Below are 72,089 nucleotides of genomic sequence, written 5' to 3'. Positions count from 1 at the left end.
CATCTCTCTGTGTTATTCACTCGAGCATCAGCAAAAACAATTGATCATGATTCAAACCCTCATCTTCTTTCTCTGATTTCCATCAACACCTTTCTCAGATACCCTAATTGTTTGATAAACTCCCAGCTGCTCTTCACAGTATCAGCAAATTGCATCTGTTTCCTTCACAAGCAGCATCATCTTCTCAATCTCCCTGCATGTCTCGATCTCTCTTCACAATTTCTCATCTCTGAATATTTCTAACCCTCAGACAAAAGCAGCTGCCGAAATGAATGAGAGAAAATTGATTCTCTCTGAAATTTAGGGCTCTGTAGGAAATTAATTGGATATAGCCACCCAACTGACATAGATAAGGGGTGGTGTTACTAGTGTAGGAATTGGAATTGATATTGGCACCCTGCAGGTTAGGATAAGGCCACCCAGTCTTTAATTGGTTCTATGAAACTGTCAGCTCCAGGGAACTGACATCTCATTCTTCATCTCCGTTGATGCATAACTTTGGCTGGCTCCAACTATCACACGCCTGTGAATCCGCCTTTTTGCGCTTTCGCTCCAAATGGACGTTTCCTCCTTCTTTTGCTCCCAAGGACTCCATTGCACCTAATAACTCAAAACTAAACATAAGAGATGCAATTCACAAGGATAATAGCAAAGAAAGCATAAATACTAGATATAAAATTAGGTGTTTTACAACACCTATCAGAAGCCGCCTATTCGGAGAGGAGAGTAACCTAATTAGGCGAAATATCTTACGGCCGCTCAGTTTAAAGTCTTCTTTGGGATTGAGAAGCTCTATTAGCACCGTTGGCGGGAAACTAAACAATTGCGGCTTCTCTTGTGTTTTCGATTGATTTGATTGACTAACGGTGGTTGAACTTTGATTGCACCTAGTTTGTTTATGCTTGAGAATCTTCGGCACCAACATCCCCCATCGATGCAACTCCTATTCAAAGACGGCTATTCTGCTCCAATATCCTGTTGATGAAGATTCAAGGCTTACCAATCTAATTGTAATAGATGAATCTTGGGGTATTTATTACTCTCATGTAATAGTTCCTTAGTAGTTTAATAAATTTCATGCTTCAAAAAAATATCTGGAAGTCAGACATAGATATCAGTGGGTGGTAAAATCTAGTTGTTTGTGTGTTTTTATCATGAATAATTTCTTACATGCAATGAGGTTCACGACGATTCCTTTTTGGATTCATTTATACAACCAAGAAACAGATTTGCTAGTTTTTGTGTCTAGGGGATGCCCAGCACTTTCTAAAATATTTATCCTTGAAGTTCACAACCCTATCTACCTTTCGTTATTTGTTAGGTTCCATGATAATCTCCCTGGCTAAGCCATGTTATTGGGATTTATGTCATTGATGCTAAGCCTAAATACCCAAGTTGGTTGGTTTACTTAAATAATGCCAAGCCTTTAAGTGAAAGCCTTTTTGTCGTCTTTTCCCCTCACCAGAAGTCTTTTTGTAAGGAAATGAGTTGATTGGTAAAATAAAAAAACTGAAATCTTGTAGCATCTTATTTGATAAATTGTATATATGATATTGCATAACGGATTTGTTCACCACAGTATTTGCATCTTGAGAACAAAATTTTCCTTTCTAAATCTACAATCTGCCCACAAACCTAGCAAATGTTTAGTCAAAGCATTTTAGTTTAGAGGAGGATATAGACATAGGTGTTCCTTCACAGTTGTATGTTAACCCGATCTTCTCCAACTTGAGAATCTTAATAATCATTTTACCAAATTTATTCAGTAGTTTATAAGGTAGGCCTAATTTGTCATGTCAAAAGCATTACTTATAACCAACTTAGTTTCCGTTAGACCCCCTCATTTCCTTTATATATTTTTTTCATAGTACAGTATATATAGACTACTTCTTGAGACATAATTGTATCTCCTGTGGCCACCACAGTCGATTGGAAGGGAGAGATGATTCTTGATCATATTTGTCTAAACGTATTAGCTACGACATTAGAAATAATCTTATAAGTAGTGTTACACGAGCTAATAAGGCTGAGGTCTGCATTGGATTATCGATTTTAGGGATGAGGGATACAAAGGTTGTGTTTATTTCTTTGAGGATGTGTTTAGACTAGAGTGTTGAATTATTTGGACTATATCATTTTCCGGAATTGGGCATTGGTCCTTAAAAAAATTAACATCGAACCCATCAAGGCTTGGGTATTGTCTGAAGCCACTAAGTTGACTAATTTAGAGATTTCATAATGAATGGGGGTAACAACAAGTTTTAAAAATTATTCTCAGAATGAGCGAGGACTTAAATTCGTATCTCAACTTTGATCTATTCTTGGAAAGAATAATTTCTCTGCAAGTTAATGAGATAAGAATACCAACTTGTAAGCGTATGAAAAGTTTTCCTTGGAAAACAAAAAGGAAAAGTGCAACAATTTCCCAAAGAAGTTGGGATGTTTTGTACCTTTAGGTTTGATGTGTATCATAAGCGCAACAAACTTCTTTAGATATTTGGCACTAATGCTAACAAGTAATATAGCAGCATTAAGAATCGTTTTCATATAGAATTGTGTAATTGAGATGTAATCCGAATAAGAAAACAAGAATAAAAACAAATAACATAGGGATTAGTTTACTAACTAAAAAGACAACAAAGAAACATTAAGAATAAAAGATGATCAGAAAGTCGTTCGTCGTTACCAAACGTCAACCCAATCGGTATACTTATTTTTTCAGAATAATTTAACACCAATCATAGGATAAGAGCTATGCTTAGATATCTCCGGAACCTCTTGTACCACCGGATAACATGTACTCTTAGATCCAGATTTTATTCGTGCGGACAACCATGAAGTATGCTGGCAAGGTGTAACCCAATCGAATGTTTAAGATTTATCAATTTAAGTTGATCCCAGTATTTAAACTCAGTACACTTGGTTCATTTACTAGGGAATTTTAATAAAATTCCCATGTGGGGCAATTTATAAATTGACCACATTTTTTCCAGCATAATTTAATGCCTATATCGTAAGTAAAATCGCCAGGACCCACCAAATTAGTAAGACCTCGTGGACTAAGTAAATTTCATCAAATAAAATGATATTTTGACGGGAGAAATTTCAAATCTGCCTATAATGAATGAACGACTCAAAATAGGTCTCATGAATATTGGATGGAGTAGTCTTTGTGCGTCCAACACCTTTCTGCCTCTGGCTACAACAACATTTTCTCCACTGATTCAATAGCTTGACTAAATTTGACTAATCGAACAAACACATCGAACAAGCACATAGACCCTAACTTGGAAGCTACAATTTACTCTTGTTCGAGAGCAATAGTTTGTGAGAACCATCCAGCATAAGCACCCATCAAACACAATCAAAATCTCCAATTGATTGTGCCCCAAAACAACATCAGATCGGTTGACATATGGACCACAATTTCATTGCACCAAGAATTTCACCAAGAACCACTTACCCATGTCAACAACTTAAAATCAGATACATATAAACCTAAATTGGATTTTCGGTAATGATTCCCAAACCAAGAGTTTCACAACAGAGGCTCACCACAAACCCAAGCTATCAAATTCTTCAATAAAATATTTTCTTACTCAAGTACAACCCCATTCATATCCAATCTTGGAAATATATAATCCCAAAATTAAACCTAAATTTAGACTACATCTCAATACTATTATGTAACATTGTTTGGGGTAAAAACTGATTCTGCTGTTTTTGGTAAATTTGGGTGTGTTGATGAGAAATGAATTCAAAACCTAAACAAATGCACTGCACGGGAGTGTAGATGGGGAAAAACGATTTGTTGGTTTTTAAGGAATTAAGGAGACGACCGTACGGAGGAGACTCCTCGAACCGAGCGAAATGTTAAACCTCACACAGATGCACTGCTGCAAAGGGGGTGCTTTAGATTCGAGAGATCAATTTGTAGTACTCCATCCTAAATCAAGACAATGACCGTTCCAGAGTAAATTCGGTCACAAGAGAGGATGGGTTGATCTGTAGGAGGGAAGCTGAGAAATGCGTGGAATCAATGGTAATCAATGATTGTGGGTGTGTGAATTCTGAATATGATAAGCTCTGAATGATGTTCTGAGTCAATTGATGACTTCGTGGTTTGATGGGACGATGAGTCCATGTAGTTGCTGAGTTGAACATGATGTTCTGAAACTCATGAGTTGAACATGTCATGAGACAGAAGTATAATTCTTACGATGAAGCGAGCAAGTATTTCTCATTCGACGGATCGTTGAATATTGGTTGTTGAACCAATATTCTTTGGCTTCAGAAAATATTTATCATCTGAGCAAGTGTTGCTCATGTGATGAATTGTTGAATATTTGATCGTCTGAGCATGTGTTGCTCATCTGATGGATTATTGGCAGCGTACCAAAAATATTAATTAGAATATTGGTCGTTGAACCGAGCATAATTAATAAAATTAATGACCATCAGGTCGTCGTAAAATTATTAAGGTTGGAATCTGGAATGATGATCCTTGGATTCAGAAACCCTAATTTGATCAATTCATGATCAATTCATGGTTCGTCAGAAGTTTAACCATAGGACGAAGGAGGGAGAGACTATATGGGACCGTGGATCAACCATGTAGTGTCTATATGATCACGTGAGCAAATACGAAGAACTCCTGAAGAGTTGACGATTTGTTGGTGGGAGAATGATTAAATGCTGGCTTAATCATTTATTCAAAAATGCTCGTCTGAGCCTTAGGTGAGAAAACCTAATTAATTATGAAGAGGCGAGGGACCGACCATGGAGTCATGAAACCGGCCCTTGGTTGTCACGTGACCGCCTGACAATCACTTCATGAAAATCCAAAGTGTTTGGAAGAGTTTTGGACCTAATACGAGCAATTGTGCAAATTAGGTCAAAACTGTGAAAATTGATGGGACCGGCTTACGTGAGCCAAAGATCCAATCTTGGTCGCTCAAGATAGTGTGCTCGTGTCCCCAAGGCGTCCGCGTCTCAGTCCTGAGAATTTTGATATTTTCTGGCGTGCAATTGAGCATCCATTCGAGAAAATATGCCAAAATTAGGGTTTCGACGAAACTGAGGAAAAAACCATGAGATGATGAAAAATAATTATAAAATAAGGAATGAGGAGGCGTGGGACCGCCATGGTCAAGGCATGGTCGGCCGGTCGTGACCACGGTCCTGTGGTGCCTTTTCCTTAATTTTATAATATTTTGATGATTTTATGAAAAATTCATGAACTTTGAGAAATTTGATGAATTTAGGGAGTTTCCATGAATTGAAGGAGTTTTCATGAGTTCATGGAAGCAAAATATTAAAATAATAAAAACACGGGCGTGTGGGACCATGGAGGCATGGCCGGCCGGCTATGGACCGGTCCCACGAGTTTTTCATAATTTTTTAATATTTTTTAGGTATTTTTGATGATTTGAGGGAATTTTTCCTAATTTGATAGAAATACCATAAAATCAAGGAATTTGATGAATTCAAGGAAAAATAGGATAAATAATAATAAAATAATAAAACAAAGGGCGTGTGGGACCGGCTAGGGCATGGCCGGCCGGCTAGTGGCCCGGTCCCACAAGTTTTCATAATTTTATTTTATTATTATACGATGATTTGTGCAAAAAATACCATGAAATCAAGGAGTTTTTTCATGAAATTAGAGAAATAATAATAATAAAATAATAAGGAACCGTGGGGTGTGGGGCCGGCTGGGACCAAGGCATGGCCGGTTGGCCAATGGTCACGCCCCACACTCCTTTCCTTAATTTTATATTATTTGTTATGGATTTATGGAAGTACCATGAAACCGAGGAACTTCCTCGAGACGAAGGAGATTTGATCAGATGAGAGAATTTTCATCAAATCATGGAAAATAATAAAAATGTATTAAAAATATAAAACTGACGTGGAACTGACCAAGGCACGGTCGGTAGGTCGTGTGTCCGTGTTCCCAGCACCTTGGTCAATATTTTTAATTATTTATTATTTTCTTCCCTATTTTGCATAGGTTCATCGTTTCGTTGTATTTTGAAATACTCGTTCGTGCGGTGACTGTTAGTGTATCGTTGTTGAAGACACTTTCACCATTTGAATCGGGGCTTACTTAGAGGTAGCTCAGACGCCCGGTTGTTGATTATTTATTACTAATTGTGGAATCCAGTGGAGAATAATTCACAAAACTGAGTAATAAGATGTTTATTATTAATTCATAGGATCAGCTGAGGATTAGACTACGAATTCAGAATAATAAAGTGAGCATTACCATTCCATGGGATCGTAGATTCGACCATGGAATCGGAGTAATTAAGATTTATCTATTACCATTTATGAGACCAATTGTGGATTCGATCATGAAATCGGAGTAATGAGATAATATAGTTATTGCTATTCTATGAGATCAAACCGTGGATTCGATCATAAAATCAGAACAATTGTTTATTTCCATTCCGTGGGACCAGTCGCAGATTCGACCATGGAATAGGAGCAATTGTTATTGACATTCCATGGGACCAGTCGTGGATTCGACCATGGAATAGGAGCAATTGTAATTAGGAATAATTAACTTTGTGGCTCTATACTAGCAGAGCAAGTTGTCTAGGAGCATTGATTATCCCGATATGAGCTTGTCGGTAAGTCATATCCTTTATATAGTCAGGGTAAACTCGTTGTTTGTTCCTGAAGACGTTATCGCTCTATACTAGCAGAGCAAGCTGTCTAGGAGCCGTCCATCTCGTGATACTATATAGAATTAATCACTGAAAGTATTCAGTATTCATGAGATATGACGTTGTCCAGTCGTGAGACTACATATCTACATGTACTCTGAGAGAAAGTACTCTCCGTTGAGAATTCGATGAGAGACCTGTGTCTCGATACTCATGTCTGATTGCTGGATCAGAGCTTCGTATAATTATGAGTTTACGATTTTAGACCTTGTCGAAAATCCACCATCTACATTAAGTCCCCTGCTTACTGAGGAAAGTTGTGTTCCTCAGTCAGCATTAAATGGTGATTTTCCGGCCATAAATAATAATACCAGTATTTGAACTTAGTCGTAAGTTGAGACATTACCGGATTTAGAGAGCATTAGAAAACCACGACTTGATGAAGGCTTCAATGTCATGATTGGAGCATCGTTTGATGAGCATAAATTGGTGTTGATTCGCTGGTTTTGACGACGAGTCCATGGTCGGTTAGGATTCGCGGGTCGGGCCCAATAAGGAAATCCTTAGAAAATTAGGTTTTGGCAATAAAAAACTGTATAAAATGAATTAATCCCCCCTTTTTTTTATTTCACGCCCAGAGCTCCATCACGCCTTCATCTTCATCACGTTCGAGCATCAGGAGTTTTTTGCCGGAGTTCCGATCGCCGTCGACCGTCGCCGCCACCGTCCGGCCGGTGCCGACCAGGTGAGCGATTTTTTTTTTTTTTTGATGTTTGCTGTTTTTTGCATGAAGTGATCATGTTGAAATCATATACATGTGTATACAATTGGTGCGAGTTTTATGAAAAACCCTCGTTTTTTGAAAACGTCCATTTGTTCGATCGTTAGTTTTGAAAACTAACTATAATCCCTGATTTTTGAGAGAGATTTTTTTTTTAAATATGAACCTAGGTCCAGTGATAAAACTTAGTGTATGAGCTTTCATGTATACCAAGGTTTCATCATAAAAGAAGTGAATTTTCATGAAATCGGAATAATCCTTCGTTTTAAAGACAAATAACGACGACACGAAGGAAAATATGTATGATGAACTTGTGTCCAGTGATAAAATTTTGCTTATGAGATTTCATACAAAACTTTATCATATGTATGAGATGTGAACTTTCACAATATTTCGAAATAAACCTTCGTTTTAAAGACAAATAACGACGATACGAAGGAAAAATAGTTTTTTTTTATATATATATATATATGCAGGCGTGACATATATTGTGCAAAATATGATGATATATTTTATTTTCATGAGTTTGTTTTCATTAGATAAAAATCCTTGAGAATTTATGTATGCAAGTTTCATTAATTGTTGTTTTGAAAAAATCAAAATGTGTGTTTTGAGGAACCTTCGAAGATAGACAATATATTTATGATGAAATATTTTATTGTTATAAACTTTATAGGTCAGTTTTGTGAATGTTCACATTATGAAAATTGTGTTCGCGATTTCATGAAAATCAGTTGCGGAAATTAAATAAAGTTTCGTTCGTTTTTGCAGTTTTCGAAGAGACGAACGATTTTGAAGTGTTAACTATTACGGCATAACTACTACCATTAGTAGAATTGTGAAGAGGTAAGAGTTCAGAGTTACCTTTTTTTCTGATGTTGTTTTGTTTACATAGTAGTAATCTTTGATCTTTCGGTTCCAGAAAATGTCGACTAACAACAACAGCAATTACGATTAATGGTATTCCTCTTCTTCCTATAGCTCTTCTGATGAGGATTCCGATGCTCCTGTAGCGAAATCAGAGGCTAGGGTTCCCCATGAAGGGGCGAAGCCTAATGTTCCCTTGGGTGAGCGAAGAGTCTCTTTTGCTGAACTCAAGAAAAGAGGAGCTGAAGACAAAAAGGAGGTTGCTCGTCAACGTGAGAAAATCGCACCCGGCGTAAGAGACAGAGGGTTGAGGAGAAGCGTCGATTCTTGGATGGAGTGCCTTCTGATTCTGATGCTGATGCTTCTGAAGAAGAGATCACATGGGAACCATCCGAGCGTTACATTAAGCCTGATCGATATGAAAGAGAGCATCAGAGGATGATGAAGAAAATTGAAGCTGAAGCTGCAGCAGAAGATGACTTGGATTCAGATGATGATGATATTATCTTCCGTCCACCGGACTCCACCAATGGTTCTGACAGTGACTCTTAAGAAGATGATTCCGAGAAGGATAGTGACGATGAATCTGACAATTCGGATGAGTCCGACGAGTAGTTTTACTTCCATCTTCTTTAAATGTTAGAACATTCCCTTTTAGTCTTCATAGTGGATATCTTTCTTTTGATTGTTTAAATGACTTTACTTCAATTAGACTTTTCTTCTGAATGATGATGAACATTTTGTTAACGTCGATTTCTTCTAATCCATGACATGGACCAATGTCCATACATCCAAATCCATCATGACTTGTCGATTTTCATGAGAAGTTACATAACACACGACTGAGAATGCATGACGTGTACAAGGCCGCGTGGCCTATCCTTTGACCCGTGATGTTCAGTCCCCAGTGCGTTATTTTCCTCCGCGTCTTTAGTATCGATCTTTGAATCCTAGGGTTTTAGTGAAACTCGTAACTGAGTTGACTATCCGCGAGTGATGATTATCGCCTGATATATATATATCTTCAAGACTCCAAATCTATGATCCACACAAATATTTCTTCCATTCCTGAGTTAGTTTCATCGTGCAGAGAAGTTTTGATCTTACCTCCTTGTCTTCATGTCGAGCAATAGCATTTTTTCTCAAGATGATCTTCATTCGAAGCGTGAAATAACAACGTCTATCTCGGTAAGTTGTACACTTCTTCTTCTGCTCCTTTCTTGTCTCTGTTCGGTCGAGATTGTTGATCACAAGAGAATGATTTGTCGTAGGACTGTAAGAAGAATGGTACTCCTCATAATGCAAGGCCTAAGCGGACTGTTAAAGCTCCTACCCGGTATGGATCGGCTCGTGCTGAAGCTGGATCGTCTGTAAGTAAACCTATGACTCTTGAGATTGTACTGAGTCCCGGGATTAACACTCCTTCGTTTCATCGTAGGCGGATGTCCGTGTCGTCGTCGATGCTAGACGAAGAAAGAATGGAAAGCCCGTGACCGTGGTTGAGGTTGAGGAAAGCAGCAACCAGGCACGTGAAGATTCTGCAGGATCCGTGGAGACTGGAGACAGTGTCCATGTTCGTGAATACCCAACCGTTGGACTCTTATTCGAAGCTCCATTGATTAATACCTTCCCAGACAATGAAGTGGTCGGTGGATTTGTGATTCCCAAATGTCATGTGCCTCTGTACACCAATATTTGGAAAAGGTATGGTCACAATGCTACCACAGAAGTGTGGAAAGGTTTTCTTCCAACTCTTTTAACCACGGTAGCGGGGCTATTGCCGATCATCGAGGAAATGAACCAGATTCATTTGCGAGACGTCAAAAACCATGAAATGCACAAATGGGATGAAATGATCTCGAATTGTGAAATATTGCGATTCAATGTAAGCTGGCTCCGTCTTCGTCTTGAGATAATCAAGGTTCATAAGGCGGCAGAGGCTGCCGATGCAATTTCCATGAATGTCGTTTTACTGGATGAGGAGAGGATACTGGCTCTAGAGTCAGCAAGGGTTGAGAAAGCGGTCGAAGACTTGAAGGAAAAGACCAAGATTTTTCATAAGAAGCTTGACGAGGCTTCTTACAGGGACTATCCGTTGCTGGATGGTTTGCTCTGAGTGAGCATTTGTGGTTGTTGTTTTTGAATAAATCTGAATTTCTAGTTAGGTGAAAAAATTGATCATGGTGTGAACGAATGTTGCTCATTTATGAAATGTTTAATGAACAAAGGAGCATTCGCATGCTCTATGGATGAATGAAATTACATTTTAAAAATGCTTGAAATGACGAAGACGTAGTGTGTTTTGTGGATCAGGCATAATAAGCTTTGAGCCATTTGCCATTGATGATGTTTCCTTCCTTTCCTCCATTGCTTGCTAAAATTTTGTAGTATCCGCTAGACACTTCTTTGATAATAACATATGTCCCTTCCCATTTATGAGAGAACTTAGGAGCAGACATGTCTTGTTGAATGTGCTTTATCGTCTTTAATACCAAATCTCCTACTTGAAATGTTCGAGGTCTTACCATTTTGTTGTAGGCTCTGGAGATACTCTGTTTGTAAGATTCCGCATATTTTTCCACCTTGGATCTCCTTGATTCAAGCATATCCAATTCAACGATTCTTGATCTGGAGATTTCAGCCTCATCCCATTGTACGCCACTGGATGCTGCAATCCTGGCTGAGGGAATTTTGATTTCTGCTGGAAGTATGGCGTCAGCTCCATAGACGAGGGAATATGGTGAAGTAACGATCGAGCTCCTTGGTGCAGTTCTGTAAGCCCACAGAGCCATGGGTAATTGCTCATGCCACGATCGAGGATGGTCATGAATTGTCCGACTGATAATCCTGATCAAAGTCTTGTTGGTACTTTCTGTTTGACCATTTCCTTGTGGATAGTAAGGCGTGGAGAAGATTTGTTTTGATCCCATATTTATTGAGCATCTTCTCAACATCTTGATTGGCAAAAGGAGTTCCGTTATCTGTGATGATGTGCTTAGGAACTCCGAATCTGCATATTATGTGCTCTTTGATGAAGGAAGAAATCGTAACTCCAGTGGTGCTTCGAAGACGGATAGCTTCGACCCACTTGGTGAAGTACTCTGTTGCAGTGATGATATATCCATGTTGTTTTGAAGATGCTGGATTGATCTTCCCAATGATATCTAGTCCCCAGCTGTAGAAAGGCCACGGACTATTCACTGAATTCAACGGGATACAAAGAGTGTGGATGAGATTACCATGGGTTTGGCATTGGTGACACCTCTGAACGTGTGCGGCTGCATCATCTTCCATGGTCGACCAATAATACTTCTCATGAATTTGAAGAAATAGTTTCCTCTTTCCTTGATGTTCTCCATCATGTACTTCCTTCAGGATTGTAGGGATTTCATGTTCGGCTAAGCACCTCAGTAAATTTCCACCAAAGCTTTTGTGATATAGGATCCCATCGAGATAGAAGAATCTCTTAGCTTTCTGAATGAGTTTGACTGCTTGCTTCTTTTCCAGTGGTAGTTCATTGTCTCGGAGGTATTTGATGTAAGGCTCCCTCCAGTCCCCAGTGTGGTGGACCGTCAAAACCTCCAAGTGATGAGGACGTGTTTGGAAATCAGGACAAGATCCTTGTAAATCTCTTGACTGAGTCTCCATGGATGTCCAGTAGTACCCCATTCTTTGAATCTTTCTGTAAAGTGTTACCACAAACGTTTGCCCGCAGACTTGTTCATGTATGCGCTTGAGCTGTTCTTCCGCTTCGTCGCTCCCAAGACATCGTGATAGAGATCCATTAGGGTTTCGATAGTATAGCCGTCCATGAAGCAAGAAGTAGTTCTTCAATTCCTTGAGGCTGACTTGGCCTTCTGAAATAGAGTTGCTCAATCCATGAATGATGGGTGCTCGCCAATCGTTCGCTGGAATGTCTTCGATCTGAGTAAGCCAAGTTGAAGATACCGTACGCCTCTGTACAGTGATCGTTTTCTGTGCTCCTTCGAATTGCAGCTTGGAGACGAGAGTTGCTAAGCAATCAACATGCCTATTCCCGTTCGCATACTGTCGGACACAGTCTAAGTACGACTACTTACGTATGCGTACCTGTTTGCATACTTGAGTGGGTTAAGTTATAAAATCGGTTTTTTCATGAACTAATATATTTATATAATAAGGAATTTAATCTTTTGCAAATCGTGGCTATAATGTTCATGACTTGATTCGAGTGAACCAAAATCGATTTTGCTTCAATTGTGTCATGTATAGTTTTATGAAAATATAAACAATTGAACAACTCAATAACTAGTTTCATTTGAGTCATTTGAACTAGTATTGGTTAAGATGAACAAGGTTGATATGAAAGTGTTCATATGGCTAACTTCGGTTAACTATTGTTGAGCCAACAAAGTGCACATGTTTAGGTACGGTTACTCATATCTAAATGAAGTCACTTTTCATTTGTGTGTAACAAGCTAAGTTTGATATAACGATTGAAAGATATTAGCTTGAGTCTAATCAGGTTTTCATATAATGGTGAATATTGAATGTTTTGTTACCAAGGTAGCATTGATTGCAAACCCTGATTTTGAAGACTATATAAAGGAGAACTCTAGCAACTAGGAAACCTAATCCCCACACCTCATGTGTGATACTAGTTGCGACTAAAGTCGATTCTCCTTTAACCTTAGGTTTTTCACGAAACCCTGTAGGTTAACAACTTAAAGACTTCATTGGGATTGTGAAGCCAGACCCAACTATTTTCACTGTAGTTGTGTGTTCTGATCTTGCCATGTTCTATCGTATTGAGTACTATCTTCTCTAAGATTTGCTCGAGATTGATTCTCCGATAGGAAAGATAAAAAGTAGTCACAAACATCTCCGTCTCATCGTTTGTGATTCCACAATATCTTTTTTTTCTACCATACGATTAAGATTATTGCGAGGTGATTGATATTTCTAGGTTGTTCTTTGGAATATAAGTCTGGTATATCAATTGGTTCCTGTTCACCTTGATTTATCAAAAGACGGAACAAAACTCATAGGTTTATTAGTGGGAGACCGATTTATCTATTCCATAGAATTTTATGTGTAAGACAGATTGGTTTATCGAGTCTTCGACTTTGGGTCGTAGCAACTCTTAGTTGTGGGTGAGATCAGCTAAGGGAATCAAGTGCGCAGAATCCGGCGTGGTTCTAGAGGAATAAGGAACGCGACTGTACCTTGATCAATGTGAAATTGATTAGGCCTCAACTACATTCCAGTACAAAGTTAACTTGAAGTAGGATAGTGTCTGTAGTGGCTTAATACAGTGTGGTGTTAAAATATGGACTAGGTCCCGGGTTTTTTTTGCATTTGCGGTTTCCTCGTTAACAAAACTTCTGGTGTCTGTGTTATTTATTTTCCGCATTATATTTTGTTATATAATAGAAATATCACAGGTTGTGCGTTAAGTTCAATCAATTCTTGAATCCGACCTTTGGGTTGTTGATTGAATTGATTGACACTTGGATATTGGTTTGTGATACCGTCCAAGTTATTTCTCTTATTCAATCGGGCTCGCATATTCCTATTTGTTTGATTGCGGATTGAATTGAGAAATCGAGATACAAACTCTTGGATATATTTCCATTGATTGAGTCTGACTGTCTAGTTGATTCTCTTGGAATTATATTGGAGTTGTCCATATAGATTGCTAAGTGAAATATTGGGTGTGGTTGTTAGACACCCGTTTTCTCACTCAAGACTATTTCTCAGCCTGTCAAACACACTCACGGCTAATAAATTGATCCTGAACTATGCATGTCTATCCAAAAACGTGGATAAGCTCTCTTCAGTTCTGCATGCTCAACAAAGGGACCCAAAATCAATTATACGGTCTCTACATGACATATGTGAACGGCCGTGGAGAGAGGGAGTTCAACCTCAGCTCCTCTTACACTCTGCACATGATTCTTAAGGCATTTCATGCCTTTTCACGTGACTCATCCTTGTCATTCTCACAAATGAGATAATATCTCTCTATCTTGGCCAACTCGGCTAAAGAGAATATTTCTCTCTCTCAAAACATCATCACAAAGGCTGACTCAGCTTCACACAAATGTTGGGATAACAATTAGGGTTTTGGTCTGGCGATCTACGGCACATGTGAGAAATACCCGGCTTATTTGTCACCGCAGAAGATAGTAAAGGCGGTGGACTAATGAGATAAAATCAACCTAGTTTATCTCTATCTATTCCTGAAGAGACGTGAGAATTGCTCTGCATGGTATAGAAAGCATTCCTTATCTTCACCGACCTGAGATTATATAATCCATCTATAAATAGGTCCTCTATTTCTATAAGCCATCACGATCTTTCTGATAACCTCTCAGAGCAATAATTCTTCAAACCCTAGAATTCTCTGATCTCTTTCACGTCTGCTTCCCTCCCTAAGACCATCCCTAAACCTCTCATGTGACTGAACAGCCTTTGAACGAACATTGTGCATGGTTTAGGCGAAGACTGTTCGTGCTCAACCTCCTGTAACTCACTTTCAGAAATCCTAGAATCCCACTTTAGCCTCTCACCAATTTTAGGTAACTACACCAGCATAGATTGTTGTATTTATTCTTTAGATATTCCATAACTTTTTTAGCATCGCTGTAGAGAATTATGGAGGTAATTCCTTTGCTACGAGCCCAAGTGATGGCTTCCAGTACAGCTAGACACTCCGCCTCTTCAGGATTCCTTGTTATGCATTTGACAGATTTGCATCCCTTGAAGTTGCTTGCACTTGTAGTCATGTATATACCAATACCCGATATATTAGTATCTTTATCATATGATGCATCACAAAAAATCGAAATACAATCATCTGTCATATTATCCAACATGATTGGATTAGTAGCACTAGAGGTCTGATTATTAATGGCACCATGATTTTGATTAGAAGATTGACCAGAGACAGAGGTCATATAAACAATAGTGTCATTAGATAATCTTAAAGCCACTCTGACAGTAGTAGTATGTTGAATTATTTTCTATTGAAACACTCTAAAGCATCTATCTCTCCATATGCTCTAGGCTGTAGTAAGAATTTCAATCTGTGTGTGAACATCATGGTTATTCAATAGTGTCATCGTGGCCATTTCCTTATCCAGTCTTTGATTGTAGGATTGTTAGCCGTATCCGGCAAAATAAAATACCCTCTTGGGGTTGCAGACCAAACAAACTTACATAAGAGATAGAGTAGATTGGGTTCGCCGGTTTGCGAACGGGTACGCATACCTTCCAAACTCAGTTGAATTTCTGGAATTTGAAACTCACGCCAGTACGCATACCGGTATGCATACTAAGTTCCCGGACTTTCATTAACCAGCCAGTACGCATACGGGTATGCATACTATGGTTCCCGGACTTGGAATAACTTGCGACAGTTAGCATACAAGTATGCATACTGTGTTATATCCAATCATGTTTAATTGTTTTAAACTCCCATTTCAATCATTGAAACATTCGTGGAAGACGACAATAACTGTCTCACATAAACTATTAGCTTCAAAGCAATTTTCAAGCGATCGATACAAAACATTTCGAGTCTACATCAAATGACTGTCTCACATTAATCATGTAAGATGTTACAAGGCAATTTTCACATGATCATTTTTTGACTTTCGTCAAGAATATAAGATGAATTTGGTTAAAGCGAAAGCTTACCAACACATATTTCGAGAAATATGTAAGCGAGTTAAACTCAGCTCGAAATATCAAATGTGTATAATCGAAGTCTATATAGTTATACGACTTTTGTCTCAAATAGGAGATAGAGTAGATTGACTTTTGAGTGATAGATGAGTTCAAGTCTCCATGTACCTTTTGTTGATGAAGTTCCACAAGCCCCCCTTAGTAGTTTTTCGTCTTCAATCGATGAACGATGTGAAGTCTAATGTTCAACTACACTTTCTATCCTAATCCGAGACTTAGCTATAAGTAGACTAGAAATCAAGACTTATAGTTTTGGCAACTAAACTTGACAAATAAGCTTGAGATAGAAACGCTTGTGAGTTCGACCGAGCAGTGCTCTAACAATATCCCCCTTTGTCAATTTTAGTGACAAAACTATCAATACATATGGATTACAAAATAAATAAACTTTGTAGCTTCTCATCCAAATGCTTGATTTCCTTGGTTCTTCAACATTACTCGAAATCTTTGTACTTTCCAAGTACTCTAGTGATTATGAATGTGTTCAACTCAGCATCATAGTTGTTGAAGATCCGTAACTATAACAATATATAAAAACTAGATGTTTTCGTATTGTTATACAGAGTCATAGTATTATCACACAACATCAAAGTCCAATTGTATCACAACTTTGACAACAATACTATGGTGATATGTATCGCTCCCGCTTAGTCAATACTTCATCTCACATGAAAACCACTCCCCCTTACATAATGATCCATAAACCATATGTATGTGTAGTGTGAACTACACATTAATTCTCCCCCTTTTTGTCAATATAAATTGGCAAAGGTATGAAAACTAGTGGGATCATAATGAAATTCTCATAGAGATACTTCATGACTAAAAGATAACATATCAACTTTGTTTAGATGCAATCATATAGTCGAAACTAAATGCATTCATCAAGGAGTTAATAAATATACGAGAAAACTCCTACAATATTCCACAGCCACACTCCCCACAAAGATTTGGCAATTAAGCAGAAGTTCAATTAAGAACACTCCCCCATAAAATGTCATTCCTGAAAGAAAAACAAGAGCGACCTTAGTTTTACAAGAAAAGAAGGATTTCTTTGGACAATAACAAATTACATGAAACATGAATTTGTATCCAGAAATCTCAATTAAATTAACCACAAGAGAACCCATGATTAATTTAATCGTAAATGCTCAATATAAGTGAACTTACGGAGCCACACAGTACTTTCACATAGAAGTGGATCAGGGAAAGACCAATACTGCGGAATACACAAAGATTAATTCTATTATTTATCAATATTTGCATAAAGACATACAATAGACTTAATCTTTGCGATCAAAAGTTCATCCTATCTTCCATCAATATTTGCATAATGACATGATAGGCTTAACTTTTGACATATATGGGACAATCATAGTTCACGGACACAAACACACATATCCCATAATAATTTTTTCAATATATGAAACCAATAAAGATTAATAATGCAAAATCATCTTCAAAGTAAACTTTAGAATTTAAATAAATAAATATAAAAACATTGCAAGATGAAAAACGTTAGCAATAGCTATGTGTACTCACAATAATTGTTATTCCAAACCCTAGTTATTCTTCTTAAAACACAAGAATAAATTCTCATAAGAAGTTTCCTAGACAAAAAGAAAAAATGACTCCTAGGGAGAACGCAAACGAACGTCATCAGACATGGCCAGCAACCAGAGATCGAACACAAACAAGTTCATCAGTTGCTTTCTTCAGTTCGTTTTTCAGAAAATCAAGATTCTTTGTTGCATCCAAGTTGTTCACGTATGACTTCAAAATCTAGAAGCAGATTCCTACTAATTGAGAATGTTAGAGCACTGATCGGTCGAACTTGCAAGCGTTGCTATCTCAAGCTTGTTTGTCAAGTTTTGTTGCCAAAACTACAAGTCTTGATTTCTAGTCTACTTATAGCTAAGTCTCAGACTATGATAGTAAGTGTAGTTGAGCTCTAGACTCCACGACGTTCATCATGCAAAGACGGAGAACTACTCAGGGAACTGGTGGATCTTCATCGACAAAAAGGTATGTGGAGACTTGAACTTATCTATCACTCAAAAGTCTATCTACTCTATCTCCTATCTTGAGACAAAAGTCATATTACTATATAGACTTCGATTATACACATTTGTTATTTCGAGCAGAGTTTATCTCGCTTATCTATTTCTCGAAATATGTGTTGGTAAGCTTTCACTTTGGCCAAGTTCATCTTTACTCGTGACGAAAGTCATGATGTTTATTTCAATCTCTTGAAATTCGCTTTGATGAAAAATAGTGTGTGAATAACCACTATATAACATCCTCTAAGAATGTTTTAATGGCTGAAATGAGAGTTTAGAATATATAACCATGTTTGGATATAAAAATTGTATGTGTATTCATACTTGTGTAAGTCCAAAATCCTTGAACCAAAATATGCGTACTTTGCTTGTTCAGGATGACCGGAGAAAAGTCCGCGTACCCGTACGCGTACTGTCGGAAGTTCACATCCCGTGAATTTCTGCTGGAGTTTGTGAACTGAAAACAATCTCAGTCCGGGTACTTAAGTATGCGTACCGGTATGCGTACTTAAGTATTTCTAAAAACAGTTTAATTCGTGAACTAACATTTATAAATTAAGGAATGCAATCTTTGAAAACCGTGGCTATAATGTTCACGAATCGATTCGTGAATCAAAATTATTTTTGCTTCGATTATGTCTTGTATACTTCTATGAGATATAAGCAATTGAACAACTCTATAACTAGTTCTTTTGAGTCATTTGAACTAGTTACGGTGAAGATGAATAAGGTTGATATGAAAGTGCTCATATGGCTAACCATTGTTTAACTACTGTTGAACCAATGACTTATACACGTTTAAGTACGGTTACTCAAACCTAAATGAAGTTACATTTTATGTGTAACAAGCTAAGTTTGATCTAACGGTTGAAAGATATTAGATTGAATCTAATCAGGTTTTCATCTAACGGTGAATATTGAATGCTTTGCTACCAAGGTAGCATTGATTTGGAGACTATATAAAGGAGAACTTTAGCAACTGGGAAAACTAATCCCCATACCTCCTGTGTGATACTAGTTGTGTAAGCTAGAGCCGATTCTCCTTTAACCTCAGGTTTTTATCGAGACCCTGTAGGTTAACGACTTGAAGACTTCATTGGGATTATGAAGCCAGACCCAACTATTTTCTTTGTAGTTGCGTGATCTGATTTTGCTGTTTCTATCGTATTGAGTACAATTGTAAAATTGGCTCGAGATTAATTTCTCCAATAGGCAAGATAGAAAAGTAGTCACAAACATCTTCGTCTCATCGTTTGTGATTCCACAATATCTTGTTTCGCTAGTCGATTAAGATTATTGTGAGATGATTGATATTTCTGGGCTGTTCTTCGGGAATATAAGCATGGTATATCAATTGGATCTTGTTCACCTTGATTTATCAAAAGACGGAACAAAACTCGTCGGTATTTCTGTGGGAGACAGATTTATCTATTCCTGTAGACTTTTCTGTGTGATACAGATTTATTTATTAAAGTCTTCGACTTCGGGTTGTAGCAACTCTTAGTTGTGGGTGAAATCAGCTAAGGGAATCAAGTGCGTAGTATCCTGTTGGGATCAGAGACGTAAGGAGCGCAACTGTACCTTGGATCAGTGTGAGACTGATTGAGTTTCAACTACAGTCCAGGTCGAAGTGAGTTTGTAGTAGGCTAGTGTATGTAACGGCTTAATACAATGTGTGTTCAATCTGGACTAGGTCCCGGGGTTTTTCTGCATTTGCGGTTTCCTCGTTAACAAAACTTCTGGTGTCTGTGTTATTTCTTTTCCGCATTAAATTTTGTTATATAATTGAAAAATCACAGGTTGTGCATTGTATCGATCAATTGGTAAATCCAACCTTTGGTTGTTGATTGAAATTGATTGATCCTTGAACATTGGTCTTTGGTACCGTTCAAGTTATTTCTCTTGTATTCAATCAGACTCACAAATTTCTATTTGCTTGAGTTGGGATTTAATCGAGAAATCGAGATATAAGTCTTTGATGTATTTTTCGCAAGATTGAATTTGACTGTTTAGTTGATTCTCTTGATAGTATATTGGAGTTACTCCATACAGATTGCTAAGAGATGACATCTGAACTGGAAGTTTGTTTTCATGATCAACAGCATGATAGAAAGTTATGAAAACAAGGTTCTCGTGAAATTCAATAACCTTGCCCTTTTCAACTTCGTATTCCTTTTTGCATCCACCCATTGTGCATGTCATAAAGCTTCAAGAGAGCTTTTGACGTTAAGGAACATGTATGTATCAGGAGAAGATGAAAGCCATGATACATATATATGAGTGCCTCATAGAGAAACCCTAGGATTACTCGTTTACGTTCGGTAAGGGTCGGGTGCACAGACGTCCGTGGTTATGAGCCAGGCTCAAACCAAGAACCCAAAGGAGTCTATTTGACAATATTTTTTGAAGGAAACATATTCTAATGACTGAACAACTTGGGTCAGAAGTGAGCATAAAGTAGTTGTTGAAATCAACAGATTAACTGTCATTTTAGAAGACAAAACAAGAGTTTTTCATGGTAAGCAACAAAGTGAATATTCTCAAGATCTATTGATCAAATATATTACAACATATAATAATAAACCGGAGCAGGGCTCAACAGTAAGATGATCATTTTATTAAAAATAATACAACAAAGACCACTTTCTCAAGACAAAAGAACTTCTTGAGAATTATGAGCATCCTCACACTGTTTCAAAGAGGATGCTCACTTGAGCAGTCAAGTTGTAACTTGATGAGCATATTGCTCATTAAGGGTATTGACATTTTCCCTTTTACTTTCATGAAGATCTTCAGGAAAAGTCAATAGGATTAGTGCAAAGGCGAGGGTACCCAAATATACCTCAAGCTAAAACTTTTCCTACCTATAAGTCCTTTCTCCAAAAGTGATTGTCTATGGACTGAGTCGAGACAATGCAACTAATCGATTCACACTTCGTATGATCGTCTATGGATACAAGATCAAGACAATACAACAAAGAAGTATGTTTACTTGATAAAAAGGTTCGGACTTAACCAAACACAATAGGATTGCTTATCAAGTAAATATGAATTAACGTTTGTGTAATTTACTTTCATTATAAGAAAACAATTATAATGCGGAAATATAAAGTAAATGACACATCAAGATTTTATTAACGAGGAAACCGCAAATGCAGAAAACCCCGGGACCTTGTCCAGAATTGAATACTCTCAGGATTAAGCCGCTACACAAAATTAAACCTAACTTCGTATAACTGAGACCAAGTAACTAAACCTATAGTTCACCTAGTTCCGTCTGTATTCCCACGCCTCCAACTTATGAATAAGTCACGTAGTTGGAAAAATTCCTTTGGTTCGTATTCCAAACAGTAAAGGAACAACAAATTTGTTTTGTATCAACCCTATTCAACCAAGTGATGTGATTCAGACAAAGGCTCTTCTGTTTATCTTAACATAAACTCCTTCGTTAGGTTCTTGGATCTATCTTATGTTCAATCACCAAAGGTAATTGTTAATATTTTTCAATCAATACTTTTAATCAGAAAGAATTGTATTGATGCCGATCTACACCACTAACCAATCCAATCTACCACAAGGATCAACCGATTATAGTTGAATCCTCTTATACCGAAACAAGTGATGTGCACACCAAATATTATGAACCCCAAAGCAGAAATCTTCAGTATCTTTTTTGTCTTCAAATCTTCTTAGATCTTCAATAAACACCCGCACACAACAACTTGAATCTCTTGTGACCAATCACGCATAGAACGAAGTCTGTTAACAATGGATTAGGTTTTCCAGTTGCTAGAGTTTTCCCTTATATAGTCTTCAAATCAGGGTTTGCAATCAATGCTACCTTGGTAACAGAGCATTCAATACTCACCGTTAGATGAAAACCTGATTAGACTCAAGCTAATATCTTTCAACTGTTAGATCGAACTTAGCTTGTTACACACAAATGAAAAGTGACTTCATTTAGATATGAGTATCCATACCTAAACGTGTACACCTTGTTGGATCAACAATAGTTAACCAAAGTTATCCATATGAACACATTCATATCAACAATATTCGTCTTAACCATAACTATTTCAAATGACTCAAATGAAAGTAGTTCTAGAGTTGTTCAATTGTTTATATTCTCATAGAAGTATACAAGATGCAACTGAAGCAAAATCGATCTTGAATCAATTCATGAACATTATAGCCACGGTTTGCAAAAGATTGCATTCCTTATTATATAAATATATTAGTTCATGAACAAACCGATTTTAGAACATAACCTACTCAAGTATGCAAATGGGTACGCATACCTAAGTGGTCGGACTAAGTTTGGGTTCGCCAGCATGCGAACGAGTACGCATACCTTCCAAACTCAGTTGAATTTCCGGAACTTGAAACTCATGTCAGTACGCATACCGGTATGCATACTAAGTTCCCGGACTTTTATTAACCAACCAGTGTGCATATGGGTATGCATACTATGGTTCCCAGAGTTGGAATAACTTGCGACAGTATACAAATACTCATATCCAATCATGGTTAATTGTTCTAAACTCCCATATCAATCATTGAAACATTCTTGGAAGACTACAATAGCTGTCTCACACAAACTATTAGCTTCAAAGCAATTTTCAAGTGACCGAATGATCGATATGAAACATTCCGAGTCTACATCAAATGGTTGTCTCACACAAATCATGTAAGATGTTACAAGGAAATTTTCACATGATCATCTTTTGAATTTCGTCAAGAATATAAGATGAACTTGGTTAAAGCGAAAGCTTACCAACATATATTTTGAGAAATATATAAGGGAGTTAAATTCAGCTCGAAATATCAAATGTGTATAATCGAAGTCTATATAGCTATACGACTTTTGTCTCAAATATGAGATAGAGTAGATAGACTTTTGAGTGATAGATGAGTTCAAGTCTCCAAATACCTTCTGTTTATGAAGTTCCACAACCTCCCCTTAGTAGTTCTTCGTCTTCAATCGATGAACGACGTAGTGTCTAATGCTCAATTACACTTTCTATCCTAATCCGAGACTTAGCTATAAGTAGACTAGAAATCAAGACTTATAGTTTTGGTAACTAAACTTGACAAACAAGCTTGAGATAGGAACGCTTGAGAGTTCGACCAAGCAGTGTGAAAAGACGAGGGTACCCAAATATACCTCAATCTAAAACTTTTCCACCTATAATTTCTTTCTCTGAAAGTGATTGTCTATGGACTGAGTCGAGACAATACAACAAATTGGTTCACACTTCGTGTGATCGTCTATGGATACGAGATCGAGAAAATACGACAACAAGATAACTTGTGTGATTGACTATGGATACAAGATCGAGACAATACAACAACGAAGTATGATTACTTGATAATAGGTTCGGACTTAACCAAACACTATAGGATTGCTATCAAGTAATTAGGAATTAACGTTTGTGTATTTTACTTCTAATTATAATAAATCAATTATAATTGCGGAAATAGAAAAGTAAAAGACACAGCAAGATTTTGTTAACGAGGAAACCGCAAATGCAGAAAAACCCCGGGACCTTGTCCAAAATTGAATACTCTCAGGATTAAGCCGCTATACAAAATCTAAACCAACTTCGTATAGTTGAGACCAAGCAACTAAACCTATAGTTCACCTAGTTCCCTTAGTATCCCTGCGCCTCCAACTTGCAATAAGTCACGCACTTGGAACAATTCCATTGGTTCATATGCTAAACCGTAAAGGAACAACAAATCTGTTCGGTAACAACTCTTTTCAAACAACGTGATATGAGTTTGACAAAAGTCTCTTCCGTTTAACCAATAAACTCCTTTGTCGGTTTCTCAGATCAATATATTTATCAACTACCAAAATAATTGTTTAGACTATGCAATCAATACTACGAATCACAAAGAAATATATTGATGCCGATCTACGCAACTAATCAATCCAATCTATCAAAAGATAAACTGATTATAGTTGGATCCCCAGCCGAACAAGTTTTGTGCACACCAAAGATTATGAACTCAAATAATAAATCTTCTTTGTCTTCAAATCTTCTTAGATCTTCAATAAACACCTGCACACAAACAACTTGAATCTCTTGTAATCAATCACACACATAACGGAGTCTGTTAACGATGGATTATCACAAGGCGTCTTTAGATCTACAAACAGTCTAAAGATCCCCGTCGATACTTTGATCTAGTTTGAGTGAATCTTATATCAGAAGAGAAGATTCTCAAGCATAAACAAAGTAGGTGCAATCAAAGTCCAACAACCGTTAATCAATGAAATCAATCGAAAACTAATAATAAACTGCAATTATCTAGTTTCCCACCAACGGTACTCGTAGATCTTCTCAATCCCAACGAAGTCTTTAAAACGAGCGGTCGTAAGAGATTTTGCCTAATTATGGTACTTTTCTATCCGAATAGACGGCTCCACCAGTAACAACACAACTAGATAGTTTTGCTGGCTCTGAGGATTAGTTTGCTCAAAATGCAAACTTCAATATTTATAGACCAAGGAAGTTTGGACACCAAGGAATTTCCAAAACCGAATATTCTCAAAGATATGCAATAAAGCCAAAAACGATTTTCATAGTTCCTGAAAATGCTCTCTGTCCAAATATTGACCGGAATCTCAGTAGAAAATCTCCAATTAGTAAATGCACATTACCAATTTTTATTTTCTAAAGATATGAATTTATTTGCTGGAAATTAAAAACATATAAAATTAAAAACCTTAATTAAAAGATTCTCAATTTATTTCGATCCGGGATTCTCCTTTAGTTATTAAGGAATATCTTTGAACAATAATAGATAAGAATTACTGCACATGTTCAAAGTATGTCGACATCTTTAGTTTTTAAATACTTTTTCATATTTACAATCTTGGAACCGATTTGCCACACTTACAAACAAGTTTAGAATTGGTTCATCTGATTTTCAAGAACTATGTGATTGATCAAAAACATTCAATCACCATTCATGGGTTTAACGGTTCTACCAAACAACGTTCGGTTCTACCTCCAAGTGGCTACTAGGATCCGTTACATTAGTTTTTATAAAATGGTTAACTAAGTACCAGGATCGGTTACCAGTATCTTATGGTATTACTTGTGATCGGTTGCACAAGTTATAAGATCGGTTAAACAGATTACTAAAACTTGTTAACCTACTACAAGGATCGATTACACATCTTGTGATTAGTCCCACTAACTTCTAGGATCGGTTACCCAATGACTAGGAATGGTCACACCAATTACAAATATGGATCATACCATCTCAGGCGATTACTTAAGATTGGTTTCACTAATAAAACTCATACCGATAAATAAGTCAGGCATTGTGAATAGTTTTACCAAGATACATAAACAAGTTATGAGCGGTTATACTAAACACACATATTGGTAATCCAAAGATTTGCAATGAATAACAATACCAATAAGCCTAGCGATTTCCCTTTCGATTCACAAAACAAGTTTATGAATTGTACTTCCTTTAAACGAATGTAAAACATTGTTTACTAGGACGAAATATTCACCCATACCCATACATAATCACAATAGCATTCATACGATTATGTTGATGTCTTATATACGAAGTTCAAAAGATAGGCGTTATATTTCGTATTATAATTCCTTAATACTACGTCTAACTAGAGTATAACCATTCACAGCTTCGCAGTTATGTTTCCAATATAGCACGACTTGAAAGATACATTAGGAATGAAACAGTTCAAGTCAAGATATTACTAACTGAAAAAGTGGGGGTACAACAACCACACCCAATATTTCGCTTATCAATCTGTATGGACAAACTCCAATATACTTTCTAGAGAATCAACTAGACAGTCAGACTCAATCTAGATAAAAAAGTATATCAAAGAGTTTATATCTCAATCTCTCGATTTGATATATACTCAAGCAAATAGAAATATGCGAGTCTTTATCAAATACTAGAGAGATAACTTGGATGGTACCAAAGACCAATATCCAAGTGTCAATCAATTTAAATAAACAACCAAAAGATCGGATATTCTAATTGATTGAACAACGCACAACCTATGATATTTCAATTATATAACAAAATATAATGCGAAAAAGAAATAACACAGACACCAGAATTTTGTTAACGAGGAAACCGCAAATGCAGAAAAAACCCGGGACCTAGTCCAGATTGAACACACACTGTATTAAGCCGCTACAGACACTAGCTTACTCCAAATTAACTTTGGTCTGGAATGTAGTTGAACCCCAATCAATCTCACACTGATCCAAGGTACAGTTATGATCCTACGTCTTTGATCCTAGCAGGATGCTACGTACTTGATTCCCTTAGCTGATCTCACCCACAACTAAGAGTTGCTACGACCCAAATCTGTATCACACAGAAAAGTCTACGGTAATAGATAAATCCGTCTCCCACGAATATACCTACGAGTTTTGTTCCGTCTTTTGATAAATCTAGGTGAACAGGAACCAATTGATAAACCGAAATTATATTCCCGAAGAACAGCCTAGTATTATCAATCACCTCACAATAATCTTAATCGACGCAGCGAAAAAATATATTGCGGAATCACAAACGATGAGACGAAGTGTTTGTGATTTCTTTTATATCTTGCCTTTCGGAGATATCAATCTCAAGCCAATTATTACAATTGTACTCGTACGATAGAAACAACAAGATCAGATCACACAACTACAAGAAAGTAGTATCGGTCTGGCTTCACAATCCCAATGAAGTCTTTAAGTCGTTAACCTGGTTTGGAAGAAGAAACCAAAGGTTAAAGGAAAATCGACTCTAGCTTAGCACAACTAGTATCACACAGAAGGTGTGGGGATTAGGTTTCCCAGTTGCTAGAGTTCTCCCTTATATAGTCTTTGAGATCAGGGTTTGCAATCAATGTTAGCTTGGTAATAAAGCATTCAATATTCACCGTTAGATGAAAACCTGATTAGATTCAAGCTAATATCTTTCAACCGTTAGATCGAAAACTAGCTTGTTACACACAAATGAAATGCACGTTTCTAGGCTTGTGTAACCGTACCCAAACTTGTACATTTGTTGGTTCAACAATAATCAACCAAATGGTTAGCCATATGATCACTTTCATATCAACCATATTCTTCTTCACCATAACTAGTTCAAGTGACTCAAATGAACTAGTTAGAGAGTTCTTCAATTGCAAGGAAATCTTATGTAACTACACAAGACACAATTGAAGCAAAAACGATTTGATTCACTCGAAACGGTTCATGAACTATATAGCCACGGTTTGCAATTTGCATTCCTTAGTTTATATAAGAATAAGTTCACAAACATCGTTTTTAGATATAACCTACTCAAGTTCGCGGACTGGGTTCGCGGACTTAAGTTCACGGACGGAGTTCACAAACTCCAGAAGAATTTCTCGGGACGAGAACTTCCGCCAGTTCGCGGACTGAGTTTGCGGACTTGGCTCACGCCACCATTTCGGTTCTCTTGATCAACAAAGTTCGCAAACTTCGGTTCAAGGAATAAGGACTTATACATATATGTTTTTCCACAACAATGCTTATATCCTCCAATGGTTATATAATCTAAACTCTCATTTCAATCATCCAAACATTCTTAGAGGACGTTGATATTCTATAGTTGTTATTCACAGACTATTTTTCGTCAAAGTAAGAAATTTTCAATGTGATTGAAATTTGTCATGACTTTCGTCACTAGGTAAAGATGAACTTGGCTAAAGCGAAATCTTACCAACACATATTTCGAGAAATAGATAGGCGAGATAAACTCGGCTCGAAATAGCAAATGTGTATAATCTAAGTCTATATAGCAAAACGACTTTTGTCTCAAGATATGAGATAAATAGACTTTTGAGTTATAGATAAGTTCAAGTCTCCACATACCTTTTAGTCGATGAAGATCCACCGGTTCCTTGAGTAGTCCTTCGTCTTGTATGATGATTGCCATGGAGTTCTTGAGTTCAATTACACTTTCTATCCTAGTCTGAGACCTTAGCTATAGTAGACTAGAAATCAATACTTATAGTTCACTAACATTGACAAACATGCTTGAGATAGCAACGCATGCGAGTTCGACCGAGCAATGCTCTAACACTAACCTCAAGAGGAAGGATGATGTCGTCGATGTAGCTCTTTACTTCTTCACATTCTTCAAGTCTTCGAGGAATACTTGTAAGTCTCATATCCTAATTAATAACTTTCTAGCTAACCTATACGAAGTTGACTCAAGTAAATAATCAAGCGACTCTTTAACTGAGTTTTGGTTCACTAAAATATGACAACCAAACTTGACATACCAACGCTTGGTGGATTCAACCGAGCAATGCTCTAACAGTTATGCATGGAGATATACAATTAAGGAATTCTCTATTCTGAAGAGGATTAGTAGTGGCTCCAATGATGCTAAAGTGATTGACCAATAGATCCTCTAGTTGTTGTCTGTCATTAGACCATTGGCCATTACTCAATTGTAAGGATTCCATGTGGTAACTCATTTAAGTATGATAAAAACTAGTATGTTTATCAAAACTTTTAATGTACTCAGTTCTAGACTTATGCGCGTAGAATCCTCTTGCACCTTATGCCAATGCTCAAGATCAAGTTCAACTTGTTTGATTGCATCCATGTTCTGAATAAGTTGGGGTTGATTATTCTGAATATGAAGTTGTTCATTTAGAGGTCGAACTTTGTGATCTATATTACCAAAATGTGAAATATTCGACAATTTCAATTCATATTTCACATTGCGAAGCCTATTGGTCATTTGGTAGGCATTAAAACCTCTAGCATCAGTTTTATAAGCATTCCTAATTAGATCTTTACAAGGTAGGTCACTACTCCAACATTTAAAGCATCTGTAGGGTTTGAAGCTATTTTGAGACTGTGGGGTTGTCACCAAAATAATTGGTATATGGTCAGAGCCAATAGAATCAATATGGAATACTTTAGCATTACAATAATGGATGAACCATAAACCATTACCCATAATTCTATCAAGTCTAGCTCTAATAATGTTACCATCAGATTGTTTGTTAGACCATGTATACGGTGTACCAGAAAAACCCAAATCATTTAAGTCAGAGCTAGATATAAAATCTTGAATAAAAGGAAACTCTAGGGTACTAGGCCTAGTATTTGCAGATCTTTCATTGGTGTGCAATGTGATATTCAAGTCACCCATGAGAATCCAAAGTTGATTAATCATATTATCAATTTGTTTAATGTAATTCCATTGGTCTTTCCTCTCAGTATAATAAGTTGAACCGTAAAGGAAGGTGACCAAGAATTCAGGCCTACTAGCATCATAGGAAATTAAAACATTTATTATTTTGCTATTTTTCTGTACCAAATCACATTGGAAAACACTCTTCCACAGAAGTGTTATACCTCCAGAAAGACCATCGGAAGAATGACACCAGACATTTGGATAATTGAAATGCCTAAGATACTGATACATTTTAGACTCAATGTTTCTGGTCTCACACAGGAAAACAACATTTGGATTTTGAGCTCTAATTAAATTCCATAATGTATTCCTGGTATTAGGGTTGTCGAATCCCTAACAATTCTACGACAGAATTCTCATGTTATGAATGAGAGAATAAGTTAAGTAGAGCTTAGGGTTTTTACCAGGAATAAAATTGTAGAATTTTGTAAATCAAATTATAATATGGAGAAACTTCAACAGAACAAGCACCAGAATAATCAAAAATTGAGTAGGGGCAAATACATGATTAATCAAATGGGTATCACCAAAGATGCAAAATTACGTGGATGCATTTGTTTCAGTCGTAAATCATACATTGATTGCTTTAGATTTCAGTGGTGTGTTTTATCATTAATTTTTTTTGATGAGCTGAGTGTGGTTGTGGTCGTGTCGGTTTTACTGTATTTTGTTTGTTATTTATGTAAAAGTTAGTCGTGGTGTGTATTTCTGTCAGTTTTGGTGTATTTTAAATCAAAACCTAAGCTCCATTGGTAAATTAAAATCAAAACCTAAAGTCTAATCTTAACAAAACACTTAGGGGATACTCAAAGGTAATTTAACCATTATCAAAATTCTTTGGATCGAAAGGATTTTACAAATTACTTTAAAATGTTTTTTCTTCTTTTAGTATCCCCAATTTGTGAGAGTATCCCTAAATGTGGGTTCTATACAAAGGTTGCGAAAACGTCACGGGTTTGTTGAAGTTGATCATGCTCCATTTTAAACACAAAATTAACTGACAGAAAAAGAAAAATAACTTGATTTATTAAACGATTTAAAATTGTCAAATTTAGCATTAAAAGAATTGTCGCTATTATAATAAAAATTGATTATTATTCTTCTTTTACGAAGAAATGGCATATTATGTTAAACAAAGAAGAGATCACAATGGAGAGACGACTTACAAAGAGAAAAAAAAAAAGATTTGAGTAATTAGAAATTGCGAATCACAGCATCCGAGTTACAAATTAACGTATTCAAAAAAGTAGCCATCAACAATCTTATCATGCAGTGCCTAATAAAAAAGAGTGTAGTTTACAGAGATTATGAGTTGATTAACATTTCTTTTTCTATTCTTAACAACCTTGCATTTCTTTTTCTTCAGATGGTCCACCAAATGGCAAAAGGAATAAGACCCCATAGCTTTTTCTTCGATACCATACTCTTCTTGTTAGGCCATTCGCAAACAATAGATTTAACACTGTCTGCAAAAAAGATCGATTTTTCATTTGAGATCTTCTCGATGCCAAGAGAATTGACGTTTAAAAACTTATGGATTTCGAGTTACCTTCCGCAAAACCTTGGAAGATAGCGTGGAAAAAGCTTTGGAACTCAACTTAAAAATACTCGACTTATGTTCTTACTTTTCGCATAGCTTGAATTTTACCCTGAGACATCTCTTATGAAAGGGTATCTCGTTCAGATCAGTACAAAGTTGTAGCCTAGCAAAGTCGCTAACCGAGAGTCTTACGAGTCCGTTTGAGTTCAAAGATACATACCATATTGACAACGATGTATATCTTATCGACAATAATATCTGGAGTTATGGTCAGGAATTAGGGCTACACAAGACCCGCCCACGATACCCAAACCCATCCTTACCCGCTAAACTCGTGGGTTTTTAGTCCATACCCGCCCGCTGTGGGTGCGGGGTTGGTTATGGAAAAAAAAAACCGCTTTCTGTGGGTGCGAGGTTGGTTTAAGCTAATACCCGCCCAAAAACCCGCAGATTATATACCATTAGATAAAACTAATCCTACCCGTCCATTATGAAACCCTAATATTAGTAGATAGGATAACTGATAACCCTCATTCACTTCCTACACTCTTCTCTCTGTTCGGCCTCTCCTCTTCTTCCTCCTCAGTTCTTCTTCTTCACCTACGAACGACAATTACCAGAAATCGACAACAACAACTTTGAATCTTCACCAGAAATCGACAACAATCGAAAAATCAACAGATATAACACTTAATCTTCATTTGTGAACTTCCTAGGTATGAAGATTTTGGGGGTTTTGGTTTTTTTTCTCACTTAATCAAGGAGAATAGAAGTTACTCTAAATACTTGAATATAAAGCGGGTTTAAACCCGTTTAAACCCATACCCGCCCACCCGTAGCGGGCGGGTAACAAAACCCGCCCGCTGTTTGTGGGTGAAGGGTTGGTTATGAAAAAAAAATCCGCAGTCTATGGATGCGAGGTTGGTTTTAGCTTATACCCGCCCATACCCGCCTATGTGCAGCCCTGTCTGGAACCCGAGATACACGTTTGTTTGGAAAGGATGGAATTGGAAACTTTTTACATGAGTGACCAAGATAAATATTGTCGTACTCAAAAAGCTCAGATTATCTCATAAAATTCGAGGTGGAATCCCATAAATATAGAGAGTTTGGTATGTTACTGTGGGTCTTGTGTCTTCGGTCTTCCTATGTCCCCCGATGTATAAATGTCAAGGATTGTCGTCTTCAGTCAACGGAAAGTGCCAAATGAAAAGTTGAGATTCTTTTTGTCAATTTGCTTTTCAAATGGATCCTAAAAGAATATTTCTGAACGACGACTTCGCCGAATAACTTCATAGACTTGAATGCGTGGTTTTGATTTGGGAATCATTGTACAGAATTTGGCCTACATCAATTGTACAAAAGAGTGGAACTTGGACCTGGATTGGATCAGGCGTAGACTACTTGACTTCAGTTTTGCTACGACATACATCAATTATATGGGTGCCCGCTTTATTTTCAGGATGGATGAATTATGGGGACTAATTTTTCTAGAACTCAGATTGGTCATCTACAGAGTACAGATACCTAAAGCCAAATGTGGATGTTAACAGTGAATGGAGTTGCCTCATAAAGAGAGCAAAAATATTGGATATAGCCTATAGTAACCAATCCAAATACACCATTCGGCAACATTCTGAAGAAACAACCAAAGTTCGATGTGAATATTTGGTGGTGAATAACCTAACCAATCCGACCATTATTTCCCAAAAACTGCTCATCAGCATTTATTTAGTAAAAAAATTGTGGCTCATTTATTTATGAATATTACTTTGAAATGATATAGCTTCCGAAAGGCTGAAGCATTGCTGCTGGGTCATCTAATTCATAGGAAAAGGACCAATCATGATACAATTTCACTAGATGACCATTGTAAGGATGTAAACTACAATATTCAGAAAAGCTAATTAGTACCTGTTTTCACTTTTTAGGTAATTGTCTCTTCAGGGCTTCATTCTCCTTCCTTAGTTTCATTATCTTCTGCTTAAGTGTTTCAACATGACGATTTGATGTTGAATCTCTTTGCTGTTCCTCCAACTTCTTTCTGCTAACCAGCACTGCATGAAACCAGTAAAGAGAGTAAACATACTGATTTTGTCGCCCAAGATAGAAGCCATCAAAGTTCAAACTGATTTTGTGGAGCAAAGAGGATATGTTGGTCCAAATTCTTCTAACTGTTGAATTTGACAAAAAAAAAATCTGACCAATCTGAAGCTGAACCAAGATAACTTTAAGTTAACAGTCCCAATACCAGTATACCACATGAAGGCCTTATAAATCTGCAAGGCGACAGTTGGTTTACAAAATGCAACAGAGTCTCGACACTAAGACAACCTAACAAAACTGACTTTTTGCATTCTCAGTAATTTTCAGCACCCCCAGACGCGTTTGACACGAGATCTGAATGTTGCATTTAAGTTAAGTGCCACAACAGAACAGATACACCACCAAACAGTTAAACCCAAAAATTTCAGTCCCGGATTTTAGGTTGATCATCCAAAGGATCTTAGGGGAAGAACTAAATGCCGTGATATTTCAGACTATGGCTCACATTAGTTCACAAACTAAACACAATTAATTTGTTCCATAAAATTGCCGAACCAAGATATGAAAAAGAACGGCGAGTAGTAGACTTGAGATTTTTATCCACCTTAACTTAACTAACTCATTTTTCTAATTTCAGGGAACAAAATGGAAAACAGAAACTCACTGAGTTGAGAAGCATATCATGGTAAAAATAAAGAATCTGCTAATAGGATAGTTAAAACTCACATTCCTTCTCTGCAATTTGCAGCTTATTATTCAGAGCCTTCTTTTCTTCCTCTTCGAGTAGAAGCCAGTCTTTCAAATCCCGAATTTCTTGATGATCTGACACAAGTTAATCAACAAGCTAACACAAGTTACAAACTTAGTTTATAGAATCTGACAAGCAAAGTAAACATTCTGTTTGAAGTCCACTGGAACCTCACGTTCTGATTCCATATCTGAATGAACCCAATCTATCCTCTTTGTGAGGGCTTGAATCTGATTCTTATGTGCAACCAATTCACGTTTTTGTTGATCAATTGTTGCTTCATTTGCTGCTTGTTGAAGAAGATAGCTCCTGCAATGAAAACAAACGAAAAACCCTTCGATTGTAAACAAAATATTGATATATCAACCTCTGATTTATCGAAAACCACAGACATACACACACAAATACACACACACACACACACACACAAAACTAAAGATATATCAAACAATCCAGCCAAATAAAAACTCACCTAATTTGTGTATCCCAATCTTCAATCTTTTTTGTGTATACTTGCTTCAGCAACTCCACTTCTTTCCTATGCTCCTGCTTGGATTTCCATCTTCTTCAATAGTTAGGATACTTATAACAATGTAGACAATTTTACTGGATATCTCACAAAGTACTTCCACATTCCATCTGTCACAGTAATCTAATGGGAACAGAATCACATTAAACAAGTCTGGAAATCCAAAACCCCGCCAACAAAATATATGAGGTCTGCTTATGACTTTACCTACAAATTTTGTGATTCTTGTCAATGTAATTGCAAAAATTAGGTTCGGCAGTTACAATTTCTTAACCTAGAAAAATTTTAGGTAAGACTTACATCTTCTTTAACGAGACGTTCGTCATTCAGCTTCTTCAATTCTTCAACCAAACTTTGACATTTTGATCGATTCTCAATCTGTTTAGCATCTCGATTTCACAAAACTGATTAATAAAAGAAGAAAGCCGAACCGAATTTGGACGGATTTTGAAGTGACAGATAAAAATAACAGTACCTGATAAACCAATTTGTTTAACGACTCAGTGTACATCTTTGTAAGTCTTTCATTTTCTGCACTCACAAGGAAAACTAGGGTTACAATAAGTAAAGATAAGGATTAAACTAAACTCAGATTTCGTAGATCTGCTTACCTGATTGAAGATTTGAACAAGTGAATTCGAGAGATTCACGATGTTTGAGTTCAGAATTATAATTTGATTTCAGTAACTGAATCTCTGTTATACCTTCTTTAAAGTCCTGTTTAAAACATTCGATTAGAATAAATATAAAACGAAAATCAGAAAATCTGAAATGAAATTAAGGTTTTGTTGCGGTGAAACCTCATAGATTTGGTCGAAATTGAAAACTAGGGTTTCCATTTCCTCGTTGCTAGTTGCTCCCATTTTTCTTATGAGACCAAAGTTTACTCAACATTTCAGTTTGCCGCCACTTTTGTGTTATGTAGTGGCAATGTGGCATCGCCTTTGCTGATTCTTCCTAGTTGGGCCGTCCGCAGCTCTTGGGGGCTTGTTAGGGTGAGCAATTGAGCATTTGGGATTGAATATGCGGATTCGAATCGGCACTAGTGGATTGAATGTGGGTGCGGAGTTAGAAACTGGTTGGTCATCCCCGTCCACCAGGCTCAGTTATTCTTTTGGGAGATTTACTGGTTGGTCTATTATTCACCCCAGTTATTAACTGGAGATCCAGTGGAAGAAAAGGTTTAATCGTTGGTCCAAAAAACTGTTAAAAATAGTAATTACCTACCCAGCGAAACCAAACGTGTAAAATCAAAAGCAACCTAAACAAAAATTTAGGGCGTTACTGAAATTAAAATCTAGGCATTAAAACCACACCGAAGATTCAATATCATTCTTTTGAAATCAAAATCCAGAGATTCAGAAATTGAAAATCAAAACAGAGGATTCAAACAAATCATCAACAAATTCGTGTCAAAACTTGATTCTTATGAAATGTGAAGAAATCATCGACAAAAATGGTTATTGTTGAAAGGTGAATTCAATTTTAGGTTTTACCCGTCCTAGCCACACCAGATGACCTCACTATACTAAGAATAGCATGAGAGAGAGAGTTGCCTTTCCATTATACCTTTTCCTTCCTTATATAGACTTTTTCAAAAGTCCCTCCTTTTATGACATCATGACACACGTCATAAACCTCCTTAATTACTTCTAATATCATTCCTTAATATAACCTTCTTCTTCTTTATTAATCCTTTCTTTGTCCTTCCTTCCTCATGGGTATTTTCTATTTGGGCTTGGGTTTAGTCCCCAAGTCCCAATACCTTATGCCAAACTCATTCCTATTCTTAGGGGTATCCCAAACCTGTTAAGGGGTATTTTTTCAGGTATCAACATTAGTCCCCTGACTATTGGGTCAATTATCAGATGATCCAATAGTCAAAAATTCTTTTTCGAGCGCCTCCCTTCATGGTCCGTTAACGTGGTGGTTCTCTTCCTTTTGTTGGGTCTATGATTGTGGGCGATATTTGACTTCCCATCGTGCAAACTTTCCTTTTTCTTTTCGGTTTCTGACAGTTACTATCCCCTGTGCATAACTGCCACGTTCAATCCCTAGAGTTCTCTATATATATAGTTGTCAATTTGTTTCCCCCTTTATCTTTCTCCTTCTCCCTTTCTTTCAAACGTACCCATACGTTCGCCATGTCTAGCAGTTCAGCCAGTAGTTCTTCGTCTGAAGGGTCTAGCGAATCCGAAGAGTCCATGAACGAGGGTTCCAAAGAGACCGAGTATTCCGAGCAGGATGAAATTATCTTACCCGCGCCAGCGGACGGTAGATCATATACAATCAGGAAATTTACAAGTGGGCCTGCTTTGAAGCGCGCACTGAGATTAAGGGAGCTCCGTGGAGGTAAGCGTGTTTTCCCTCTTGAGGATATCCTAGTTTCCCTCCTTCTAAATCCTCCCGTGCTGCCTTATCCTTCCGCTCCTGGATGGCTCATACGAACCGAGTCGGAGACCATAGACGCTTTTGCGTTCAAAACAGTACCTCGGATTGGCATACATCGTGGCGACTACAATCTTCCTTCTATCGATATTCGGTCCAAATCAAAGACTCATCCGGTGTGGCCACATTGGGGGTCTCACATACGCTCCAACCCTAACCACGTTGCTGCCCTTCGGAAGGCGGGTATTGACGAAGCTATAAACTCGTCCCTTAAGCGGGAAGTGAATAGGTGCATTCCTGATATAACGCGGCTTTTCCGTCGTTGGGCTCCTCCCGTTCATATCCTTTTTACAGCGTGGGGAGAAGCAACCGTCGTCTTAGAAGATGTAGTCTCCCTTACAACGCTACCGATTCACTACAGTCATTCATATGATGAGGCGGTCGTCTACGGGGCGCTGGATGATGAGGATAAAGAGTTGTGTACTTATTTGTTGAAGAGTAAAGATGATTTCCGTCGTGAACTAGTACGGAAGAACCTGGTGCCATCGAAGCGAAACTAATGCAAGGGGGATGCTAATTTGGGTAAAAAGGGGGCATATACATCCGCTGGGAAGGGGAAAACCAAGTGGGTGGAAGACAAGAAAGTTCCTCCTGCGCGCTCAACGGACGATCGATTACTAGCTAGCTCCATATGTGCTTATGAAGCGATTCTTGGCTCGTCAGCTCCAACAGAGGCCGATTCTGAATGGGTTGTTAAAATAAATCGCCGTGATTCTTTTCCCCTCTTGCTAAAATATTGGGCTCCTCAGATAGTTGATGGGAAAGTGCTCCCCCCTAAGCGTAAAGAGAAGAACCCGCGCGCGGAGTTAGCTGCCTTTATCTTGTTTTGGCTTTGTCACGATGTATTCGAATACAGTCCTCATGATACCATTAAGGGTGAGATCGTGCCGATGGAGGTGTTGTTGTCTCGCGGTGTCTCTTTCCCGCTTGCGCCGGTGTTCTTAGGCGGCTTGTACCGTCATCTTGATCTATTCTGTTGGGATCTTCAGACAGTATGTTCATCTCACAAAATCGAGACATATATCCCGGCTTCTTTCATGAAGACGTGGTATTGGTAACATGTTCCCCCATGCGCGCATGGACCTAATGAACTTGCAATTCATTGCGAGGAGGACGTTAAGCAGGACGATGGCTCGGTTAAAAGACTTCCTGTTGTTTATGGTTACCCGCGGATGGCTCTTTGGAACTTGAAGGGGAAAATACCCAAGGGCAATCTTAGTAAGCACTTGGACGTGGCTAAGGATTTTGAACCATTTCTCTATCAAGACGGTCGATCGGGTCCAACGCATTATGATTTTGTTGCACCTTTTGATGCGGAAATGGATTCAACAAAGCTCTTGTCAGAGGCGGATTTTGATTCGGCGATGGCTGCATTGCCCGGTTATCTTCCTGGGTTCTATGCTGGTAAATTCATCGCCATGTCTTACAATCCTGATCGTGCAGCTCGGCAAGTTGGATTCGACCAAGGGGTCCCTCATAGGTTTCCCCCTCCAGAAAACTCCAACATTGAGGACGTCGTTTCCAACTTTGATCGTTTTTAAGGGGGTGACTCTCTTTTCCGACCGAGGAATTAATTTTTCGTCTAAGCATCCCATCTCCATTCGGCCCTTAGCGGTTACTGAAAGGGCCCGCGATTACCATGATTTCTTACGGCGTCGCGCTTTGAATTTTCTTTGGCACGAGTCGTCTCCTCCTCGTGACTTGACCGTTCAAGATCTTCGAGAACTTAATGCGTCTGGCCGGATCAAACTTGATGATCCTGTAGCCGCCGAGCCCCGCCTCGTTCCGGATAATAAAGATCGTTCGGTACCCGTGGTGACTTCTTGGGATCCTCCCGGGGGTCATGAGCCTGCAAAGCCGAAGAAAGGAGCATTTTCTGATCGTAAGCCTCCGCGAATAGATGTGAGATCGTCTGTTAGTCCTTTATTATCACAAGTACTTGTTGTCTTCTTTTTCTCTTTTTTTCTTGCGTTTCTGTTATCTATTATTACGTCTCTCCCTTTATTTTGACAAAATGGTTGGCGGGGATCACTTTCTCAGGAGGCTCCTCCTTCCAGTCGCCTAGGGTGGAAGCCCCCTTCTTATGTGATAAAAGAGTACTTGAACATGCCCGAGTGTGATTGGACTGAGAGGAGTCTAAAGAAGAAGGCCAGGCGAGAGGCGAATCAATCATCTGCTCCGCGTCCTTGTTCTTCCGCTAATATCTCATCTTTGCAGCCCCAACCGAGCCATCGGAGGAGCGCGTCACAGCCTCATGGAGGTGCAGGTAGCAGCCCAACTGCTTCATTTGTGGATCAGTTGAGGGATCTAAGGGTTAGCCTCCCCACGGGGGCTGGTTGGGTATCACCGCGCCTTCGTATATCGTCAGTTCACCCTCTTAGGTCTGAAACCGTTCGTGGCAGGGGCGAACTTCCGGTGTCTCCCAGTGTCGTTCTGCAATCAATGAGCCATATTGGGTCTAGACGGTCAGTTTTTGGTGGGTCCTCATCCCACGTGGCATTAACCGTTAATAATCCTGCAGGTAAATCCCTATTTAATACGTGTCTTTGTTCTTGTTATTCCTCTCTCTTTGCCTTTCTCCCCTCCCCTTTTTTTTATAAATCTAAGTTGTTTTTACAATGGTGCTCATTTCTCATTTGTCAGGCTCCACTAGTGACTCTGAGTCCTCTTCTAGTTCCTCTGCATCTCGCCCTAAAGTCACTGATACTCCGCTAGGCTCGTCGATTCCTGAGGTTAGTCCCTTTTATTTTCTTTTTGCTTGTGCCAATATGTTATCCCTTCCTTCTGTTGACATATCATTGTTGGCGCCAGGATATGGGTAAGAAGCGTAAGGAAACCGCGAAGCCCGACATAGACGGCACAACGCGCGTGGTCCCTAGTGGCGACGGTTCCTCTAAGCGCGTCCGGATGGATGGAAGCGGATCGTCTGTTCCTTTAGAGAAACATACGGATATTCCTACTTCTGATATACCAACCAACCATGTTGTAACAGGAGACTCTGAAGACGCGCGTTTTCGTTTCCCTCTTGTGGTGAGCGTCGTCGAGGATGGAGTGGACCCTATTACCCACACCCTCGTTCATGGATTTTGGGTTCCAACTGTCTTTGCTTCCGCTTATAGGGATATCGTCGAGCACGGCGGTGGTCACATGGCGAAAGAGGGCCTTTTGGTCGTTCCTATTTTGTGCTATATGACTAAAAATCTTTTGGAGATCGCGGACCGACTTACGCACTTAGGGGATGATCATGTTGACGCGGAGACGTTGCGTGGTTGGGAGGCTGCTGTCCAATATGCACTCAATGTTAATTACCCGATAGTGTGGCTGAAGGAGTTGTTGGCGAAGGTGAAGTACCGTAATGATCCTCGTAGCCGTCTTACGGGCCAAATCTCTCAGTTGGAGGAGGAGCTGAAGAAGCGTTCGGAGACAACTTCTAGCAAGAAGGTGGTGCTGAATCTACTACTAGCTGATATCGGATTAGCTAATGACTAGGTGTTACGTGCTGAGGTCGCCGAAGCGACAGTTCGAGCTGATCTTGAGAAGAAACATCAGGAGCCAGATAGGCTCTAATTTGCTTGAGGCGGTTTGTCCTCTTGTTTGCTTTTCTTTCATTTTCTTTCGTTGAACTTGCATTTCAGGTGTTGTGTTTGTTTTTTTTTTTTTGTTTTTTGGATTGTTGGGTGCTTCGTGGTGTTCGATTAACTCTTTCTGTTACTGGTATTTTCATTATTCTTAACTTCTTTGGTTATGCATAGTTCTCTTGTTATTGGGAGGTGCGTGGATCCGAGAAAATGCTCTCATCCTTATTTTTTTTCTTTCTCTTTATTATTACCATTATTGTATGTTTATTATTATTGTTGTTGTTTTTACCTTTTTTTTAATAATATTAATTTTATAAAAAAACAAAGGAATCAATACACGTCGGTAGAAGGTATCCGAGCGACAAGCTGGGTACTCACACCTTTTTGAATAGTAATGCATATTCTATGAAACAAAGAGCAACCAACTTTATAGTTAGCATCGTGATGAATAAAGCAATTTCTCAATCTTTTCATGAATATGATAGCATCTTCTCCAAGCTCACCAAATGTAGTAAAAGCCAAAACATTGAACCCGTAGCCATGTGACAAACACTTGTCTAAATATTTGTTACACTTACGAGAAACTGCGGAAGAGATAGCATAGCCCGGTGTGTAGTTGCGAGTTCTGGCACTCGTAAAAGGACATACAACCGTGATATCAAAACAAACGTCCTTCCCATCTTCCCAGTTGTATACAAGAACATCAGCAGGCTTCGCTTCCTTACCATTAATATTATTTGATAAGAAACCTAAAGATACTTATTTTCTTGCAACAACACCCCCCTTGTAACAAATATCTGCGACAACATCTCTGAGCATATCATGACGAAACTTGGGACTGAGATCACTAGCACAATGCAATGCATGGTCACCAAATATGTCCATAGACTTGCCACAGCATGAACACTTGTTGCCTTCAACAAACAAGGGTACTCCGAAGCGATACTGCATGACTGAACTGAATTGCCTACGCCCAACTGCCTGATTTAAACCATTTATGGGGATAGCTTTTAAAAAATCCATTGCATGCTCAGTCATATTACACTGCCATAGGTGAGACTCACGATCTGTAAGAGAAAAGTTGGTTGGGATAGCTTCCTTAACAGCACCAAAGTATAGAACTGCCAGATTTTTTATATAAAGGGGGGAAGCATCTATGATGTTGAAGGAGGACGCTGAGACACCACAAGCCTGTGTGAAAATCTGCAAAGCTTGCTCATATCTAGGACTTGGTTCGGATACAGATGGAAGGTTCAAAATCTTATTTTGCAAGTATTGAGTCTGAGCACAAGAGGCAAGAAAGCAATACTTACCTGTATCAGCCATAGTATACACACCTAAACCACCATCTTTCATATGTAGCGTATCCAGGCGCTGTTGAACTAAACCAAAACCTGCACCATCTCCAACCATTATCTGACGTAAAAATTGCATTAAGTTGTCATCAAACTGGGCTATAAAAAACTGTATAGCAGTAGGACTTGTTGTGCGAAGAGTAAAGTAAAGTTTTGAAACTCCAGAACAATTACGTAATAACAATAATTCACACTGTGGGTCTTGTAGTTGCCGCACTTTGTTCATGAGAAGTATAGTTTTGTCAACTCTACCTGAAACCATGTCACTTCAATATTGGTTGTCCATGCTGACCGACCCTCCAAGCAATTTGACACCCACATGTTGCTTATCAATGTCAAGAGGAAATACACCTGGAATATCTCTTATAGGGTCGAAAGATGGCCAAAAGAGCTTTGTTTTTACTATTATTATTTTTTCTCAAGTATGTTGTTTGCTGGGCGGCTACTCCCTCCCCCACCCTTTTTATAGAAGCGGTGGGAGGAAGGAATCGCTAGTAAAACGCGCTCGTTCCTCCCATTTCTTTCTCTTTTTCTTATTTTTTTGGAAGGGGGTGGGAGGAAGGAATCGTTAGTAAAACGCTCTCATTCCCCCTCTTTCTTTCTCTTTTTTTTTTCGAAGGGGGTGGTGGGAGGAGCAGGAGTTAGTAAACTCGCCTACTGCCCCCCCCCCCCCCCCCCCCTCCCCCCTTTTTCTTTTTCGGAGTGGTGCTGGTTGGTGGACGCGAGCCCGCTTCGTCGTGTAAGTGCCTTCGGCTTTGTAAGTTTGTTTGTTCAGCAGGTGCCTCCAGCATTCCTGGGATCTTTTGCATGTTGGTCAACCAAGCGCCCTTGGCATTCCTGAGACTTTTCTTGAATGTCAGTTGATTGGGCTCCCTTGGCATACTTGGGACCTTTTGTAAATTTATTAGTCGATTGGGCGCCTTCGGCATACCTGAGACTTTTTGTGAATTTGTCAGTCAATCAGGTGTCTTTGGCGTATCCGAGACCTTTTGTAAATTTGTCAGTCAATCGGCCGCCTTTGGCATACCCGAGACCTTTTGTGAATTTTGTCCGTCGATTGGGCTCCTTTGGCGTACCCAAGACCTTTTGTAAACTTGTCAGTCAATCGGGCGCCTTTGGCGTATCCGAGACCTTCTGTAAATTTGTCAGTCAATCGGGCGCCTTTGGCATACCCGAGACCTTTTGTGAATTTGTCAGTCGATTGGGGGCCTTTGGCGTACCCAAGACCTTTTGTAGATTTGTCAGTTAACCGGGCTCCTTTGGCGCATCCGAGACCTTTTGTAAATTTGTCAGTCAATCGGGCGCCTTTAGCATACCTGAGTCCTTTTGTGAATTTGTCAGTCGATTGGGCGTCTTTGACGTACCCAAGACCTTTTGTAAATTTGTCAGTCAATCGGGCGACTTTGGCGCATCCGAGACCTTTTGTAAATTTGTCAGTCAATCGGGCGTCTTTGGCATACCCGAGACCTTTTGTGAATTTATCAGTCGATTGGGCGCCTTTGGCGTACCCAAGACCTTTTGTAAATTCAGTCAATCGGGCGCCTTTGGCGTATCCGAGACCTTTTGTAAATTTGTCAGTCAATCGAGCGTCTTTGGCATTCCCGAGACCTTTTGTAAATTTGCCAGTCAATCGGGCGCCTTTGGCGTATCCGAGACCTTTTGTAAATTTGTCAGTCAATCGAGCGCCTTTGGCATACCCGAGACCTTTTGTGAATTTGTCAGTCGATTGGGCGCCTTTGGCGTACCCGAGACCTTTTTGGATGCCTGCCCGCAAATTTCGAAAAGGAGAATTTCTTACCATGTAAAAGAAAAGATTCGTCCACAACTTGACATCTTATTATCCGCCTTCTCCATTCTCCCTCTTTTCTCGAATCAATGACGAGGAAAAGGGTCATGCTCGATTATTTGTTTTGTTGCCTTGAGTTCCCTATATGCACGTTTACGTTCGAATATGCTCTGGATGACAAAGCATTTTTCTGTTGGGTGTGTCCCATTCTTTGGTGATAGTGACAGTATTTAAAAAAATCATAAACTAATTGATTGAATCTAAAGATCTTAGAAAACCCAACCTTAAAAATGAGCAAATCCAACAAAAAATTTAGGACTAAACACAAATTTCAACTCAAAGTTACTACTATAAATCCCAATTTTACATGAATATTCTTATTAGAACCCTTAAAAAATCATAAACTAATTGATTGAACCTAAAGATCTTGGAAAACCCAACCTTAAAAATGAGCAAATCCAACAAAAATTTAGGACTAAACAAATCCTTAAGTTTTACAAAACAATAGATTCATGAACTAAGACTGTTAACAGGAATCTAGTTGAATATAGAAGAACATATTAAATCCATCCTTAAAAACAAGTAAAAATAAAAAAAAAATCTCATCTTCTTTAATGAAGAGGCTCTACCAAAAATGGTGAGGGTGGGTCTGGATTAGTGGTGGTGGGATGATTTTGTGGAAGAAAATGAAATGAGAAGTTTAGATATAAAAGAAGATTAACATGATGGTGGGGTGGGGTGGATCGGTGGAAAATGAAATGAGAAGCGAATGTAAAAGAATATAACCGAATGTCCGAGTACGGAAAAGAAATGAAACTTTAGTGGAAATAGTAATTTTGGAAGTTTACCCTATCATAAAGAAAGCACCTCTTTTATATACAAAAATTAGAAATGAAAGTGGCCCTTTTCCAAAAACTAAAGAAATATATTTTAAATATTAATCAGAAGAAAAATCCATTGGAACATTCGCATTCAAACAACCAAATATTAGATCAGATGCAAAAAGTCTACACTCACGGCGGGTCAGGAACCTGCGGTGTGTTCGGCAAGAAACAACTGGGTGGGCCCGCCACAATACGGTGGTTTAGCAGGGGTGGATTAAAAGTGGGGATGGGTTTTTACTAGCAGCTGACTAGCAACTACCATGGCACTAAATTTCGTAATAATTGAAGGCGACAGTGAAATAGCAGTCAATTGTTTAAATGGGAAGACAAGAAACCCGCCATGGAAGATCCGGAAACTTAGAGATGATATAAAGAGACGCTCGTAATCTGGCTGGTTATGCTCTCTCTCAAAGTTAGTTTTTTCTATGATCGGATGTGGATGAGACAAAAACCGGACCATATTCGGACCATACTCACCCAAGACAAGCCGCAAGGGCGGAACTACATGATGACTAGGGCTAGCTTAAGCCAGCCCCAGCAAACCAAAAAACCATTTATTTTACAGCCTAATTTGAGTTGGATCATATTATGTGTGTTAATTTTACACTTAAGCCAGCCCAAAATGGATCAAGCCATCCCCATACCCAATGTCCAGTTCGGCCGCCAAGCCGCACTAGCTCAAGATAAATGTCACGAGCAAATGGGATAATAACCAAACAAACGAACCCGTAGTAATTTCATTTTAGGATTCTTGGTTCTTATTTTCTAGGGTTTCTCTTCCTCCAAAACACATCTCTCTGTCTCTCGCCCGAAATTTCTATCCTCTCCCCAACAACGATGGCATCTCAAAGCAGGAAAGCAGCTATAACAAGCGGCAACGACGAAGGAATCTTAGCTAGGGTATCTCAATCAACAGTAGTTTACCATGGGAAAAAAGCCGCATCCAATACAGCTTATGTTACTAAAAGAATCGCTAAGAGTACTGGTAAAGCAGCTTGGATTCTCGGAACGACTTTCTTGATTCTCGCTGTTCCTTTTTTCATAGCATATGATCGTGATCAACAGATCACTGAACTTGAGTTGCAGAATGCTAGTTTGCTTGGAACTCCAGCTCCTGCCGGCAAGTGAATTGGATGATTCGATTTCAATCAGGTCTGAAAGATTATTTTTTTTTAGGGTTTTTTTTTTAGTTTTTTTTTTTTTTTTTTTTGTTAATCTGAGATTTTAGGGCTTTTTATGATTCTGAGATCTTTCAATTTTTCGCAGTGTAATAACAGAATTTACTTTGGCGGAATTCATACAATATAGAGTCTCTGTTTTTTTTTCAATGAAATTCTCAGCTTAATGAATACATTTTGATTTTATTATAATGGTGTAATCTTTTTTCAATTTATAAGAGAATGTTTATGTGAGCTATTTGTAGGTTTACTTGTTTTTTAGGTATCTTTCTTTTGCTGCTTGATGTTGCATCTTGAGATTCCGAATACAACTCAGTTTGACTTGTTACAGATGGCTCATGTAGTTTCCAATGCTTGAACATGGTTGCTTTTTTTTAGTTGTTCATAAATTCGATAATTTTCACAGAACCACTCAGGATATCTTCTGCCGATATTTATAGATTCGGCTGAAATGTTGCTCCCTCTATACATCTGCAAAAAACAACTTTGTTATTGTTAGCTGTAAACATTACACCATGACATAAATCATAATCTGAACAATTTGAGAAAATATTGCTCCAGAGTTTAGAGAGGATAACCCACTAGTGAGCCAGAACAATCTAGGTAGGTAATTTTTTCTTGGTGGTTGAGTTTGAGTCTCGCGATCATTTTCTCCTTCACCTAGACATTTTTCTGTTATCTGACTCAGTGGTCTTCATTGTGGTGACATGGTTACTTATTATGAATTTGATAGTTCTGCATAGTATCATTTAGGATTTAACCTTTCACGACCCTTGACTCGCTTTTGTTTGGCCTCTTCGGAAAACCAAAGGTCTAGTGCTTATGCTTCAAGTGACATGTTGTATGTATGTCTTCTAGATCAAGTTGGTTACCCCAAATGTAAACGAGTCTTTATTACTTATATAGTTACACATCACTCTTACTTGAATGCTGTTATGCTGTGATGAGGCTTCTCGTGTGGTATCCTGGCATCGCTGGTGCAAGATTTGTTTAGTACATTCTATTCTCCGGGACTGGGGATACATGAAATTATGTTGCTGAGACTGGCTGTGTTAAATGCACTGGCATGGGCTTGCTCAAGAGGCTATCAGTCCCATAAAATCCTCTGTGCTTTGTAGAGCTTCTGTAAAAATGATGTCTTGTGGGTGGTGGCTGCCAGATGTCAGCATTTTGAAAATCCTGTCACATATACAGTTTGGGCACGTTTACAGGGAAATTGATTTCTCAGCTTACAGGATGGCAAATGGAGAGTTGCTTGTTTGGGTTGTGGTGCAGTTGAAGATTATAATAGCAAGCCAGGACTCTTCGGAATAAATGAGCATCCAATACTTGTTCTTGTGGTTTTAGATAGCTCCTCCTGTTTTGGTCAGTTTCGGTAGCTGCTACGCTGAGATTGCATTACACACATGGTTTTTTCTTGTTAGAATTAGATAAATGAAATTCAGACGAGTTTAGTTGGAACTCATTACAGCCTCTTCAAGCAGCGTTTGTAGTCCAACGGTTAGGATAATTGCCTTCCAAGCAATAGACCCGGGTTCGACTCCCGGCAGACGCATTTTTTTTTCCTTTTTCTTTGGCCCTTCCTAAAGGAGCTAAAATGCTCTCCTGTGTTTTAAAGACTGCGCCTTGGTGTTTTGAAGGAGTAGTTGCAAACCCCACATATGTTATAGGTTTTAGCAACTCAGCTGAATAGTTTTAAACCATGGCAGCGTGCATCTGAGCAATTCCAAACTCCCTATGAGTTTCAAGGCTGCAATTTGGCACCCCCTATTAGCCGAGTTTAAACGTCTTGGTCCAACAAGAAAAACTTAGACCGGAAATGAATGGTTTGTATATTCTGAGAAGGGTAATTACGTCATTTAGAGTAATCAGTCCAGTTTTTTTTCCAGTCTGATATCAGCGGAAAGGAATAAAAGGATCTCTCGATCTGCGAAAGAAAGAAACCTGAAGGAATTTGAGAAAAATGGTGAAGGAAGTAGCAGAGAGTTGTGTCGAGAGCGTAATGATGGAGATGGTATCTGCTTACTGCAATCGTTTCTATGCTAATAAACCTGAACTCGCTGCTCGTAGAATCGAAGCTATTGGTTACCAAGTTGGTCACCAGCTCTCTGAAAGGTTCTTCTTCTTTCTCTCTTCATTTCCGTATAGATCTCTATTTCCTTTTGCGCAATCGAAATTGGTTTGACATTTTGATTAATTCTGGATTTGTCTGATCACTTGATTAAGTTCCAAAACTATGAATTAGATAGTTTCTTATGAATTGTGTTGACTTGGTTGTAGCCAGGTATACCATGGAAAGACCTAGATTCACTGATCATTTAGATGCAATCAAGTTTATATGTAAGGATTTCTGGTCTGAGCTTTTCAAGAAACAGATCGACAACTTGAAGACCAATCATAGAGTATGTGTGTAAAACTACTTCTACTAGTAGTAGTACAATGTTAGGGTTTTTGGATGGATGGTTTGTTTTATGTCTGGGATTGTTTTTGTCTGCTGCAGGGTACTTTTGTGTTGCAAGATAATAGGTTTAGGTGGCTCACGCGCATGTCGATTGATCCTGTGCCCGTAATCGTTACGGATTCTTCTCAAGATCCTTCTTCCGTGGGCACAACTGAGAGTAAGGCAGAACAAGCTACGAGTATGCATCTCTACTTTCCATGTGGGTTGATAAGGGGAGCGCTTTCGAATTTGGGAATTCCTTGTGCAGTTTCTGCAGACATGTCTAATCTTCCTGCATGTGAGTTAATGGTTTCCTGGTCTCGTTATTCTTTTGTAAATTATATTTGTTTCAGATTATGGGGGCATCAGGTTAGTAGGAGCTTTTATAATCTTATTATGTGCGAACATAGTAATGTAGTCCGTCTAGGAGAATACATCTAGGAAGTAAGAGCACCAACTATCCCCATGCTTCTCACGATGTAAGATCCTGCCAGTACTGGTCACTCGTTAGATGTGTAGTTTATATGACTTGCATTGGAGCTACACGTTTAGTTCTTTCTTACACCTAGCTAGAGGATTTGATGAATTATCCAAGCTAATTTTAGGTTAGAAGCATAGAACTCGGAATGATTTTTTCAATTTTTTAATTGATCAACACTGCAGGACAATGATACGTATCTCATGTTCCCTCTATTGGGTATCCAAGCAGTAGTTGTTTATTAGGCTCATCTACACCTTATTAGTTGATAACATAGAGACTCAACCAGTTACATTCACCTGCACCTGCACCTGCACCTTATCAGTATTCATAATTTATATATGTTTCAGACTGATGGGGCATCAGGGTGGGACTTTTTGAATCTTAAAATGTGCAAACATACCAATGACTGAAGTGGTTAGGTTAGGAGGATACACCCAAGGTATTATAGGGCCAACAATTCCATCCCTTCTGTAGGATCCTGCAGGTACTGTTCACCAGTTAAATATGTCTATTATTTGGGCATTTGATGCATATCCCATTTCCCTGTTTAGAATGTCCATTTATGTCAAAGTGTGGCTAACATGCTACAATATGTTTTCCTTTTAGTTCTTAATTTTTTTATTTATTTTTGCAGGTTCATTTGTCATCCGTATAAAGGTGTAGCGAGTGCTCCTTTAAAAGTAGAAAATATTATAAAATGTGAGTCTATGTTGTTTGCTACTTGTGGTTTGAAGGGGCATTTGATGCTTAAAAACGTTTTTGTACCTATTTCAGTGACCCAGTGTCAAAATTATTGTTTGGTTCTTGCTGTTCCAGAGCAAGATCTGTCTACAATGCATATTCTTTATTGCGCTATTTTTGCTTCCTCAGTTCATCTTTTATTGCCTTGTCTGTTAAATTTGTAGCAAAAACAACCAAATATTTGGACTGGCAGAACAAGTAAATGAACCAAATTACAGCATATGCAACTGTTACTGTTTTGCTATGGTATGCCAAGTGCTTGTTAACATTCTCATTCACCTTCCTAATCCTCACTATCTTGCCTTGCCTGACCTTAGCATTTGACCTTCTTAAGTCATTGGGGTCTTCTACAAGGACAGCGAAGCCGTTTATTTTAACAGAACAAATGTGTTCCATTAGATGGGAAGATCAAGGAATTGGCATGTGAGAATACAAGAGTGGAGGATAAGAATGAAGTTTCAAAGACCATGTCCGTGGAATGGAGAAACAGTTAGCAGGGATTGACAAATTTTGGGTTACAGTAGTCACCAGATAGAGTTTGGTCACGATAACGATTTAGGATTACGAAACATAGTTAGATCAGGATTACCAGTTTTGGGTCATGACAGGTGAAAACTTCATATGTAATGACAAATGAGATTTTCATGAGTAAATTTGATGCTACAGGGTGAATTTTGGGTCGTCAGGCGGATTTTGGGTTGTTTCTTTACAGGCCAAACAATAGACTGAAGAGGATGAACATAACATAATGAAATTTGAACCAACAAGCTAATAGAATTGCCCACCTCCAAGTATTTCATATAGCGTGTACATTAAATTGTTGTGAGCCTATGGAGACAGTTTTACATTACGAAATCAACCCTGACTATAGTATAGTTGGTATTAGGAGAACTTTCTTGAGAGATTCTTCAAACCACAACCCACGCACTTTAGTATGACAGTTTCTGTTGATGGATCAGGCGTAATAACAAATTTGACACCGAGGAAATCTCTGATATGTCATAAGGTGAGAGCTTTCCTACACGAACCTTTGAAACATCTTGCGGGCATAAAGCGCAAAGAAGGAATAACAAACCCTGTGATTTAACATAATCAGTAGTTAATTCTATGCAGACAGTTGGAGAAGATATCATTAACTAAAAAAAAGAGTAGTATATTGGCAGATGTATAAAGTTCATAACAATTATCGCATACCCCATATAGCACATACGTTTTGCAATAATTCTCACCAATCATACCCCATATAGCACATACATAGGCTTTCAGTATGTGATTTAAGACCTACTTAAAATCAAACCCACATAAATAAAATGACAATCATGGACTGATCGGAATAGAAAACAAAAAATGATGCGTTACAAAAAAGAAAGAGAATTCCTCAACAGTTAACCTAATTACCGCTTTTCACGATATCTAGCCAATCCATACAGCAAAATATGCATCGCACCAACATATATACAACAACTATATTTTGTCATTGAAATGACGTAATCCAACTTAGGTGCTCAGATGTTCAATTTTCCACAATTCAGGTGACAAACAACATCATAGTACTGGCCTTCCTAATCAAGCTCGGTATCATCATATTTATAAAAGAAATAGGAATTCTGCAGAAAATGAGTCATTGCAGACGCATGGGACTGTTTAGGATTTTATGTAGGTTATAATTAGGTCATCTTATCAAAAAGTTAATGTGTTGATAAGGTTACGAAATCATAATATCAAACACTGTAATGGAAAAGATACAGCTCTGATCACAAACCTGATGTGTTGAGTCCACCACTCCTCCTTGTTTAATCTCTCCTAGAAGCATAGAAGCAGCTTGCTCACCAATCTCTTCAGGTGGCATTAGCTCCTTCGTCTCATCATCCTCATCGCCCTCCCCTCTTGCATAGCTAACTGCAGTATCAGTAGAGATGAAGCACCCTGATGTGGTCTCAGCGACCAATGAAATACCAAAGCCAGGAGATCTGCAACAGAACCAATGAAACATGTGACACTTAATTTCAATTTCTTGAACAAAGATATCAGCTAGTTTCTAGTAAAATATAAAAACATATTTCTGCACGGAAACACTCGTGTAAAAAAGTACGTAGTTTCCAGCTTTATCTCCAGCTTTATGATCTGTAAATATATGAACATCAGGATGTAGGCGATTGAAGATTCCACGAGCAGCATGAATCATAGTGTTTTCAAACTGAGAAGACACTCTGGTGGAGAAAGTTGTTCCACTGATTCTTTTAACCATTCCTTCATCTATCCAGATATCCTATAGTTATAGTCGATTAATACATGATCTGCACAAGGGGCAGTTACTTCTTAATCGTAAAATACTTGCACAAATAGCTATATCAAATAGGAATTGTCTTTACATGATTTCCAACGAGATCATTAAATAAGGGGAAGTAACTGCCTACATAAAAGAACATCTCTACCAAGTCAATCATAAGCAGCATGATAACGTACGAAAAGCTCCCTGTTATTCTATTCATAATAACACAAGATACTTACTGATAAGCTACTTTCAACCATCGGAACCTTCAAAATTACTTCACCACCACCCAATGGCGGAGCTCCACGGTTGACTATTTTCAGATCCACTCCTTCTGAATCAATCCCAAAGCGTTTCAGAATATTCAATGTAGTCGACCGGAAAGTATCAACAGTTGGATCCTTCGAATCATTAGTGATTCCTGATGAAAACATCTTCTACACATCAGGACAACACTAACAAATGAAATGCATTCTTACAGTCTAACATTAATATACTGGACTTGAAAGCGCTTAACCTTTACTGTATCTCAACACCTCTAGTCATGCCTCTCGGATTATCACAACACCTACTTGAATGGCAGGTATGAACGACGAGTACAACTATGAAATTGTATAACACGGAGGAGAGGTATATCATTATTATTAGTTAGATGACACCAACATTATCATACACAAAATCATTTAGAGTGTAATTAGATGACATTATTAACAATATCATAAACCAAATCCCTTAGAGTGTAACTATATGACATAAAATGTTTCTTAAATTGATGTTTATGAACCCAAAAAATATAAGAATGAAACAGAAATGGTAAAGAGAAGACAAATAAACCCTACTAGTTAGCTGGAAACAGTTAGCTATAAATGTGCTATGACTGTCCCCAATGCAGGTGTTGGTACTCTCAATTGGGCTCCTGACAGAAATGGCAAGTGCTCTGTCAAGAGTGCTTACAACACTCTTAGTAACTTCAGACCTGCTAACAGCAATGGCAATAATTTTGTTCCTGAAGAAACTTGGGAGCATCTGTGAAATCTAGATTATAAGTCCCTCATAGAGGGTAAGCTCTTTGGTAGGTATGAACAAATGATATTGAGACACACTGCAGTCTATATAATATCAAAGATGAAAGTACGGATCATTTATTTCTGAGCTACTTGGCTAGGAGTTAATGTTAACACTGTTCAAATATTGGGTGATAATATCAGTTCCAAGATGTGGGTCATTAGTTGGTTTAACTCTTTTATGTTTCGGAATCTGCCATATATAGATTCACGATCACAATTTGGTTCTTGTGGAAAGACAAGTGCAGTAAGATTTTTCAAAGCTAAAGTCCTGATAGACCGAATGTTTTTGAGTAAAATCTGTCAACTTAGTAACTTCCTGCTCAATGCTTAGATATTGGAGATACTACAGGAAGTGGAACTACTGATATCTCCTTTATGCAGGATCAAGATTGGATTAATCAAGAGTAAAGAGAGAACACTAACCTTTAAGCTTAATCTCAAGCGACTTCTTTCCAAATAATCCAAGAACAACCAGTGGCTCAAGGAAATACCCAATTGATCTACTAAGACCACAATCGAACCCATCATCATAACGCTTTCCACATATTATTACTCCTGGCGTATACTTTAGTTTAGTTCCTGCAGACCAAAAAATTCAGAAACCCTCATTTAATCCAAGACCAAAAATCGGAATCCAAATAAAAAAAAGTTGGAGATAAATTTTAGTTACCAGTTTCATTGATTACAACAGCCCCGCCATCAGATATCAACTCTATTAATCGAAGTAATTTGATTTCATGAGAACGTAGACCTGGCCATGTTTCATCAGCTCTGATTTCATCAATTGAGATCGGAGTTCCTGAAAGAGTTGATAACACTAGCCTTTGTCTGAAATGTCTACTTCCCTTCAATTTCATATACTTCACCATTTTCTCCTACTCCAAGGTTTAGTTAGGATTTTTAGTTGCGTCCAGAAATTTTAGGTTGAACCGTGTAATTAAAATCACCAAGTAAAAATATATGGGTTTACGATATGGATATGGGTCTGGATTGTGGAGCAGAATTTAATTTGGGTTATGACTTAACCAGTACTTCGCATAACCCAACATAAATTACAACTTCGGACTTTGCAAAACAAATTTCGGATATATCTGTTTTGCTCGTGTTTCTTGCGAATTTATGTTGTGGGAGGGAGGCTCGGTTTGGGAAAATCCAGTTTGAGAATTGGATTACACCGACAAATTGGCTCACTGCTTGAGAATTTTTTCAAGTAAACAATCCCATTTGGCTTCAGATACAAACACAAGTGATGCACCAGTAAAAGTATACACTAAATGTTCAGAAGAAACCGCTGGAAACATAGAGAATATACAAGTGAATACTTCGAAAGACATTTAGGTGGTGAAGATATCAAACTAAAACTCTATAAAAAGGTTCATTCTCTTCTTGTATCAAGTGTAAATACGAGTGGCACTGCCATAGTCAAGGGTGCAGAAGAAATAGAAATATAAAATTCTTTTTTCTGGGATCTGAAATGTCACGTTAGAATACATGTACGAGAGAAACCCCCTAAGAACTCATCATCATCATCTAAGAAGGGGCTGCTGACATGAGATATCCCCTGTCATCCGATTCATATACATAAAACTCGCAAGAGAACTTGGTAGCAAGATTGCGGTCACGAGGATTCACTACCACTTGCTTCTGGTGTTTCAAGAACCTCTGCAGCTTTGTTCTGCAAGAAAAAAGAACATATAAAGAAAAGGATGAGGAAATTTTGGGGAAATTATCGTTAACATCAGTATCTACACAAGGACCAGTAAAGGGGCTGCTATTTGTAAGAACGATCTTAACCAAAGTTCAACCTCATGATTTCTAAAAATACGTCGGATGATACTAAAACTCAAGTTATGAATCAGACTTGATATTAAGAATCACCAAACTATCTCAAGTTTAAATGTTTAGAATATCTTTCTTCATGCCTAATTCTGTATGGTAGAAGCAACTAGTTGTGCACTTCGTGGAGATCTAGAAAATATCATCAACATACAGCAAACTACAGAAACTTATGTTCACATGTATTATCAACTACAGAACTACAGTACTGACCTCCTCAGTTGAATTTAAGGGAGGAGTATTCTGCACTGGCAAACCCGTCCCCGCCTTTGTGAGGTCCCTCAATGTTCCCTGCAGGTAAAAATGGAGTCAGGTGAAATATAGTCAAACTGTGTTGCACCTCTACAAATTAACTACTGCATTTTTTTCTTACAAGGATGATAAACATGTGCAAAGGTAATATCATCAACTCCAGGATATTGGATATCAGAATTGGGTCATGTGCATGTTGACTGCAAAGAGAGTAACAAATCATCTATTGTTCTATTATAGAAACAGTGTAGGCAAATCCTGACCTTAGTGATGCAGGAGCATAATTGGCCATCTTTTCTTTATTCATTTGATGAGTTATCTGGTCGTTTATGCATCATGTGACTTTCTTATAGGATTAAGGGCTACGATTTAAGGTATCCTTATTTAGGATTCTTAGCTAGGAAATCTAAATATGTTTAGGAAACTCATTTGTAGGCAGTTTTTCTATTATTAATGAGTTTTATTTCAGTTGAATTTCTACTAAGAACTCTCCTTCATTCTACATTCTGAAACCTAACTTTCTTCTTTTACCATTCCTGCACCATAACTTAGCGTAAAAACAAATGCTTTGGAGTATCACAACCGTCAAAAGTACGATGCTAAATAATTACCTTATTTGCCCACATCAGTCCACATGCATTGCACAATGTCCTCGGTCCTTCAGGTCCACGACGCATCATTGGAGTTTGTTTCCCAGAAGTCCCACAATGACGGCAGCTGAAAGAAAAAAAAAAACCAACAAAATGTATCAACTAGAAAGACACATCCAGTAAAATGAGAACAAAGACTGGTGGAAAATATTTATTTTAGGAGATGCAAAGCATGCCATGGCTCACAAAAGAGCATATGACTCAAGTTACTTAACACTACTATCTAGTAGTTTATTTTAGACAAAACCATGAATAACATGTACAATTTTCGTCAACAGTAAATATTTTTCATCAAGTCATAACTCATAAGTATCACTAAAACAAGATTAAGTAGCACTAAAACAAGATTGACAGAATCTAATAGCTGTAAAATGTGACCAGAAACTTAAAAGAGATTAACAAGATGGATTTAAGCGAGTTTTAAATACCCAGAGTTCATTCTTTAAGTTAAAACTATCACTAAAACGAGTTTCCAAAAATCCAACACATCTTTAATGCTCCCAGATACAGGAAAAGAACTAAGCAACATGGGCATCAACAGAAACAGATGAACATCAAGACGCAAGGTAAGTACAAAAAGAACAAAGAGATGCACATTATGATCTTACGTTGCCTCTTGTTGTCCGTTTTCACCCCAGCGACCTGAATCCCAAGTTGTTATTGCTGACCCAGATTCATCCTGAATGTTCTTTGAAGAGGTGAACTGGCCTTTGTGCCGTTGCATCCTACAAAATAGCAATATAACTTTTTTCAAGATCGTAATGTAATTTCAAGATTACAGTGCATCAACCATGGAACGGAACAATATAGTTTAGGCTGCAAGTGTTCAGTTTTTGGTAGCAAAAAATTAAGTGCAATGGCATAACTCAGATCAATTTCCTATGGTTGACAATACAACATAGCATCAGTGTTTTAAAATACGTAAACATAAAGCGATACGCTAACCTAGTAAAGCGTAGCTTCACAAAATTAAAAAAAAAAAAACTTATAGATATCTATGTTAGTAAAGCGTAGCTTCAAAACGTTATTGAAGCGTAACTTCACAAAATTAAAAAAAAAAAAAAACTTATAGATATCTATGTGAAACTGACTAACACAAAACCAAAAACCAATCTAATAATCCATGATAAAAGGAATAAATAAACTAACTAGTAGTTTAAGTTTATTAAGCATATGCAGAATGCAGTAACATAATAATCCACCATGATAAACAGATAAAGGGAGCAGAACAAATAAAAAAACTAGCTAACTAAGCCTATGTCGTACTGACCTGTTCTTTGGTTTTGGAGTCTCCAAATAGTTGGCTAGCAGAGAGTTGAATAGTTTTTAGGGTTTTTTAATACTAAAACCTAAATCCCTGTTTCTTCTCCAGAAAACCTAAGAAGGAAACGTTGAGACTTGTTTCTGGGATTTAAATCCCTGTTTTTTCGCCAGAATATTCCTTTTCTTTTCTCTAGAAAATATAACCTAGTATTAATGCGGACGCATTGGAGCGTTTATTTAGTGAAGCGCTGAAAAGCGTGCTTCAAAACGTTTTTTAAAACACTGCATAGCATAAGGTAGAGGCGGAAAATTATTTTCTTACAATTGTCTGCCTCACGTACACGGTTTCTGGAGTTAAGAAAGAAACTCTGCCAGTACACAGAAAGGCATGGACATCTCTTTGACTGGTCTTAGACTAGGGTCTTATGGCCATTCAACTTGGAAGATGGGAAAAACTCTAGTTCCTAAGTTGGTTACCTACAAAGAGGGAACAAACTTTGGAATCCAAAGAAAAACGCGTAATGGTTTCCCACTAGTCAACAGGAAACGATTACCTATACGAGAATTTTCTTCCATATTTTCGATTTTTATTACATCTTTTTAATTTTGGTCCCACTTTTCCTATATTTTTGGACATTTTATCCTATCCAACGCGAAACCATTACGCGCTTCACTCAAAACAGTGTATTGCAATGGTTACGCATCACTAGCTTGCAACGATTAGGCGCTTTCTTGTTTTCAATTAGTGTATTAACAGCCATAAGACCTAGTGTCTTCCAAAGTCTGAGGTGACTCCCCAAGAGAATTATGGCCCTTATTCACAAGATTCACAAGAGAAATCACGTCAGATTTTGGAAGAGACTAGGTCTTGTGGATACCAGTTCCAAAATTCAAAACGCATAATCATTACTTGTTGAGAACACGGAATCATTTCGTGTGTCACGTAACACAATGATTACTCGTTGGAAAGAATAAAAAATAAAGGAAAAATAAAGGAAAAGTGAGACCTAAGACCTGAAAGATACAAAAAAAAAATTGAGAAAAAAGAAGTGGGAAACAATTTCTCAAGCGGAAAACCATTCCGCGTTTTTCTTTGGATTCCAAAGTTCGTTCCCTCTTTGTAGGGAACCAACTTAAAAACTTGAGTTTAGGTCACAGTTTTCCTCCATCTTCCCAAGTTGAAAGCCCATAAGAGCTAGTCTTACGCAGTTAAGCAAATGTACTCAATTCACCTAAAACTTTAAAAAGTAGCACCTCGTACCCCAAGTTATTAATACAACCAACCATGTAACGAAGTCTTAGAATCCAGAATGTGTTCCAGGGAAACATAACATAATCTAAAGAACTGCAAATAGTTTATCTTTGACTTATCACATGCAAGAATATGGGCGCATTTAAATGACGATAAACATACATTCGAATGCAAGAAGTAGAAGTAAAAGGAATTGGTACCACCCAAAACAACTGACACACTCAAAAACAGGTCCAAGAAGTCAACAATCATGTGTCTCATACCTTAACGCAACCTCTTTACGAACAGTATAACGAATTTTCTTATCGAAGTTTCGCTCTTTTCTCTTTTCGCGAAACCTTATCAAAGAAGCCATCCTCTGAGGAACATTTAATCGTGGTGGAATTTCATTCAACCCCTGGAAGATAGATTTAGTTTGTAAGGCAAAGAGATATGAAGGGACAAAAGGAGCAAAGTGTTTAAACAGATAATCATAAGAAGAATACCCTATTATTATGAGGAGGAGCTGTTGGTATAGCCGTGACAGTAGTAGGTACTTCGCGTCCCCCGAGTAATAAAAGCACAGCTTGGACCTGGAAGATACAATGAGACCAAGAAATATGCCCAACCTTTTTCAGTGACTTATACACAAAATAGACAACAATCCATCAAAAAGTATATGATCACCAGTATGAAATAAACAAGGTACCAAGCAACTTGCAGAGCAGAATCTAAATCCCTTGGCTCCTTGCGAACTTTAAGGTTGAAAGAGTTTGGAGTTTTGACTTTAACATGTATTCCTAGCAATGTAAATTACTAACAAGTAACGACCTCGAAAATCTATGCCTGTATCATTATTCTGACAGTAACTTACAAACAAAAGAACAAATCAAGCATGTCAACATGATACACAGCATTAGTTTCTCTTTCCTCCGAATAGCCATCTTCCTACTCTAGCAATGAATACAATATAGAAGGGGAGGGTCTATTTAATATTACCAGCATCTAAATGTAGCATAGCTGTAAAACCCAATAATGTCATAAGTACTCAATACTTCACAAATCCAAACTAACGCTTCTGAATGGGTTGTGAACATGTACAACTGTTAGGATCTTTACTAAAGCCAAAAATAACAATGCACTTCATAACCATCATGCCTTTTCCACTCCAGGCGAAGCATAATCATTAAACTCATTGATCATTTATGCCATCCCTAAGGCTTCTTCATATTTTCTCACTAGGTGTAAACCAAGTCATACTGTATGCACAGTACCCTTGTAGCCTCATCCGTTTGATTGTTGGCTGACAAGCTGTTTTCCTCGAACTCAAAACATCACTGTGCACACCTAATTACCTTTCTACTTTCTGATATTTATTGGCGTTTTCGGGGATGAGTTAGGCCTACTAGACATCTAGGGTGAATGAGCGACTCCATTCACAAAAATTTAATAATCATTTACATGGTAATGCCACAATTGGTATACACTCCTACGTGGTGTAACTTTATGTATATTATGTAACTAAACTAGATTAATTTAGAAAGAAGTTTGCACCTTTTCAGGGGAGACAGAATCAAAGACATAGACTTCGCCCTGAAACGATAGAGTTAACTGATTTCCATGTCCACCAATACCATTACGAGTCATTGTTGTTCCATGCATATCAGCTAAATGCCCTGTAGGAACTTCTGCCTCCATACCATCACTTCCAGCACCATCATCATCCTCTTCCATTACACTACCACCATTACCATTATTGTTCTCATGATTTACTATATGAGCATGATTTTGTTGCATGTAATGAACATGATGCAGAGATTGTGAATCACTCAGTGATTCATCAGTAATATGAACTTCATTTATCTGCCCTGGAAGTTGTTGCATCTTTAATCCAACTCACACTTGCACCTGTACTTCTATTCCTTAATCTGCAAGCAAAACAACAACAATTAATCATTCAATATTTCAAAATGAAACCCTAAGTATTCATTTTGCCCACAAAAAATGATTTTTTCCCCTAGAAAAGCTCCAATTATTCTCTTCCCAAAGACTGTCTCTGACCAAGTTAATCAGGAGAAAAAATCCTAAAATTCATACAAAATTAAAAAATGAGAAAATTTCCATCAAAATCAAACCTTTTCGATGTACAAATCTCCAGAACCTTGATCTAGCGATAACTCCCAAACCCGAGAATTCTAGATTAAGCAATTAAACCAAAAAATGAAATTCCACAGAAATGATTTGAGCATTGAACCTATCACAGTTCCCAAAAATTTCAGGGTTTTGACCTGGGTCTAATCGTATTGATCAAAATGAAAAATCTTTTTGAAGATTTCTAGAGTTCTGAAAGAAAATTTTGGGGAGAAATTATTAGGGTTTTGGTGTGAAGAACAAGGGACGAAGAGGAAGAGGGAGAGGGAGATTTATGACAATCCAGATCTCGATAATGGAAATTAAAGATAAATTAATGGTCATGATTTTTTCTTTTTATTACGGAACTGTCCTTTTTAAACAAGCTTATTATAGGGGCGGCATGGTTTATCAGAGGGGCGGCATTGTGATAGTAATGTCCTTTTAGTTGGTTAGGAGATATCCTAACGGGATGTAAATTGACTCGATTACCCTTTTCACCTTAAATCAACCAAAATCAAATCAATTTTTTTTAAACTTAATGAATCCGAAAAAATCAAATCAGTTTTTTTCATCTTCTTCATCTTCTCTTCTCCTCCATCAACCGTAACCTCCATTAAAACTGAAAATTTCATCGTCTTCGATTAATCGACGATTTGAAAAATGTTTGGAAAAACCCAGTCAGGGTTTAGTTTATCATGTTGGATTTAAGTTAATTTTGTATCAAAAATTAGGGTTTTGTATGAAAATTGAAATTGAAATTTTTGGTTGCATGTGAGTTACGGTTGGTAATAAGTCAAATACAAACTGTAACTGTAGATTGGGTTGATGTTACGGTTGGTTTTAACTCAAATACCAACCGTAAGTTCTTAGTTTTGAGAAATATGTTCAGTTACGGTTTGTATTTGCATCATATTTATCAACCGTAATTGAGTTACGGTTTGTTACTCAAACAACCATACCAACCGTAAATAATCCTGTGTCTTAAGAATTTATCAAATAATGATTTACGGTTCAAAAGTTAAGTTGACACACCAACCGTAGGGCAGTTAAGGTTGGTCTCGATTCATTAGTTACCAACCGTAATTTAGTTACGGTTGTTGTCCAAATTTAATTACTAACCGTAACTGGTTTTACGATTGGATCTTCCCCAAATTTAACCAGTTACGGTTGGTATTCGATAACTTACAAACCGTAACTAAGAGTTACGGTTGGTCACGAGCAAATTGCAACCGTAAGTTCTTCTGAAAATTTAAAAGTTTTGATTTTGTTACGTACTTTAGATAATTTTGAGCGAGAAAAAGCTAATGGGAACTAATTTAGAAGTATACCGGGTCACTGGAATCACTCATTTTGGTTGAGTGAATCAAAATCTAGGGTTTCACAAATATCACAAAAGTTTTTCTTTTTCTTCTCCTCTGAACTTTTTTTTTAACTCTAAAAATCTGATTTTGTTTTGATTTTGAGTTAATATAAGTGAAATTAATCATTAACACTAAACTTGATTATCATCACTAAACTAGGTTATCAATAATGAGGGTTAATTTGTCATTTCCAGTTTTTTTGATAAGGGACACCTTGAATGATCATGTAATGATCCTTTTGTCCTATTAGAATGCCGCCCCTCTAATAAACCATGTCGCCCCTATAATAAGCTTGTTTTTAAAGTAAAGGTTAAGAAATCATGTGTTAGTTAGTGGGCGAGATAGATTAATTGGAGCTATTGTTCGTGGCCACGATTTTTGCAGGGATTTGTCTCTGGGAAATTTAAATTTTTAATAGCGCCTTGGATACCAAAAACAGAAATCGGAAACAAAAATATTTTGCTCCACAAAAGCTTAACGTTTTTGTTTTTAGAAGTCATTTTGAAATAGCATAGTCAAATTGATTTCATGTTTTTGGACTTCTAGAAGTTAAAAAGTCACTTTTGAACATACATCCAAACGGAAAGAATTTTGCTCTAGCAGTGCTAGATCATAATTGATCTAGTAGCACAAAAGCTGGACATGTGGCGTTTTGTGATGTAGGCAAACTATGGATTTAACCATAGTTATCAAACCGATTTGTCCTTGTTTGGCGCCAAGAGAAATATGAATTTCTCTGAATTTGTTAAAAACCTAGAATCCATAACATTGATTTTGATCTGAAAATTGAAGAACAAAATAATGCAAACTGCATATTCCATATCGAATTTAAATCAAAGAAGAAAGTGATAAACAAAATTTTCCTTCGAGATAAACAACGAACCTATAACTAGTTGCAAAATTGTAATTAGGGAAAAATATCAGTCATACGGAGATGAAACAAGAATACGTTTAATATATATCCATGAATGTCTCATGTTTCCAGGTTCGATTTAATTCGTGGAGTTGATTCTCTCATGCTTGAATGTACAAAGTTTGGCCGTGGTAGAGTAAATGAGTCAATGTTTAAAGCACACATATGTATCCAACCATTTATTGGTCGGAGTCTTGGAGAAATTGATAAGAGGCGTCAATCTCATTTTGTAAGTTGTGAATGGCTGTTGTTCTTCCCCCTATAAGTTACTCATGTCATTAAAAAGGAAAAACCAATTTAGCTGTGACAAAACAGTGTCGAGAGCTTAACAAAAATTAAACAATTGTTTCGATCTGAGTACACTGCAGACTAATGGAATATTCATCTTGTATCAAGGAACTTGGGTGTTTACATACCCATTTAAAGATACTAGTAGCTAAAAACAGTTAGGTGGTGAAAATTCAAATTTTCCTCAAAAATTAGAGTTTTTTGGCAGCAAAAATATGGTAACACAACTATGATTTAAACTCCTAGTTTGGTGACATCACAACACCCCACATGTTTGGCCCTGGTGCTGCTAGATCAATTATGATTTAGCACTGCTAGAGAAAACTTTTTTCCCATCCAAACACCTTATAAGACTAGGGCTGAGCATTTGTTATCAAATCTGCCAACCCGACGTGGTTCACCTAAATTCTTTGGGTCAATGACACGGTGTCCTACTGTATATTGATGGATTAGACGTATGTATATAATTTTTACAATCTAATGTGGAATGGTTGGTTTAGAATTTCGTTGGACATTTATATCCACTGGGTTAAAGAGTATTTGTGAGAATTTTAGAATACATGGGGTTAGTTTAGGAATCATCATCAAATATAAACTCACTTTTAGCTTATTTACAATGAGTTTGTAGGTTAACCTGAAGGAGAAATTGATCACATCAATCATGATTGTTTATTAAGTCGGTGAGAGAAACTCTGAAAATTGGATACTCAATTAAGTTGACTAAGTGAAATTTTTTGATCAAAATTTCAACTTTGTGTTTCTACTAGACATGAATACTAATCTTACTTTGTGATTTATTTCAAGTTTATACTTTGTGACTAAATGTTTCGGTTCATTCATCTCTAATCATTTTTCTTTGTTTCTCTGCAATATTTCGACTCATGTTTGAGTTTAGGAAAAAATTCGTAAGTAGTAATCCTAAGTTATCTTTTGTTTAGAAATATTAAATTAGTTATTTATCACTCTCTGGTTCTGATCTCGAACTATTTTTTTTCTTCTGCATATTAAGAGATTGCATCTTTACCAGTAATGGTAGCCACTCGTAGTTAGTCTCAAAAGCTACTTAATCTTCATAATTAGGTGGGGGTGAAGGTGTAGTCCCGATAGTGGTATTTTCTTTTCAAAAATTTATCTTGTTCGAAGTAGTTTGAAGTGTTTCCCATTTTCAGATTTGTAATCATCTCTCCCGGTATCATTTTGACATTTCTAGTCTAAGAAAATTAAATTCTTAGAAATCGCAACTCAGTGGTCAAACCAGTTTAGTTTAGGCTACAATCATCTCCGAAGTCATATCAATTATATGAGGATTTTTCACCTCATTTCTTGAATTTAAAAAAACTTTCAGAAATTATCCCCCGGTTAATCAACATAGGATTTTTTTTATCCTAACAGTGAAATGACGAGGGTACCAAGTACACCATTATCTTTTCGTATCAACCTATTCAAACCATATATTTTGTGATCTAATATAGGTAGAGACTGTCGAGAAGATAACAACCATAAGATGTACACTTGGTATATATCATAAGTCTGGACGGAACCAACAATCAGATTAAACCAAGTGTTTGATTAACGTACGATGCAATTACGAGTCCGACTTTGTGCACCCCGACTTTAACCTAATAAGCTAAAAGGAGGGTTGCACGTTCCTTAATTACTTCCTAATAAGCTAAAAAAATTCTGACATTATTTGTTTATTCTCAGTTGTTTAATTTTTTATTTCTTTAACAAAATACTAAATATGTATACCGAGAACTGCGCACATCCTTCTAAAAGACCTCCATTATCACTTTCCCTTCCTCTCAGTATCAAAGAAGTGAAGACGGAAGATCTGAATCATATGTAGGATTTCTTTTATAGTTATCAAACTTATTTAAACGAACCCATCTCAAATATAGTGATGATTGATTTATTTGTAAAAAGATTGATCTAGTAAGTTGAAACTCTTATCACTACACCATTTTTAGGGATTCGCAACGGAATCAGGACGTTGCTGACTGGGGTTGCAACGGCAGCTCGACGTTGCAAAACACGGCGTTGCATTTTTTCGCAACGGCATAAGCTTCGTTGCGACTCTCGGTCAGCAACGGGGGTTCGCAACGGCAGACGCTATTTATTCGCAACTGAGGTCTGCCGTTGCTAAGCTGTTTCTAATTCCAGGAATACCCCTACCCGGAACTAAATGTTATTAGTTCTAGTTCTAATTTATTGGTTCTGGTTCTAATTTAGAAACACATTACAGACGTTGCTAATATTTTGCAACATAAAAAAGAAGGTCAAGTCTTCATTGACCTGGTCAAAATCAATTTCCCCCACGATTACCCCTGCAGTTACCCAGTTCCTCATATTCATCATTTCCACAGATATATACAAACTATGTCACTCATTACAAAACTGTAGTATATTATGACAAAAGGATTCTTCAATTGAAATTAACAAATAAGTATGAGTATTTGATACAATGTATAGTAAGTATGTATCACAACAAACTAGTGTACACATAGAAACTTACTTAGTTCCTATGTTCAATTCGTAGAAAGTTACGAAATTCCTAAGTTCTCCCAGCTTAAATCACTATAAGGAAATACTACATGGAAACTTACAAATCTTGCAGCTGCTAAGGGACCTAATGGATGCTTTGTTCTCCAAACTTTTTGATCTCACAACATAGCATCATTCAATTAACCTGCGAACAAACTAACAAATTAGATTAGATTGAATTGTGTTGCAGTCCTTCAGTGTCCTCTATCATGTGATAATACAGTGAATTAGACATAATGCAGATCAGATAAGGCGAATCATACTATGCAATAATACAGATAACTGATGTGTAGCAGGTCAAATCTTGATACTATAAAAAATTATTTAGGAGGTATGCCGCGGCGGTCTGAGTTCTGGAGAGATCAAGAGAAAATCATATTCGTGGGAAACACAATCTTTCATTACAGTCAATTTTGGAAGCTACAGAGTGCTCACAACAGCACATCATAAAGTACGTGCACTACTGTTTTACTGTGTTATTGTTTTTCAATAGGTATGAAGGTTCAGAAATAGGAAAATTTTTTACCGTCTTCTATGGATTTCCAGAATTTCATCACCTAACTTCTTCTCTTCCTTAAGTGATCCTAATTCTACTCTATCAAACAGATGCACGAGCGCCTTTCTGGTATAAGTGGGAAAAAAAACATTTTAGCAACAATAAGTTGTTAAGATAGTTCAAATTATATGTCTACAGGTGGAGTCTTGTTACCTGTCGGGAGAAAATGTTTTTCTATGCACCAAAAAAAGCATGTGTCTCTCAACTTCCCTTGCCATGTTTCCAGAGTATGAAGGAATAAAAACATCACTTTCAACCGACACAATGTAATCAAGTTCCTCAACTGGTGCTATTTTTTCCTGTGAAAAAGTCGGCACGAGAGTGGGGTGTTCTCTCTGCATAAGAAATAAGGGATGGGGTCAAACATGAGGGTGACGATGAAGCAATAACAGAAAATGCGTAATCTCCTTTCGATCAAAACACTTATTCTGTGATTAACCTTGCATTTCTCCTAACATAAACAACACAAAGGGCACAATTTGGTTTCTACCATTACAGTCATAGTACCTGATCAAGGTTAGTTCATCAGCCTCATCCGAAGACAGACCATGTGTGCATCCACCGAAAGCAAGCATATCCTTTTCATATAGTAAGTGTAAGGTGATGTACGGACCATAGTCTGATCAAATATCATATGATATAACAAAAATCATCATTACTTCAATAGTTTAAAACTTACAATGATAAGTGACAAAATTAAAACACTTTACTTCAGATTTGAAAACCAATATTAATAATTGTTCCCATAATCAAAATGCGGCCTGGCTATATTGAAACTTAGAACCAAGCAAGGAACAACAACCAACACAAGGAAACTTTACCAAAACAAAGTATTGTACCAAGTAGATAGGGTTGGAACTGTAACTAAATAATTATGTGCTCTCTATTCATATAAGTTAAGAGTGTTGTTATGAAGATCCACCAGACCCAATGGATTAATGAATAAAATGCAAATGATAATGTAACGAAAATCACAACAAAGACTTACCGGAGTAAGGTCACCAACAACATAGTCCGTAGCAACAGCACGAACAACATAGTACCTCAAAAGTGATTACATAATAAAAATTAATATCCATAAGCTTGAAATCAATATGATAACCATAAGCAAAGGAAGTGTACTTACCATGGATTGATATTCCCCCGGGTGGATACTACCACTTCAACTGACCTGCACTGCAGTCACCTGCGCAACAAAATACAACAGAACCCAAACCACACACATCCATAAAGAAAAACTGATTATATTGATACTGCCGGTTCACATGATTACATTACGATTCAAACTTTTTTAAGCACAACTGCCTGAGAGTCTTCCTTATGCAGAACTGCATAAGAATCTGCCTGAGAGTCTTCCTTACGCACAACTGCATAAGAATTTATATGCTAACATGCTAAGCACATGTACAAAAGTGTTTCAAAAAAAGCAAAAAAAAAAGATAAAGCACAAGTGCCTGAGAGTCTTCCTTATGCACAACTGCATAAGAATCTACATGTTAGCATGCTAAGCACATGTACAAAAGTGTGAACATATATAAGAAAAATAAGATAAAGCCATGTGTTGTTAATAAAGTGATTAGCGAGCATTATATACGATGGCTGAGATATCTCCAAAAAAGTAAGTCGACCGCCGACCAGACTAGTCATTTCTGATGCACTTCTTTGGATGAAGCACGTACCCTCCAATTCCAACATCTTGAAAGGTTGAAACAAACTTGTTAAGTTTTAGAACTGGTTCATTTGGAAGGAGAATCTTGTCCAACATCACCTTTCCAAGATTAGATGGTACAATACAGCCGTGACACATACGTCCCATGGCACCAGTGCACATCCTACCAACAGAAATGACTTCATCATAAATGTTCAACAATGCACATGGAGGCATTTCAGTAGCTGCTACTGATGATCGAGCTGGACAAGGTGTTTGAGATGGTGAAGGTGTTTGAGCAGGTGTAGGTGTTTGAGCAGGTGAATCATTCTGAACAGGTGAAGCTGCGGTGTAACGTTGTGAACAACTGATGTTGTTTGATGCAACAACTGACCCTGGCATTGCAGTTTGAATTTCCTTCACAATGTTGCATACTGATCCTAAATCTGTGATCAGAACCTCGACCTTGTTACCTAGCTCCTCCAATTGTTGCTTAACAGCTCCATCCTTGGATTTCAGTTCTTGTGCTTTGGCACGCGCAGGAGCAGAACAATCATATTGTGTACGAGTAACAGGACTAACAACACGAACCCGTCCTCTAAATTCCTTCCCAAAATATTTAGTCACTACATCTATGTCTGGTACAGGAATACCCGCAATTTTTTTCTGGTTGATATCTTCTTGCACCTTCTTAAGCTCATCCTGCCATGTTGAGCATAACATTGCATGTGTCAGATATAAAATATATAAATGACCAGTAGATAATATACATATGAGTACTAATTTAAATAAAACACAAGCTGACTCACAAAATGTTTTTGCGCACTAGGTAGAATTTCCCCTCCCTCTTGAGTATGAGCTTTAATCCACACATCAGAGGTGGTGATTTCCACACCAGGATTCTCACTCTCCTACCAGGATTCTCGCTCTCCTACCTTCAACACAAGTTACATAAAACAGACAAGTTATGGATTTACTAAAGAAGGTTCCAAACATTATCAATGGAACTACAGCTAATTCGAGATGTGAATAGGTTCAACATTAAAAGAACATGACTGCCAAAAGTGCAATAACAATCGTTTCTGAAACTAACATAGTTCATAGTGCAATAACATAGTTCTTAGTGCAATAATTGAGCTGGATATAAATTACCCTGCTGAGATTGTTGTTCGAAGACATCTAACTTATCAGTAATTAAAGTCTACATTTTTAAACTGATGCTAAATAGCAGTTTTGAACTAATTAAGTTGGTTAAGTGAGTCCAATCACTTAAGCATTTAACGAGACTCGTCTTATTTTTTCAATGGTTAAAGTACAACAAAAAATAAATGAAAATTAATAAAGCCAGCTTACTATACGAGAGAGACTAAGAATATTATGCAATACAGCTGAAACTAATATGCCAAGAAAACATACTCATCCACAAATGATAGCTTGATCTATACTTAGGCATAGGCTAGATCAAGATACAAAATATCAAACTCATTGAAAATAGCACTGGCGGGAGCGTTGAACATCAGTTACTGAGTGAAATATAACTCACGCAATAAAGTTCATAGAGGAAAGCTTAAATTCACAAAAGATATGCCTTTCAGAGAACCAAATTTCATGAAACGAAGCCTTATTTCAGTTCATTATCCCAAGTTCCCTAAAATCGATCCTAAAGTCACAGGACAACGTATGAAATTTCTGTGATGAAGTGGTTTGCCTCAATTCAAAAGATTTTCTTGTAAAATTCAACAAATGAGGTGACTTAAGACCACTAGATACCTATTTCTAAGACCTAGCATCACAATTAATACTAATCAAGCTTAGATTAACTTATAAAGGAGGGATAAATTATAGGACTGCTACATATACCTTCTTAGTTCTTCCTTCTTCTTCAAACTCTGATGAACTGAAAATGTATTCCAACAACAAACCATAAAATTATTTTATAGTTTACAACCCAAAAATACAAAATAACCCTAAACTGAAAATACATCAAAATCCCTAAGAAAGTTAACATAGAACAATATATCAAACTTATACCTCCAATGTTCTTCAGATCTCCAAAGTACTTCAGTTCTTCAACCTTGACAAACCCTAAAATGGAAACAACAAAATCGTATTAGATTCACATATGAAACCCTAAAACCGAAAGAAAGAGAAGAAATCGAAAAACTGAAATCGAAAGAATCAGATTCACAAATGAAATCGAAAAACTGAAATCAAATATTAAACCCTAAAATCGATGGATTCGATAAACTTAAATCAGAATCTCTAAATCCTAAAAATCAAAGTCTCTGAGTCTGAACCCCGAAACTCACAACTAACACCCTAAATATATCAAAATCTGTAAACCCCTAACATAAAAAGTCAAAGATTATACTTACACGATGATAGAGTTCAGAGATTGAGATGGAGATGGAGATGTAGATGCAGAGAAGAAGAGAGAGTGAGCCGACAGAGTCTCTGCTTGTGGCGGAGAAAAAATAAAATGAAATGAAGAAAGAAATGGATTAAGGGAAGGATATACTGGATTGGGATTAAGGGTGGAAAAAAATAAAAGAAGTCTTGATCGAAGTTTGACTGGGGCGTGTTTATAAGTCGTAGTGTTCCCGACCATGCACTTGGTTCACACGCTTGAACACAGCGCAGTAGTGATTCGCAACCTCGCTTGTGAGGTTACAAAATTCGAAACGGAAGATCTCTGTTGCGAAAAAGAAGGGCGTTGCAATTAGCAACTAAAATTTCACAACGGCTCTTATGTCGTTGCAAACCTTGGTTGCGAATCCCTAAAAATGGTGCAGTATATGTTCTCGGTGATTAAGTTGTCAAAAATGAGGAATTATTCTTCCGTATTAGTATTAGGTATAATTTATCTTCTGTTAATTCCCTTCACAATTCTAATAATACTTCTAATCGGGATCTTTAAAGCGTAATCAGGTAATCTGAAAAAGCGGGGGTATAACAACCACACCCAATAATTTGTTCGGAAATCTGTATGGACTAACTCCAATATAGAGCACCAACTTAAAAGAGAGTTCAATCAAGAGATATATCAAAGAGCTAAATCTCAATTTTTCAATACAATCTGCAATCAAACAGATAAAAGTCTGTGATCTTGATTGTTACGAGAAATAACTTGTGAAAAAGCGGGGGTCTAACAACCACACCCAAAAATTCGTTTGGAAATCTGAGAGGACTTACTCCAATACACTTCCTAGAGAATCAACTAGACAGTCAGACTCAATCTAGATAAAAGTATATTATCTCTAATTCTTAATTCAATCCGCAATCAACAAATAGAAATCTGCGAGCCCGATTGAATATAAGAGGAATTAACTTGAACGGTACCAAAGAACAATGTTCAAGTGTCAATCAATGTAAATCAACAACCAAAGGTTGGATATTCTAATTGATTGATCTTAACGCACAACCTGTGATATTTCAATTATATAACAAAATATAATGCGGAAAAGAAATAACATAGACACCAGAATTTTGTTAACGAGGAAACCTCAAATGCAGAAAACCCCCGGACCTAGTCCAGATTGAACACCACACTGTATTAAGCCGCTACAGACACTAGCCTACTACCAATGAACTTCAGACTGGACTGTAGTTGAACCTTAATCAATCTCACACTGGTTCAAGGTACAGTTGCACTCCTTATGTCTCTGATCCCAGCAGGATACTACGCACTTGATTCCCTTAGTTGATCTCACACACAACCAAGAGTTTCTATGACCCAAAGTCGAAGACTTGATAAACAAATCTGTATAACACAGAAAAGTCTATAGGATTGAATAATCTGTCTCCCACAGAAATACCCAAGAGTTTTTGTTCTGTCTTTTGATAAATCAAGGTGAACATGAACCAATTGATAAACCAGACTTATATTCCTGAAGAACAGCTTAGTATTATCAATCACCTCACAATAATCTAAATCGTATGATGGCGAAACTAGATATTGTGGAATCGCAAACGATGAGACGAAGATGTTTGTAATCACGTTTTATCTTGCCTATCGGAGAAATTAATCTCGACAAAATCTTAGAGAAGATAGTACTCAAATGATAGAATCGGGCAAGATCAGAACACGCAACTACAAGAGAAATAGTTGGGTCTGGCTTCACAAACCCAATAAAGTCTTTCAAGTCGTTAACCTACATGGTTTAGGAAAACCTAAGGTTAAAGGAGAATCGACTCTAGCTTATGCAACTAGTAACACACATGGGGTGTGGGGATTAGGTTTCCCAGTTGCTAGAGTTCTCCTTTATATAGTTTTCAAATCAGGGTTTGCAATCCAAGTTACCTTGGTAACAAAGCATTCAATATTCACCGTTAGATGAAAAACCTGATTTAACCAAGATGATATCTTTCAACCGTTAGATCGAACTTATCTTACTACACACAAATGAAATGTACCCTCATTTAGGTTTATGAACCATACCCAAACGTGTACACCCATGTTGGATCAACAATGGTAAACTAAAGTTAGCCATATGATAACTCTCATATCAACCATATTCATCTTATCCATAACTAGTTCAAATGACTCAAATGAAACTAGTTAAAGAGTCGTTCAATTGCTATATTCTCATAAAAGTATACAAGAACACAATCGCAAAAAAATCGGTTTGATTCACTCTAATTAATGCATGAACATTATAGCCACGGTTTGCAAAGATATTATTCCTTATTATATAAATGTTTAAGTTCATGTACACAACCGAGTTTAGAAAGTAACCCACTCAAGTACGCAAACGGGTACACATACTTGAGTAGCCAAACTTGAGTTTGGTTATGCCAGTACGCGTACGGGTGCGCATACTTCAACACATTCCAAAGTCCAGCATATTTTCATGGACGTGAACTTTCTGCCTGTATGCGTACGGGTACACATACTTTCCCAGACATTAGTATCCACCAGTACGCGTACGGGTACGCATACTTCAGTTTCCCGATTTTGGACTTGTACACTAATGTGATTAATA

The 72,089-nt window shown here is 37.5% G+C and overlaps 3 protein-coding genes, 1 non-coding gene and 1 pseudogene across 7 annotated transcripts; 2 read left to right on the top strand and 3 right to left on the bottom strand.

The window, feature by feature from the left end:
- Positions 1-30,578: 30,578 nt before the first annotated feature.
- On the bottom strand, positions 30,579-35,131 carry LOC113293295 (protein At-4/1-like). 4 transcript variants are annotated; one of them, XM_026541984.1, is made up of 9 exons: positions 35,006-35,131; positions 34,817-34,922; positions 34,681-34,736; positions 34,506-34,583; positions 34,149-34,225; positions 33,852-33,985; positions 33,655-33,750; positions 32,797-32,939; positions 30,579-30,808 (listed from the first exon to the last, which is right to left on the bottom strand). In XM_026541984.1, exons 1-8 carry the CDS (start codon positions 35,066-35,068, stop codon positions 32,803-32,805), a joined length of 747 nt encoding a protein of 248 aa, XP_026397769.1. In that variant the 5' UTR covers positions 35,069-35,131; the 3' UTR covers positions 30,579-30,808; positions 32,797-32,802. The 4 variants fall into 4 exon arrangements, with proteins under 4 accessions (XP_026397769.1, XP_026397768.1, XP_026397771.1 ...); XM_026541985.1 differs by lacking the exon at positions 30,579-30,808 and adding an exon at positions 32,606-32,702; XM_026541983.1 differs by lacking the exon at positions 30,579-30,808 and having other exon boundaries at positions 32,600-32,939.
- Positions 35,132-46,917: 11,786 nt separating this feature from the next.
- Positions 46,918-46,989, top strand: TRNAG-UCC. Its single transcript has one exon. It is a non-coding gene; the product is annotated as a tRNA-Gly (tRNA).
- A 344-nt stretch (positions 46,990-47,333) lies between these two features.
- Positions 47,334-49,224, top strand: LOC113299431 (trafficking protein particle complex subunit 6B-like). Its single transcript, XM_026548447.1, has 4 exons — positions 47,334-47,549; positions 47,719-47,836; positions 47,935-48,172; positions 48,990-49,224. The coding sequence occupies exons 1-4, from the start codon at positions 47,398-47,400 to the stop codon at positions 49,016-49,018; spliced, it is 537 nt and encodes a 178-aa protein (XP_026404232.1). The 5' UTR covers positions 47,334-47,397; the 3' UTR covers positions 49,019-49,224.
- Positions 49,225-49,822: 598 nt separating this feature from the next.
- Positions 49,823-53,352, bottom strand: LOC113299430 (annotated as a pseudogene).
- Positions 53,353-53,685: 333 nt separating this feature from the next.
- LOC113299429 (GATA transcription factor 24-like) lies at positions 53,686-60,100 on the bottom strand. The gene is made up of 8 exons (XM_026548446.1): positions 59,803-60,100; positions 59,222-59,595; positions 58,174-58,260; positions 57,952-58,085; positions 55,782-55,898; positions 55,135-55,240; positions 54,485-54,562; positions 53,686-54,110 (listed from the first exon to the last, which is right to left on the bottom strand). Exons 2-8 carry the CDS (start codon positions 59,549-59,551, stop codon positions 54,054-54,056), a joined length of 909 nt encoding a protein of 302 aa, XP_026404231.1. The 5' UTR covers positions 59,552-59,595; positions 59,803-60,100; the 3' UTR covers positions 53,686-54,053.
- Positions 60,101-72,089: the final 11,989 nt, after the last annotated feature.

Source organism: Papaver somniferum, chromosome 7 (genome assembly GCF_003573695.1).
Source record: "Papaver somniferum cultivar HN1 chromosome 7, ASM357369v1, whole genome shotgun sequence".
Lineage (NCBI taxonomy): Eukaryota > Viridiplantae > Streptophyta > Magnoliopsida > Ranunculales > Papaveraceae > Papaver > Papaver somniferum.
Note: the sequence above shows the minus strand (reverse complement) of the source record. Positions and strands in the feature narration are given on the sequence as shown.

Coding starts and splice junctions, on each gene's coding strand:
- LOC113293295 (XM_026541984.1), bottom strand. CDS start 35,068: ATGGGAGCAACTAGCAACGAGGAAATGGAAACCCTAGTTTTCAATTTC. Junction 34,226..34,505: donor AACGTCTCGTTAAAGAAGAT/GTAAGTCTTACC, acceptor TGGAAATCCAAG/CAGGAGCATAGGAAAGAAGT. Junction 33,751..33,851: donor TTCAGATATGGAATCAGAAC/GTGAGGTTCCAG, acceptor AACTTGTGTCAG/ATCATCAAGAAATTCGGGAT.
- LOC113299431 (XM_026548447.1), top strand. CDS start 47,398: ATGGTGAAGGAAGTAGCAGAGAGTTGTGTCGAGAGCGTAATGATGGAG. Junction 47,550..47,718: donor GGTCACCAGCTCTCTGAAAG/GTTCTTCTTCTT, acceptor GGTTGTAGCCAG/GTATACCATGGAAAGACCTA. Junction 47,837..47,934: donor ACTTGAAGACCAATCATAGA/GTATGTGTGTAA, acceptor TGTCTGCTGCAG/GGTACTTTTGTGTTGCAAGA.
- LOC113299429 (XM_026548446.1), bottom strand. CDS start 59,551: ATGCAACAACTTCCAGGGCAGATAAATGAAGTTCATATTACTGATGAA. Junction 58,086..58,173: donor CTCCTCCTCATAATAATAGG/GTATTCTTCTTA, acceptor TCTATCTTCCAG/GGGTTGAATGAAATTCCACC. Junction 54,111..54,484: donor CCTTAAATTCAACTGAGGAG/GTCAGTACTGTA, acceptor TTTTTCTTGCAG/AACAAAGCTGCAGAGGTTCT.